Source organism: Diadema setosum, chromosome 2 (assembly GCF_964275005.1).
Source record: "Diadema setosum chromosome 2, eeDiaSeto1, whole genome shotgun sequence".
Taxonomy (NCBI): Eukaryota; Metazoa; Echinodermata; class Echinoidea; order Diadematoida; family Diadematidae; genus Diadema; species Diadema setosum.
This window is the reverse complement of record NC_092686.1, coordinates 43527611-43580597: the sequence shown is the minus strand read 5'-3', so window position 1 is coordinate 43580597 and position 52987 is coordinate 43527611. Positions and strand designations below refer to the sequence as shown.

Below are 52987 nucleotides of genomic sequence, written 5' to 3'. Positions count from 1 at the left end.
AGAACAAGGATAAACAAATAAACTATGTAGAGAATCCCATAAAATTTCATTTCTACAAAAATAGGCCCTACACATTTCATTTGATTTGTGAGTACAGTCATATGCCAAGGGCAATTCTTTGCTTTCTAAAAGAGGTGAGTCAATTGCTCTTTCACTATGCTAGAAAAGTGAAATTTTGCGGATTTCTCTTGTTTATGTTATCGTTGTTATGCCGTTTATGTCCCCTTCTTTTTAGCAGTTGTCCTTTCTTCCTTTTTCCTCTATGTAAATAGTGCATGTTCTTTTAGTATCGCTGTGAGAAGATGGACTCTAATAAATTTATTACGTCTTTATACTATTAAGAAATATCATACTTGATCAAAATGATTTAACAATCAATTATTCTTCACCAATAGCTATAACATCTCCTTTTTATTCCAACATCAACTCCTTCCCAATCTATGTTTCAATGTTTACAAAATGAAAAAAATACACACAGTGGTCTTTGAGGCTGACATCGATTTGTACATTACACACGCTGTCGACGAATATTTGCATGAGATGTTACCGTACGGCATCTTTTTCTCAGTTAGCCATGTTATATGAAAGATTTTATTATACAAATTTAATTTGTAGAGGGAGACAAATTGAAGAAACTTACACCTCACAGCCATCTTATACTTTTGAATTTCAGGAAAAAAAAGCAAGAAAAATAGAAAATCGAAGAATGGGGAGGGGCAGTTACACTTAACAACATTCACGGTCCTATGTATCCCTCCCGGCATTCTTCCTTGTTGGAGCCGTCCCCCCCCCCCCCCCCCCCCCCAAATACAAATTTAGACACCTTTAGTTCTACGGCCCCACTTGCAGACGTCAAGCAGCATCATGATAATAGGAGAATCAAAGCGGTTTGATTCCCTTGGAAATACTTCCTTGTTAACACAGCTCATCAAAAATGAGACGAAGACATCGAAAAATCGAAATTGTATGGTTTGGGCTATAAACGTTATACGTCAGGTGTGCCAAATTTGGTGCTTTTGGAAAAATTTGAACCAAAAAGTCCCCTGCGCCCTCCACTAAAAATAATCTCATTAAAGAGATGGCGACGGATCCTGAATTCTAATAACTGCTCTCCTCCATGTTTACATGATATTCTTCCTATTCGAGATTTCTCTCTCTTGCCATAACGACATCACACCAGCACGATAAATCCATTCGAACTAATTGGGAGAAGCGAAACTTTAAAGGGAAATCCTGAGTGCAGTATAGGTAGTATACTTGAAAAGAAGAAGTAGCACACAATTCAAAAATTTGATCAAAATCGGATGAAAAAAATGGAAGCTATATGAAATTTGAACTTTCGCTTATTTTTCCCCAGAACAATATTGTTCAACAGTCAATATGAATATGCAATAATGAAGTGATGATACCATTCCCTTTACAACTTGCCATATAGTTTTTACGTAAAATTTTGAAATTATACAGTTTTCATTTAAACGCAGTCATGCCCCAGTCTCAGATCGTGACAGATCATTATTTTGAAGTGATTCAACCACGAATAACATTATATTTTTCACTTTTATAGCAGAAATGTGAATTTTCGTCTTTTTATACGATCAATAATACTGAGAAATTGTGAGGTGGTGACGCCATCAGCTCACTCATTTACATATTCACAACAACTTTTAGTATCCTAACTGTCTTCCATAAACACACGAAGGGACACACGAAAGAGTTCGTAGAGGAATAGTCATTTCATTTCATCTCATGTCATTTCATTTCATTTTTATTTAATTTCCAACAATGCAAAACATTTACAAAGTAACACAATATCAATACCTTATGTCCCCCCCCCCCCAAAAAAAAAAAAAAAATCACAACGGGACCCTCCTCAATGATAACTTTATTACCCACATCTTACAGAAACCCCCATTCAGTTTGCTTCAGTGGTAAAAGAGAAATGAGGAATTTTGTAGAGCATGTCAGGAATCTCTTCCCTCCAAGTTCTGCCCATTGTTTTCACACATTATGCAGCTCATAAAATAAACGTTGAATTCCTCATAGAATTACATGCTCTTTCACATTCCATAAGAGGTTTCTCATTATCTCACCAAAAAATGTTAGAAACCTTAAATTAGGCCTCAACCAAAACTATACGATCTCTTTAATCATATTGGGAGTTATCAATGCGAAAATCCGATTGTAATTTTTTGAGGACCGTACTGTACAATGTAGCAAAAAAGAAAAATACGTGAAATTAACAATATTACGCATCACTTATAAGCAGTGTCCGTTACTTTCATGCTCACCCTCTCATATTTCGTCTGCAACGTTTTTTCACTTAAAGGAATGGTATAGTATTGGATGAGGTGAGGATTCATGTAAGATACTTAAAAACCACTTTTTGAAAATACTGTTTAAGAGCATACAATTTTAAGAGGATCTCAAACTTTCTTTGATCAAAATCAGTTTCGAAATGGCTGAAATATCATAAAACAAAGTAAAACAAAGCAATCCTAATAAATTGTTGGTCCCACCTTTTATGAGGACCGCATTGTTTGGGATATCTTAGCCATTGCAAAACCAATTTTCATCAAATAAGCTCTGAATTCCTTTAGGACTTAAGATTAGGCTCTTTCATACAGGTTTCTCATTATCTTAAAAAAAAAAAAATCATCATAAAAAACGTTGAAAACCTGAAGCCCTATCACAACTAAAACTGTAACATCCCTTTAACAAACAATAACTGTATTTTCATTACTTTTTGATGTCATCTCATAGCGCACGTGGGTATTTTCTATAACGAATCTACGTTTCAGCCAATCGTAACATGAATGATGCAAGACCTAATGTTGGTTGTTATGTTCTTCCGTTTTGACAGACTCGTATAGCAGACGAGTCGCTATTGTAACCGACAGGAACCAGGACATAATGGACTGCTTGGAGGAGGAAAAGAAGGAAAATGGAAGGGGAAAAAGAGGGGAAGAAGATGGAACGGAGGGGGAGACTAAAAAAAACCCCCACGGATTTCTAGAAAATATACTGAAAAATACTTGGTTTTCTGTATATAATCATTCAATTTTGAGACCTTTGGCCTTTATGATAATCAGGTCAAATGCTGACTAGATTTGCACCCTATAGCGAGAAAAAATGGCAACATATTTCAGGATCCTATACTTCAGAGCTTTTAAAACTTAACTAATATTACTGCATCTTCCACGCAAAAGACACGTTTTTGTAGATAAGATACTACGCACATACTACACACACGTAGGCCTAACTCATGACAATTCAGACAAACACCAAGGGATGTCTCATCCTCGCCCACATATTGCACTCTGTTATCAAAATGTATTTAAGTGTATTAGTTCCAGAGTTTTATTTCTGACCTTTTACATTGTTCAGTACTTCGTTCTTCCAAAAAGTAGGTCTAAACACTTGACCTCAGCTGCATGCATCCTCCCCCCTTTCCGGTCTTGCCCCCCCCCCCCCCCCCCCCCCACACACACACACACACAACAAACCAATTTATACTCCCCAAAGGATTCCTCCTGGAGGTTAATCTTCCCGTAGCGAGGGTGTGGGGGCTATAAAAGGGGGACCACTGATCCTAGACTGTGCTAAATCCCCCGCCCCCGGTTAACCCGTCCGTCTCCACCCCACATAAACTTTCTTGAGAAAGAAAATACCACCTCCCTGCTTGCACACAGTGTAAACAGAAAGAGAACGCAAACTGCTCTTGAACGAGTTACTGAAGTACGACAGACTCGGTCTGTAGTAAACACTGCGCCATTAAAAGAACATTGTTCGGGGATGGATAACCAGTCACAATAGTTCAGGTTCAAGCAAACTTTATTATGCTCACGCAACACAAACTGCCGGCCGAAAGGGGCGAAGGTTGTACAACAACAATATAACATACATCTCAAACACTGCCCGTAAGAGGGCAGTATAACACACTGGCGCGATCACTTTCTTCTTTCTGTCTTCTTCTACATAACACAATGGGAAACCCTTGGCTATGGAATAATCATGCACATTCAATATGCCAAGAATGTGTGTGGAATTAAACCAATCAAACTTCTGACTAATGATGTGGACAGCTAGATCACATTACGAACACTCAATGATTTGATAACATTAATACAAACATTATCCCCATATAAACACGGTCTCTAGAAACTTGTATGGACTGACTGACACCCAACTAATATGAAACACCAACATTACACTATGATAAGCACTGCTATCATACAGTACTTACTCACTGGATCAACAATCAGAATCATGCCCATACAAAAATACCAATAACCTATGCTATACATGTATAACCTCATACATACCCGGTACAACGTCTTCTACCAATCATAAAACAACACTTAATAAAACAAACTACTTTACGGTGTAAATGAAACAAAAAATTTCACAATGTCAACTATCAAATATCATACAAACACATGTAGCTACCTCACTTTCTACCTTTTCTCACAGTATGACACACTACTACTGTAGGCCTACGTACCATGTAAGTACCATGGTCTCCCCACTGTCATTCACTCTTTTATTACAACATTGTTAAACACAGCACATACAGCTGTAATCACTTTTCTTCTACATATGCTGAGATTTGGAACGAATGTACATAAACACTACACTATAGCTGTCTTTCCTCTACAGTCTTAAAGCACATAAACACCACACACAATGTTGTTACATTAGAACTACATAAACATCATCATAGGCTGTAAAAGCGTAAAGACAAAAATCCCTAGATAAATCAAACGAAAGCAACATGGCATTGAAAACAACAATGTGGTGTGTTCATAATAATGCCTGATACATGTATTCAAATCGGTATGAGTAAGACACACATGTGAATGAAAGCCGCTGAAAATAGCAACCCATCTGATGTAGCAATATCAAAACCTTAATGTCATCATTAACATATCATGTGAGTTATTACTACAACCCTTTGGCATATACCAAACGAAACAACTGACAACGATACATCCAGTAAAAGATGTACTGTATATAAAAACAAATTACAATATACATTTGTATCAGAAAAACACAGAGATCAAATACACCTGTACGGTGTATTACACTTTTAAAAACATATTCAAACTTCCGAAACATATTTTGTCCTTCAAGTGTATCAAAAACGGACTCCGACATTGACGTCACTCCATACAATATGACCTGACACATGGTTCTTACATATCAAAAAGGGGAAGAATGAGCTACACGAGGTCCATCAAAACTACATTGTATATGCCATGTACAATGTGTTACCATACATATCATATAAACTTCATATAAAAACAAATTATCATCATACGTACATTTATCTTTTCTTTATCAATAAACCTGTTACTGATATTCTACCCTTGCATGTGCAACAACAACAAAAAAATCAGACGAACATCATACATACGTATGTAAAAATCTCACCTCTCCTAAATGTGTGCAATATGTATTTGACATAAAACATAGGAAATGACTCAAAGAATCATACACACTGGGCAAACTGAAAGGCAAAAACACAAACATAAAAATGCTGACTTATACTTGAGTTGCTGTCAAAACCATCATGTGTATGCTACACACATAAAACGGTATACATGTTATTCAGATTTGCACAAGTTGCAATGTACAAGTCAACTTTCTGCTTACATGATGTATGTACTACAACATCTACTTGCATCCAATAACAATATACAGCTGTACATGCACTGTCTTCGTACATTACATGAATCAGAATCAATACAAAACACTTTAGACCAGAATAAAAATATTAGCAACTTTGTAATATAGTATGTTAAAAAAAATGCATACTGTGCATAGATTGCATACAATCATAAAAACAAACAAAAAATGAACCTCTCAAATTCTAAATCTCAGAGTGCCAAAATATCAAAAGTTGCAGAACTATACACAATTCACACAAACTTCACCCATTGTAAAAAAAAATTCCAATGTAACTAACATAATGATCAACTAAAGTTTACAATATTACCTTGCAAATAAAACATAACAGATCACAAACTTATACATCACACTTTTTTTTGTCTCACTTCGAAGCACTAATTTCACATAGTGTACATTATACGTAATGATAAAAAATAACCAATAACCTTAAAAATCCTGCATTATCTAATCAACAACAATCCATTTATCCTATTACATGTTTACACAAATATATTGGCTTAACAAACTTATAAAAATGAAGCAGGCATGTGGCACACAATTCAGTTCACAAGTCAGAGTCCAGGAACATCCGGTAGCTGAGGTCAAAAATGGGGGTTATCAGTTATCAGGGAGCTTCTGAATATACAGTCAATGTCTGGAGGACGGCCAGGAGGGGGTCCTACATGCAAGCCCGTGGAGTGACCTGGTCGAGGAGTAGGAGCAATGTCTAGGGTTGGAGACATCACAAATGTGCAGAGCTGAACACAAGGAGCAGTACTCTTCTCACACCATGGAACGTGAGATGTATCTCCAGGAGTGGAGGTACTGGTGAAGGCATGGGACCCTCTGGATGCATCTGGGGGGCGCCCAGGAGGGTCGTTGATCTCGATAGTGCAGGGATGGTCTGGGGGGCCACTGCGTCGATAAGGAGTGCTGATGCTGCTAACACTGATATTGAGAACATCCACAGGAAGCTCATCAGTGGGTGAGGGACACTGGTTGACATCTGAAGATGGCTGGCATGCTGGCAAGCCCAAGCGATGACGAGGTGTGGATAGGGCACCAGAGGAATCATCATCGGTGACATCAGGGATGGTGCGATTCATCTCAGGGGTGGGAATTATGGCTAGCTCCGACTGAGCTAGACACTGACGTGCAGCCTCAGCATCCTGGGAATGAGGGTGTAGGCCTATGCCTTGGTGGTGACCGTTGCTGGCTTGTGAAGGTGCGGTCACATCATCAGAGATAGATGAACGCGAGTTGTACCGGGGAAGGCTGAGACACATCGGAGGTGTGCGGGAAAGACGAATATCTACCTCTGGTGTAGGATCAGGACCATAGGTGTACGAAGGTCCATCACCAATTGTGATACTGCGCTTTGCGGGACGGATGGTAATGTCGTGCAACACTATGAACGGAATGCCTGCCTCAATTATAACATCCGGAGAGTCAACAACTAACCCTTCAAAGAGAAATGCCTTTCCATCTCTGGTAAGTGTGAGGCACGTCCCTCCAACAACTGCATACGGTGAAGGATGATCGACTGGATAAGTCTCAAAAGAGTCCGAAAAAACACCTCCGAGACTCGTGAACACTGAATAGCCAATGAAGTTCTGTGGCGAACCACTGGCAAGAGTAACCCGGATAGTCTGCTGACCATGGTCAAGGTCAATGTAGGGAGACATACAAGCCTTTTCAGGCAACACTGAGGGACTAGCTACTGGACACTGTGGTGACTGATCAACCCGGAAGTGGAACTCATCTGACTGCGATGCGCCACGATCATAGCAGTAAGAATTGTCTTGAAACCCTATTGACCTGTCTAAATCTGACATATCCTTTGCATCTCCAAGACTAGTACTGTCTGAATCAGCAACACATATCCTAGCAGACAAGCAGACAATATCTGTAGCCAAAGCACTGTCATGAAAATCATCAAAACATTCATCAACTTCTGAGAAATCACACTCTAACTCTAGCTCATCGTAATCATCCAGATAATTGTCATATGGACACAGGGAATCAGAGAAGCCAAGGATGGACGCCGCTTGGCGAGCACATGTAATGATATCTCTTTCATGCTCTGGTAGGAATGAGCAATCACTGATGTGATGCTGGTTTGGGCGATTGGCCACGAGACATATTCGGCAACTGTGAACTGTATGTCTAACATTAGAACGACTGGACTCACTAACACTAAGACTACTCATACACATAGGGACAGGATGTCTACTGCTACATGTACTGGGACCGACTGCATCATACCGAGTAGCATGCAATACTCTATCATCATGGGGATCGACGAGGTTGGTTTGGGTCCCCGAAGGGCTCATCACAACTGTCATAACTTTCATCATCATAATCGTCACAGAAATCATCATAATCAAGACCGACATAATCATCCTCAGTCATCCATTCATTGCTTTCATTTCTTTTGATTTGAATTGACTCAGAATCGCAAACACTGTAAGGTACCTGGTACATTGTACTTCTGGTTAGACTGCTGGTAGGGGCGGCCTCTCTCTCGGGCCTGGGTGCGAGGTCGCTGCCTCAAGAGGGGACAGGGAACAGCCATTCAAGGGCTATGTATGGGACTACAGCAGATGCGAGCAAACCATAACTACCTATCACGACACGTTTTGCCGACCAACTGGCTGCCATATCGTGCGTAAAATCCATCGGTAATGAGGGAAGAGCAGGGTACTTGATCCCATGTAGCTGCCACCACGCCATTAAAAGAACATTGTTCGGGGATGGATAACCAGTCACAATAGTTAAGGTTCAAGCAAACTTTATTATGCTCACGCAACACAAACTGCCGGCCGAAAGGGGCGAAGGTTGTACAACAACAATATAACATACATCTCAAACACTGCCCGTAAGAGGGCAGTATAACACACTGGCGCTGAACTCTACTATGGAACGGTCAGTACACGCTGAGAGCAGGGAGCGGGGCCAGCAAAGCTCGCTTCTTTGTATGGGAGTCTCAAAATGGTGGACGCCATCTTTCACTGCACTGTGCGTACTCCCGTTCCACTATGTAGTACAGTTCAGTGGTAGTATCACTCGAACATCGATCTGCGCAGGGAGGTGACCCTCACTCATAGAGCTGTGCATTAGTTCATCCAGAGATTCCCGCCAGCGCACTGGCCTGGCCTTGAACAAGTGCCAAGCCCCCGACCACACCTTCGGCATAACCCATTTTGGTGTAGGGGAGAACAACCCTATGTTTCATTTGTTTGTTGTTCATTTCAAACTATCTTGGTTCATGTTATCACTTAGAATATCACTTGTTATGGTCAGTGAACAATAGGCATAACGTCTGATAATATGCATCTTCAAATGAATTATATTTTTTCAAAAAATATATTTTTTAAAGACGCTCTGACAAACGCGTTGATGAGGTCATACCTAGAAACGAAGTAGCGTGAAGGCGCACGTGCAATTATTCATTGGATCTTGCTCTGTTATTGTACACCCCAAGATCCTTGTGGTGGGGCAGGTTTCTGTGTTTGGTCTGGGGGGATAGAAAAGTGTCTACGTTGTCACGTTTTGGCGATCCACTGGATACCTACTCTGATTATCTATTCTCCTTGGATATGTGGTGTGAACTCATTAGCTATTACCGGCCTAAAAGAAATCTTACTTTCTACGTCTAGCTACATTGAGCGTCGGGTTCGGATTGAAAAATTGCAAATGTAGGTACCTATTGGCATTACAACTTTCACGTAAAACAAACCCACCAGAAAACGACGCGTGTACTACTAGTGCCTTTGGCTTTGGCTTTGATTGCCATTTTGATTTTGTAGCTGTAGCCACCACACCACACGTGCACGAAAAGACCATAGAAACAAAACAGCTTCATAAAACCGGTTTTTTGAACACCCGTCGTGTTGTCATCTCACTAGCTTGCATTCGTTTCAGTTCGTCGTGTATTACACTAGACCAACGATGAGAGTAAACGCGAGAATGCGTGGAGAATGGATCCTCATTCCATGCAAAAGCAACAAAAATACGGTGGACTGGTTGGGGAAGGAAAGTCTTTCACGATACCGTACGATGAAGAACTATGTCATGGAGGATGAAGTCGTTGAAGTCAGGAAGACGCAAGGTGGTTCTCTGCTGTTCCCAGACGATCTCCTAGTGGACATCCTGGAAGACAATGACTTTGTTCATATTGGTGAGTGAATGGATGAATGCAGTGTGGAAACGGCACAAAAACAGCAATCTTACAAAATTCTAGTTCTACTTTGCATTTTGCATTTTTTCTGTAGTACATGTATGTAGATGGTAAAAGCAAAGGTTTTAACCCTCCCCCTCCCCCTGCATTTCGACGTTCTCGCCGAGGATGAGTGATCATTATGGGCCCTATCCTCTGCCTACAATACATTGTATGTATAGAGGGTTCTAGCTGTACATCTTTTTAACCCAAAGCATGGGCATACAGGGGGGAATTTATCTAAAAGGTTGCAGATGATTTTCATAATTTCACATGATGTAAATCCACAGCTCTATAGATTTGTGGAATTTATTGTGATGGTACTATAGATCGGAGAAACCAATACTCTGACAACCCCCCCCCAAAAAAAAAACACAAAAAAACAAAAAAAAAAACAACAACAAAAAACAACAACACCCGAACCAAATTACACTGAACAAAGATGATGACATTGGTTAGGAGGCTCACAATGTAGCAATGTAATTCCCATGCATGGCCGGCGGAACCGTGGGGGCTGTGGGGGTACGGGCCCCCCCCCCCCCACTTTTTGTGCACCATACAAAGGAATACATAAGGTGTCATATCACTTTGGGCCCCCACACTTTTTTTTAACCTGGAAGTGCTGCCCTCCCCTTTTGAAAATGCTCTGCCAGCCCTGATTACATTAGTTACAGTGCAACATGCTTAGGAAGTTCACCTGTGTAGAATTTATGTATACTTTCTTCTTTTGTTCTGCTTCCTTGAGCCCCAACTCATGCATGGTGAGGCTACCAATATCATCATGTCATCATCCTCGTTAATTGTGATTTGTTTTAGATTTTGAAAACATTCTTATTCCTCGATCATCCCAATTACTATTAGTAGAGCAGTTAAGCCCTCAAAATCACGTGAATTGTGCAAAATTTGACTAAAGCATGAAGCTTTCACCAGTGTTAGTACATACCATAAGATTTATTTTAAGATCGGGAGGTAAGTCTGATTTGACCTCTGATGACCTCCAGAGGTCAATGTACTTTAGATGTCAGAAAATCGATGTTTTTAGACATTTGCGAATGATATATGTGGTTATGTTGCACTAAACATGCATTTATACCACAGAGAAATCATTTCCAGATTCAACAGAGCACTGACAGGTTTTTACCTTTGACCTCTGATGACCTCCAGAGGTCAATGAACTTTAAATATCAAAATATCGATGTTTTTAGACATTTGTGAATGATATACATGTATGTGGTTATGATTCACTAAACATGCATCTATACTTCAGGGAAACCATTTTCTGATTCCACAGAGCATTGACAGGTTTTAACCTTTGACCTCTGATGACCTTTGGAGGTCAATGACCTCAAAATATTATATTGATCTGTGATGTCATTGGTTAATGGTAACCATTGTTAAGATGTACAAAACAAGCATATCTGTCTTACAATGAAATTGTCTTCATATTCTAAAGAGCAGACAGGTTTCTACCTTTGACCTCTGATGACCTTAAGAGGTCAATGACCTCAGAATATCAGAATATTGAAGTATGACATCATTGGTGAAAGGTCAAACATGGTAAAGATGTACAAAACAAGCCTATCTGTGTACAATGACATTGTCGTCATATTCCAAGGCACAAAGACGAGTTTCTGCCTTTGACCTCTGATGATCTCGAGCTCCGAGATCATCAGAGCTTTTAACATCATGTTTCGTATTTCTAGCCATGATACTAATCATGATCTCGTTGGTGTGTAATGTAGGGAATCTGTCTTACACATTGCCTATTTTACTTCCTTGCTTGTATTTGTAACTGATTTTCCTAGACCAAATTAAAAGGGAAAGGGTCGATGAAAAAGACATCAGCGTTATTTGCCTAGTCCGCAATGTGGAAGAGATTACTCCGTGAATTCACGCAGAGCTGCATATTCTACCGCATGGATGAATCGAATTCCACACACAGGATGCTGGCTATTGATTAATGGGCAGTCCAAGCTCCAAAGAATAGCTCCAGGCTCTGAAAAGGGGGCGAGGAGAAAAAGATTAATCTCACATTTAAGAGATTTGCACACTCTTTAACCAATTGTCCTTTTTCTCCTCCTTGATTCGTGCACTGGTAGCATTATCTACTGCAGTCTTTCCGTCGCTCACACTCCATAAAATGCGCGATGAAGCGCGATAAGTATTACTCAAGGAGACCTTTTTAAGCTGCTGTGGCGATTTGATTCCAGCTGAGCCTCCTATTGGAACTCCAAAATATTTTGCACAATCCGCTTTCTCCATGCATGGTTTGCCATGAACGTTTATCTATTCCCTGGGTAGGTCTCGGATGGCAATAGCTAGTTGCAATACAAAGGATTGCTTCGTGTGGAATGCATGTTGGGCCTCACATTGTCGAAGTTTTCAAGATGGTCCAAGATGTCGCAGCTGTGGACTGTATACGCCAGGACCATGGGTCATTCATCGCAGTCATACTGTAACAACCCACCAGCTGGAAACTATGCAAATATTGCCCATGATCTTGACACTTAGGCAAACCAGTCCCATAATGAGTCCGACAAATGTGGGAAAAGATCTATGAGACTTACACTGAATAAATTAAACACTCTGTATATCAGTCTCGTGGGCCTTGTTTTCCTCGAGTGTCGAGATAATGGCCATATTTGCCTATATTTGCTAGTCTACATAACTAACCCAAACATAACAGTTATATTTGACGTCACTGCCATCACTCAAGAAACTTAAGCTTTATTTCTGAAGTAATTGACCTCTCACATTTCAGAGACCTGTTACTATAAACCAATGCTCTGTGGAATATGCATGTACTTTGATCAAAACGTCAATGCGTGATTTGTACATGATTAAGCATTTACGATTACACCAATGAAGCCAAACACCAATACAGGTAAGCCTACACATGTGACCTCAGTGACCTCTCATTGTCCTGAGAGGTCAAAGTTGGATATAATGCACAGGCTAATGACCAATGTTCTATGGAATGACAAGATTCTTCTATTATAGCATAAATGATTGTACATCGGGTATTACAATGTTGACCATTGACTATACATAGAATATCAATATTCTGATATTTTGAGGTCATTGATCTGTCACCTTCCTCAGAGGTCAAAGGTAGAGACACGTGAGTAATTTCTCTTGCTCTGTGGAATAGGAAAACAATTCAATTGTAATACAAATGAATATAACATCTAAATCATGTTTGTCATCAACCAATTGCACCAAATATCAATGTTCTGACATTTTGAGGTCATTGGCCTCATCATAGGTCATCTGAGGTCATCAGAGGTCAAAGGTAGAAATCTGACTCGAAAGGCTCAGTGGAACATTGAGGCAATTCCTCTTACAAAAATTAGTTTTTAGTACATAGTTACCGTGTTTCAGTTATGAGTGACGCATTAAAATATCAATTTTCTGACATTTTGGGGTCATTGACCTCTGGAGGTCATCAGAGGTCAAAGATAGAAACCTGTCAGGGCTCTGTTGAATATAAAGACAATTTCACTATGACAAAAATTAAGTTAAGTACATCATTACTGTGTTTATCATTAACCAATGACGTAAATATCAATTTTCTTAGATTTTGAGGTCATTGACCTCTAGAGGTCATCAGAGGTCAATTCAGACTTACCTCCCGATCTTAAAATTAATCTTATAGCATGTACTAACAATGGTGAAAGTTTCATTCTTTAGTCAAATTTTGCACAATTCTTCGGCTTATCTGATTCTAAAACTCTGTACACAGTGTACCTACATGTAGTACAACCTATTTATAATTACTCAAGTGTAAAAGTCTTAAAATCATCTGGAGATGCCCTTTTAATGGTATGTACTTGCAGATCTGTCACAAAAAAATAAATAATAATAATAATAAATGAATAATAAGTTGTAATGCAAGCCTACACAGTGTATGCAGGGATTGCCATTAGTGGTGGCCCAGGGCCACTTCAAATTAATGTCTGACCACCAAATTAAAAAAAGAAAAAGAAGAAAAAAGGTTATCTTTTTGTGGCCTGATTGGGCAACTGAGATTCAAAATGAATTGTTATATTTGCTTTTGTATTTATCTTTTTCAGGCCGCCAAAATTTCAGATTTAAAGATTTTATTGACAGTCCAAATGGGTAGCGCCTTCAGAAAAAAAAAGATACTGTAGTGTTGAGCCCTGTGTAATGATTTACCCAGTACTTTACTTAAAACTTATTCATAATGCGTGTGTCAGTGTTTCTTTTGTCACAATGACCTAATGCCATATTTTTCTCAGTATTTTTTTTTTTCACACAATGTTTTGCCCTCTTGCAAAACAATATGCTTGTACAGGGAGGGGGGGGGGGGGGTGGGGGCACATCCTGTAGGAGAGTGGAAGTCTGCTAAATTATATTCTTTTAAAGGAAACCCAAACCCAAAGAGCAATGTGGATTGAGTGAAAGCAGCAACATTAGTAGAACACATTAGTGAAAGTTTAAGGAAACTCAGACAATTGATGCAAAAGTTATGAATTTTTAAAGTTTTGGTGTTGGAACTGCTGGATGAGGAGACTACTAGTGGTTACGACGTATGCGTGTGGACAACAATACAAAGAAGATATAAAGAGAAATTAGAGAATACTTTTGCATCGATTGTCCGATTTTCCTCAAACTTTCACTGCTGTGTTCTACTACTGTGCTGCTTTCACTCAATCCACATTGCTCTTTGGGTTTTGGTTTTCTTTAAAGGACAAGTCCACCTTCATATACATATGGATTGAGAGAATGCAAGAACATTAGTAGAACACGCATCAGTGAAAGTTTGAGGAAAATCTGACAATCTGTTCCAAATTTATGAATTTTTAAAGTATCTGCGCAGCCACTGCTGGATGAGAAGACAACGATATAAAGAAAATAAAAAAGAGAATTTCATAAAAACTGAAAAAAGTGCGCATTTCTTCAAATTGATACTGATGTACTTTAAGGGCGATATTATTCCCTCTGCCTTCTAAAAGAGAGAAGTCGAGTGTTCTTTTGTAATGCAAGAAAAGTGAAAATATGTTGAATTTTCTTTATACTGTCTTTACAGTGTATATCGTTGTACACATGTGACATCACAAGCTATAGTACAATTGTCTTCTCATCCAGCCGTGACTGAGCAGCAGCTTCAAAAATTCATTTTCTTTATACTTTCTTTACAGTGTACAGTGTATATCGTTGTACACATGTGACATCATAAGCTATAGTAGTCTTCTCATCCAGCCGTGACTGAGCAGAAGCTTCAAAAATTCATAACTTTTGGACGGATTGTCTGATTTTCCTCAAACTCTCACTGGTGTCTTCTACTAATATTGCTGCATTCACTCAACCCTCATGTCTATGGAGGTGAACTTGTCCTTTAACTACTTGTACAAACATGTACATACACACACATAAGCATAATGATACATTTTACATTTTGTTTGGATGGCAAAACAAGGAAATGTAGTGAATTTGCCCATATCCCCTCTCAATGGAAGGACATCAAAATGTTTGGTTTTATTTTCTTTTTTTTCAGAATTGAAAGAGTAAAGTACTTTTCCATACAGATACAGAATGTTTTGTAAACACATGGGCCCGAATTCTCAAAGCTGGAATAACTATCCCGCGGAATAGTTATTCCGGGGAATAAGTTATTCCACCTTTGAGAATAGATTCCGGTGAATAAATCGCGTCATTTTACGTCACGAGGGCCTGATTTGCATAAGAGACATAATAAATTGGCGGAATAAGCGGTGTAATAAAGTTATTCCACCTTTGAGAATTTGGGCCTGTATGTGTACAGTAGGTTGAAAAGAGTTTCTGTTGAATGATATTATGGCTCTGTAAATCACATACAATGTACATGTATCCCACAATGCTCATACTGGATGTATGACTCTTACATTCAAATGTAGACCAGTAGAAGGTACTGGTATATATACAAATATACTCATTCACAAGTACTATCATCTAGACTTGGCAGTGCAATATGCCACTACATGTTAAAGATGACTTTTATGAAATTATAGAGTAGATAATTTGGTTATTTGTAGTTGTTGTTGTTGTTGTTGTTGTTATTGTTGTTGATAGAATGGTGAATATAATGACTTTAAAAAAAAGGTAGGAGTTTGAGTTTGCTGAATCATGATGCAACTACCGGTATATGAAAATGAAAACACAATTATGCTGATATGTTATAAAAATTGGCTTTCATGAAAAAGCTATCAAGGTGCTCTGGAAACTTTATATCAATTGACATATTGAAAAGAATTTCATGCAACATATTAATGTCCATCACTTTCTTCCCAGTCAATGCAACTCTGTTGTAGAATCAAGAGCAACTTTATACAGCACCATACAAAATATGACAGAGTTGTTTTTTAGCAAAAATTTCAATTCCCTAACAGTGAAAAAGTGCTTCACAGTGGAATTACTTGAATCTGTCAGTGATGTCCCACAATGCAAAGTCTTGCAAGATTGACCACTTGCTGTTCAGGTTGTATGCCACTCTCTACTTGCTTCAGTTTGTGGTAAAGACATACAATGTACATACCGGTACATTACATGTGAAGAAATTAAAGTTACAGGTGAAAGTTCAAATTCAGTTCACATTAATGAAATGTGTTTGTACAGGACACTACTGGCACTTCTTGTGTACCATGCCACCATCTTCATTATTTTGTTTTCATCAGTAGTAACTCAACAAAGGCAGACAGAAAATCAATACATGTTCATTGTACATTGTAGACCTTTACCTGTAGGCCTACATGAATTCCCCCCTACTTGGGGGGAGGGGGTGATCAATGATGTACAGCTGTACTATTTGTCAGGAGGTCATTCAGTCTTGCTTGACCAAGCATGAAGGAGGACCACTTGAAAGAAAGGATTTATAGAACCAGTCATTTTAATCATTCTTTATTCCTGTTGATGTGGAATATTCCCATTGAAGAAATACTCTACTTACAATTGTAACTGCCTACACACACACACACACACACACACACACAAACAACTTCAATTTTATATGTGTGGTTTTAAAAGATGTTCAGCAGGGCTTTACCAAGAAACAAAAGCAACATTAAAAAGCCAACAAATTACATGTAGTTTTATTTTTTAAAGCTATTGAAACATGTAATATAGCGCATCACGCAAAATATTTCCTCCGTATTTGCCAAGATTGGCATTCAGCCAAGGGCACCATGTAAACGTACTTGTAAAAGTGTACATTAAACAACTCTGACCCCTTTACAGTGCGAGGCTCTTTCATACATGTTATTGTTGGACAATTTTACATGTGGGACAGTTTAACATGTTTGCTTTACGTGGTTTTTTTTTTAATACTGTACATCTCTACCTGGCAAGGGAAGTTAAAGGAACTGTACAGTACTGGTTGAGATGAGGATTCATGTGAGATATTCAGAAACCACTCTATGAAATGTTAAAGAGCATACAATTGTAAGGGGAATCAAAAATTTATTTGATGAAAATCAGATTTTTGAAATGACTGAGATATCCAAAAACAAGGTAAAACAAAGAGATCCTAATAAAAGTCATGGCCTGTCAATATTATTAAGATCGCTTTTTTGGATATCTCGGCCAACTAAACATTGAATCCTTCTTGGAATTACATGCTCTTTCATATTTCATTTTTATAAGAGGTTTCTCATTATTTCACCAAAAAATGTTGTAAACCTGACATTACATGTAGGTCTCGACCAAAACTGTACAATCCCTTTAAGCCTTCCATTCTTGACTTCCTCTGCTACTTTGAATATAAACCTTGTCCAATACTACAGACCACAATAGGAAACTTACATACTTCTGTTTTTATACCCCCTTCACACTACGAGGTATAAATGTGGAACACATACACATTTTTGTGTTTGTCACACAAACTGTTGCCATGGTAACCACAATTTTACCAAAACCTTGCAGATCGAATAACTTTTCCATCATTCAAGCAATTAAAGTCAAATTTGAAATGAAATGAAATGAAATGAAATGAGATTTATTTACCAAACAAACAAACAAACATCGTCAACAAAGTCACAACAATTAATAGTTATAGTTTGGCAAAAAAGAACTGGCAATAGCGTGCAGGCTAGTCGAGGCCAGTCCTTTCAATGATATAGATTATAATATAACGTATTTACAATATTTACAGAAGAAATTGTTATATGTACATAATTATTTACATGTTTTCATAGGGGATCATTGTCATATTGATAACAGATATTTTCGCAATGATATCCGAAAAGCATTACGGGTGTTTATCTTTTTGACATAATGAGGAAATCCTCTCCAAATTATACTGCCTGCATATGACAAGGCGTGTTTACCTGTTTCAGATCTGATTCTTATTGATTTATAATTCATATTATTTTTAAACCTTGTATCATGCTTATGGTCAATTTCAAAACAATAATCAGAGATATCGTGCGGTATTTTTAGTATGTATCATGATCTAGAAGTGTAGTTTTGCAAGACACCAATGTGTTAATTTAAGGAAAATGTGTTGCCATGGTAACCACTCATTTTTGTATCAAAATAAGCCATTCAAGCTATGAAGGTCAAATTTGGTATGTACAAATTGTATGATGGTCTTTAAGTGTAGTGATGCTGGGGGAAAGCATGTTTCCATTTGCTGTAACAGTACAGTAAACTAAAATTATTCTGTTTCCAATTCGACAAGTGCACAAACTTGGTATTAACATCAGTGCCCTCATGACATCACATACTATAAAGCAACACTAGGGGCGGGGGTATTAATCACCTTCAGTGATAATTCTAGTGGTTTTGTTTTTATGTCACTCAGAAGACAGTGTCATGTGACACATGCAAGTAACTGTAGGAAAATGATTGTTATCAACAAGCAAGCTGTGAGTGGCTAAACAAGCATAAACTAAAACTAGCCTTCAGATGATTTTGTTTGCATGATTATGATTTTAAAAGCTAAAGAGTGTGTGCCCATAACTTGCTTCTTTTGTTTTGTATGCAGTTCTTCAATCTGATGTCTCCAACAAGCTCCAGTCTGATATGGATGTTCTCAGCATGGACACAACACCACTTTGTCCTGAAATGTATCCTTTCTGTCTGAACTACAACCTTGTACAGTTTCCAAACCTGCTTCTGAGACCATGTGTGTTTGTGTGTGTACATTTGTATATGTGTGTGTTCGCATAGAGGGCTTTAAAGGCATAATTTACCATTTGCAGATGAAACAAAAATCCAGCCTTAGTGCTCCAAAATAATTCTAAAATGTGAGTTAGGGATAAAAACATCCAATGTAAAAAATTGAATCAGTATAATTAATGTGCAGTAAGAAATTGTTCAATATACAAAATGTGAAGAATAGTTATAATAAAAATGTTTCTAGACTGAACCATCTACAGTTATGGTTTATTGAGAAAAATATTCTCCATATATTTTATGGTATATTTAAAGGGGATGGCTAGTAACTGATCAGTGGGAATGATTGTTCCAATTTTTGTGAGATTCATTTAAGAGTACATTATATGTCTATCCTTGTGTAAAAATTATTTGCTTCAGAATGGTCTCATATTCAAGTAATGTGCAGTTTAATGCCCCGTCACTGTACAGGCATGCTAACCTGGAAATAGTAAACTCCACATTATTGTCCCCACCGAATGAGTTCGAGCAGGGGACTATGAAACGGGCTCCGTACGTGTGTGTGTCCGTGTGTCCGTGTGTCCGTGTGTCCGTCCGTCTGTGCGTCCGTGTGTGATCAAAATGTTCAATTTGCTACTTCTCTGTCATTTAGGAGCCAATTTTGATTCTGTTTGCTTTATATGATAGCACTACATGGGAGCTTTGAAACTTCTACACAGAATTTCAGTTGTGACCTTTGACCTTGACCTTTGACCTATATTGTACATTTTGCTTCAAAATGCTACTCCTTCGCCATTTCTAACCCGATTTCTATTCCGTTTGCTCTATGTGATGGCACTAGGTGAGGGCTTCAAAACTTCTACACAGAATTTTGACCTTTGACTTCTTTGATCTTTGACCTTGATTTTTGACCTATATTGTACATTTTGCTACAAATAGTAGAGCAGATAAGTCCTCAAAATCACGTGAATTGTGCAAAATTTGACTAAAGCATGAAACTTTCACCAGTGTTTGTACATACCATAAGATTTATTTTAAGATCGGGAGGTAAGTCTGATTTGACCTCTGATGACCCCCAGAGGTCAATGTACTTTAGATATCAGAAAATCGATGTTTTTAGACATTTGCAAATGATATATGTGATTATGTTGCACTAAACATGCATTTATACCACAGAGAAATAATTTCCAGATTCAACAGAACACTGACAGGTTTTTACCTTTGACCTCTGATGACCTCCAGAGGTCAATGAACTTTAAATATCAAAATATCGATGTTTTTAGACATTTGTGAATGATATATGTGGTTATGATTCACTAAACATGCATCTATACTTCAGGGAAACCATTTTCTGATTCCACAGAGCATTGACAGGTTTTAACCTTTGACCTCTGATGACCTTTGGAGGTCAATGACCTCAAAATATTATATTGATCTGTGATGTCATTAGTTAATGGTAACCATTGTTAATATGTACAAAACAAACATATCTGTCTTACAATGAAATTGTCTTCATATTCTAAAGAGTAGACAGGTTTCTACCTTTGACCTCTGATGACCTTGAGAGGTCAATGACCTCAGAATATCAGAATATTGAAGTATGACATCATTGGTGAAAGGTCAAACATGGTAATGATGTACAAAACAAGCATATCTGTGTACAATGACATCGTCTTCATATTCCAAGGCACACAGACGAGTTTCTGCCTTTGACCTCTGATGATCTCGAGAGGCCAATGACCTCAAAGTATCAGAATAGTTTGGCATCATCAATGGTAAACATGATGATGTTTTAGAGAGCACTCGTAGGCCCTGTTTATTAACGAGCCATTACCGTTCACCTATGAAAATCACACAAGGTCAAATACCTCGAATGAAATGTGAGGATGTTAATATTGATATTGCGATAGTTAGTAGTTAATAATTGTTTATAATGTAGGGCTTACAAACCATGCATTTCTGTTACCGAAAAAGTGGCTACTCATTCCGCAGAACTTTTCAGGTAATTATCTAAGTCGGGTATGTGCACAGAGCAAGGGGTGTCGATCTGTTTTAACGTGGGGGGGGGGGGGGGACTTGGAAAATATGTAAAAGCATAAGTTCATGGTGCAAAGGAATGAAGCGGAGGGGGAGGGGGAGGATGTGGGTGGGGGATTGGATTTTTGCAGGTTTAGACCTGAAATCAGTGATTCAGTGTAGCTCTTGTTTAATGTGTGCGTCATCACTTATACGGAAGTTGATGGGGTGTGGGCGCATCTCACCTACCCTCCTCCCAAAGACGAAGTTTTTTTTTTTTTTTTTTTTTTAAAGAATCTGATGCATACGTTTTGGGGAATATTAGGAAAATTATGGATCACCAAGGTGTACCAAGTCTATATGGATGGGAACCCAGGAAGCGCAGCGTTGGCGAGGGTAGGGTATTCCACTCCCATCCGACAGAGCTCTTGTATTTTGAGAAATGAGATTCAACGACCTGGCACACAGGTACTTTTGAAGGAATACCTCGAAATTTGTATCAAAAAGGTGTAGTAAGTCAGCCATCTATGCATGGAGGAAGACCAATCGACAGAAGGATGTGGGTGGAGGTATCCCCCTCCCACATTATGGAGCTTTTGCATTCTTTTGTTTGCAATTCAATGATCTCGTGCCACTCTTGGTTGAACTACATGTACCATTTTGAAAAAAAAAGTCCATACCCAAATGTGTAGCCATAATCAATGCATGGAGGAGAGGTTGATACAGCGAGAGGAGGGTATGAAAGGGGCTGTCCCCCAATCCTTCCCATGCGAGGGAGCCTTTGCAGTAAGAATAGAAATGTAGAAAAAAAAATCTAGTATACACATTTATGATGGAATATTTGGGAAATTATCAGTAAAAGGAGTAGTACCGAATCTAAGGGTAGAAACCGAGGAGGGATTGTTAATTGAAAGATACACTACCCCCTCCAACAAGAGGGATTTTCTTTAATATGTTGGAACTGAAATTAAAGATCTAGTACATACTTTGTGATGATATAGAACAAAAATGGGACAAAAGCACTGAGCGTATATGGAAGGGGACATAACGAAAGATAGTGTGGGGGAGGGGGTATGCAAAGGAGATTCTGTCTTTTAATCTGGTGCATACTATAGCTAAAATGTTCAGTGACAATTCATTTTCTGTCAAAAAAGTGAAGAAAAAAAAATCTCAATCTCAGGAAATACTTGGAGGCAAAGTTTTATGTCCCCACCATTCCCCCTCCCATATTTTCTCGGGAGGCGGGGCAAATGGCTCTTGCCCTCCAAAATGAACAATCGTGCATATATAGGAAAGCCTTTTCATCTTTGGAATTCAAATAAAAATATCTCTTAAAAACATTTTTCATAGAATAAGGTAAATTATCATTCCCCAAAGTATGTTATATCTGTGGAAGGAACCAAGCAGGGGGAAGGAGTCTATCGAGAGGAGATATCCCCTCTCACAGAAGGGAGATTTTGCATTTCAGAATTAAATTTTAACAATCCGATGCACACTTAAAGTGAAAAACTTGGGCAGTTTTCTGTCTAAAAAGCAAAAAGCAAAAAACAACAACAAAACATAGTCCACATCTCAGAATTTAATGGGGTGGGGGTCAACTATCCCTGCCACCACCCCACCCCTCCTCCAAGCTAATGCCCCGGTATGTGCATGTGTTTTATTCCACTTGTTGAAAAGAAGAGAGAGTTTTAAGAAACAATATTGTTCAGTGGTCGCTATCCCAGTCAAGTAAATTGTTTATCAATAAGGTGATTTCCTTCACCGGTATACCTTAAGATGATGTAGGCCTGGTATTTGCCTTGCACGTTATTACATCTATTTCTTTTTTAGTATTCTCGTTTATATTTTGATGTGAAAGTTGTTTACTTTGCCACGATTTTATTTGTACATAGAAAAAATAATCCAAGACTGAAAATGAAACTGATACAATATTTAATGATTGACATGATGCACATATTGTGTATTTCTATAGCAATAAAATTGAGCAATTCAAAAGGCGTGTACTCATTTCACATGAACATTAGCGATGATCCTCTGACCTCTGGAGGATATTGAAAGATATGCATCAAAATGTAAGAATATTGATGTCTGGTCTCATTGGTTTGTAATGGCCTGCTGCTTATGAAATAATAATTATATTAAAAAAATGCATTTTGTGTGTGTGTGTGTGTGTGTGTGTCCAAAATTTTATGCAGAGTATTCCACACACAGTTCAATTTTGACTTCCATCTAGGACAATGAGCGGTTACTTTTTTCTCAACTACACTGTAATATCAAAATCTATTGAAAAAAACACGGTGGCGGCTGGGTCTAACACATTATCATTCCTTTTCGTTGGAGATCCATGAGGGATGGTCAAAACAAACATAAAAAATAGATATCTCAGACCTAATTGTTATAACAAAGCATCATATCCTCATATACCCAACCCAACCCTCTATGCCCAGACAATGTAAACCACCCCATGGACTTACTTGGAGCTTTAGAATATCCTTTGTCAACAGAGAGAGACATCCAAACCTTTGCAGTGCCGACTAAGATCTGCCATGGAACTGATTGGCATTGGCTCTGCATCATTGACAGCAGATCTCGTTTCCTATTCTCCTTCTTCTTCTTCTTCTTCTTCTTCTTTATTATACTGTGCAATCTTGTAATATTCTGCCATGGAGCCTTTTCTTAATTGGTTAAAGAAGGTATCCAAAGACCTATATGAAGCAAAAAACTACAAACAAATGCAAAAACAAAAAGAGAGACATATGTATCTTTAATAACAGAGCTGAATATTGAGTATCTCTCTACTGAAGTGTTTCAAAGAGATACAAGAGACAGTGGCCGAGAGTAGCCGCCACCTTTTTTGGGAGTAGGCCTACTTTGTGTTCTTGCAAATGATGCCTGACATTTTTGGTCATTTGCCCTTTTTGAAGAATGCAGCAATAGAGCCACAACTTCCTGCGGAGTGTATATTGTGGGGTTCTTGATGCAGTTTTGCTTTGTTTTGTTTTTCAAGTGTGGCTGTAACACTGCTTGTTTTGCATATGATGGCCATTGCAGCTAAAGAGTGCATATCTTCTCTGGATCATTCCAAACTTCATGATGTTTCACCTGGGTGAATGGATCCCAGATGATGCATGCATATTCCAGGACAGTCCTGAGCGGCTTGGAGTAGCAAAACACTGAACTTTATGATACTCGTATCTTCGTCTGGAATGAGTCTTTGCTTGAAGTATAACCTTTTTAAGCTGCTGTGGCGATTTGATTCCAGCTGAGCCTCCTATTGGAACTCCAAAATATTTTGCACAATCCGCTTTCTCCATGGTTTGCCATGAATGCTTATCTATTCCCTGGGTAGGTCTCGGATGGCAATAGCTAGTTGCAATACACAGGATTGCTTCATGTGGAATGCATGTTGGGCCTCACAGTATGTCGAAGTTTTCAAGATGGTCCATGATGTCGCAGCTGTGGACTGTATACTCCAGGACCATGAGTCATTCATCGCAGTCATACTGTAACAACCCACCAGCTTTTGCACTGGCCAATACAGGCCCACCCGCTGGAAACTATGCAAATATTGCCCATGAGCTTGACACTTAGGCAAACCAGTCCCATAATGAGTCCGACAAATGGGGGAAAAGATCTATGAGACACTGAATAGATTAAACACTCTGTATATCAGTCTCGTGGGCCTTGTTTTCCTCGAGTGTCGAGATAATGGCCATATTTGCTAGTCTACATAACTAACCCAAACATAACAGTTGTATTTGAGGTCGCTGCCATCACTCAAGAAACTTAAGCTTTATTTCTGAAGTAATTGACCTCTCACATTTCAGAGACCTGTTACTATAAACCAATGCTCTGTGGAATATGCATACATACTTTGATCAAAACATCAATGCGTGATTTGTACATGATTAAGCATTTACGATTACACCAATGAAGCCAAATATCAATACAGGTAAGCCTACACATGTGACCTCAGTGACCTTTCATTGTCCTGAGAGGTCAAAGTTGGATATAATGCACAGGCTAATGACCAATGTTCCATGGAATGACAAGATTCTTCTATTATAGCATAAATGATTGTACATCGGGTATTACAAAGTTGACCATTGACTATACATAGAATATCAATATTCTGATATTTTGAGGTCATTGACCTGTCACCTTCCTCAGAGGTCAAAGGTAGAGACACGTGAGTAATTTCTCTTGCTCTGTGGAATAGGAAAACAATTCAATTGTAATACAAATGAATGTAACATCTAAATCATGTTTGTCATCAACCAATTGCACCAAATATCAATGTTCTGACATTTTGAGGTCATTGGCCTCATCATAGGTCATCTGAGGTCATCAGAGGTCAAAGGTAGAAATCTGACTCGAAAGGCTCAGTGGAACATTGAGGCAATTCCTCTTACAAAAATTAGTTTTTAGTACATAATTATCGTGTTTCAGTTATGAGTGATGCATTAAAATATCAATTTTCTCACATTTTGAGGTCATTGACCTCTGAAGGTCATCAGAGGTCAAAGATAGAAACCTGTCAGGGCTCTGTGGAATATAAAGACAATTTCACAGTGACAAATATTAAGTTTTAGTACATCATTACTGTGTTTTATCATTAACCAATGATGCAAAATATCAATTTTCTGACATTTTGAGGTCATTGACCTCTGGAGGTCATCAGAGGTCAAAGGTAGAAACCTGTCAGGGCTCTGTGGAACATAAAGACAATTTCACTGTGACAAATATTAAGTTTTAGTACATCATTACTGTGTTTATCATTAACCAATGATGCAAAATATCAATTTTCTTAGATTTTGAGGTCATTGACCTCTAGAGGTCATCAGAGGTCAATTCAGACTTACCTCCCGATCTTAAAATTAATCTTATAGCATGTACTAACAAATGTGAAAGTTTCATGCTTTAGTCAAATTTTGCACAATTCTTCGGCTTATCTGCTCTACTAAAAATGCTACTCCTTTGCCATTTCTAACCCGATTTCGATTCCATTTGCTTTATGTGATGACACTAGGTGAGGGCTTCAAAACTTCTACACAGAATTTTGACCTTGATTTTTGACCTGTATTGTACATTTTGCTACAAAATGCTACTCCTTCGCCATTTCTAACCAGATTTCACTTCCGTTTGCTTTATGTGATGGCACTAGGTGAGGGCTTCAAAACTTCTACACAGAATTTTGACCTTTGACGTCTTTGACCTCTGACCTTGATTTTTGACCTATATTGTACATTGGCTACAAAATGCTACTCCTTCGCCATTTCTAACCCGATTTCACTTCCGTTTGCTTTATGTGATGGCACTAGGTGAGGGCTTCAAAACTTCTTCACAGAATTTTGACCTTTGACGTCTTTGACCTCTGACCTTGATTTTTGACCTATATTGTACATTGGCTACAAAATGCTACTCCTTCGCCATTTCTAACCCGATTTCGATTCTGTTTGCTTTATGTGATGACACTAGGTGAGGGCTTCAAAACTTCTACACAGAATTTTGACCTTTGACTTCTTTGACCTTTGACCTTGATTTTTTACCTATATTGTACATTTTGCTACTAAATACTACTTCCGGCGGGGACATATATTACGCACCGCGTAATTTCTACTTCTCCTTCTTTGAATTTGAGACAATTCTGAATCAAATAATTTTTGCACAACAATAGATTTATACTGTACTCTTAAATGAATCCCACAAGGATTGGAACAATCATCCCCCAGCATTCCCACTGATTCCCACTGATCATTACTAGCCATTCCCTTTAAATTTTTTTAAAATGGTAGGATGTTTTTGTGATATGTATGCATCAAATGTAATATCTCAAACATTTTTTAAATCATTGCTCCCAAAGGTAAACTGTACCTTTACTTTGGGATATTGTTGTGTTTCAGTCCAAACGGCTTGGGATATATTGTCCACCAGGCATACACACATGCCTGTTTGTTCAGAGTACAAAAACAAATGAAAAAGCACCCCTTGGGGTACATGAGGCACTACCCGTTCTGCATCTAGAACCTCCATGTACATTTTAGGCAGAGAGAATTTCACATTATTCAAATGGGGAAGTTTAAAAATTTGTTTTAGATGTATTATCGATTGTTGTGAATGCATCTATACTCTACACGAGGCTTTTTTTTTTTAAAAACTTACTACATGTATTCAAAACTGAATTTGAATATAATTTTTTAAATAATTTTTTATCTAAATTAGTCAATTTAACGGAATAAAGAAAAATATTTTTTTTTCGGAAATTAATAATGGAATATGCCCAGTTAAACCTTGAGCAAACTATCATATCCCCTATTGAAGCATGTTAGAAGAATTTGTGTGTGAGTGTGTGTGTGGGGGAGGGGGGGGGGGGCTGCATGGGGTATTAATTGATTCAACATCTATACCATAGAAAAACAAATTGTGGACATCCAGTTATATCAAGATACAAATCAGGGTGAAATTGTGTGTAAGTAATGCAAAGTGAATAATTGAAAATAATAAAAAAAAAGTCCATGTACATGTATGTTATCATGTAAAGCAGAGTGATGCCCTATAACAAGATAAAGGGATAGTACTTAGCTAGTTGTGTCAGCAGTGAGTGAGAAACGGGGAAGTACATTATCAGATAGTTTTACAAATGGCTTTACAGAATAATGATTATGAGAAAGAACAGTTTGATTTAATGATATCAGAAATACAAAAGTTAAAAACTAGAACTGTATATGCAAATGTTGTTACTGAATACATAAAAAGACCTGTTTGTGAACACCTACTTTCTATTCAGTATGGATTTCAGGATGACGAATGGTCACAGATTTTTCTGGTCCCATTTCAATGTACAGTAGAAATTAAGATGAGAGTGTTCCAATTTAAAATTTTGCATAATATTTTATACACCAACAACAAGTTGTTTAAGATGAAACTGGTAGGAAACAGAATTATGTTCGTTCTGTGAATCTGAGGTTGAAACACCTATACATATTTTCTGTGACTGTAAAACTGTTGAGGACTTACGGCACGCTTTCGTTGATAAATTTGGTTTAGGATTGAGTGTTACATTTCAGGATTTGACCAAGAAAAGAATAATGTTTTGTTTCATAAAGGACTCGAAAGGACCTCACAGGCAATTGATAAATCATTTGATTTTGTTACTCAAGAGATATATTTATATTCAGAGACCTGTGTAAGAAATCAAAACTTAATTTAGGTGGTCTCATATCATTTATTGGCAGTGTTAGATATACAGAAGTAGTTATAGCAAAACAAAAGCTAAAGGAACATATATGTTCCTTTAGGTTTTAGCTTTTGTTTTGCTATAATTATTCATTACAGGAAATGGTCCCCAGTTGAAAATGTGTTTAAAAAAAAGGAAATTTGAAGTGTCTTTATGTAACCACCAGTAGACCAATGCTATGTTCAGTTTTCATTGGTTCATCTGTATGTCTGTTGTTTGTTTTTGTCAGTGATTGTCACTTTGATTTATATGCTTGACTATTGCTTTTGAAATGTTACAAATGTACAAAAAGAAATAAAAATTTCAAAAGAAAAAAAAAATAGCAAAAGGGATATCAAGTTTCAACCATCATCAAGTTCTAAGATGATTATCTTCATATGAGTGTTGGAAGGGAGATGGAGGCCCTTTTCAGACTTCAGCGGGGAGTTGATTCCATATAGATACAACCAAACTGTGTGAAAATTATAGTTCTCCTGCTTGAATTTTAGCTTATGATTCGATCATTAGACCATCTGTTTCAAATACCATACAAGCGTGTATTACCGAGGGTATGATGAGTTCTGGCACATGTGTGGGTGGCTGCCATGAAGTTTGTTTAAAGTTAAAGTTAACCTCTAAAGGACTGCTATTTTTGCACTTAGCTAAAATGATACTCCAGATGATGAGGCATGTGGTAGTAAACGTGCAGAATATTGCCTTTCCTTCTGTTTTAACTGATACATGTAGGCCTACATATACAGTGATTTTGATTGCTTATATTTCCAACTGGGCAACTTAGGGAAGTGCATCAGGGAAAGCCTGACATCTTGTACCCTTGTATTTGGCTTGTTTTGTTTGTTTATCTGTTGTCACGTGTATTGTCTTGTCAATGCTGAATAATAATGATAATAATGATAATAATAATAATAATAATAATAATAATAATAATAATAATAATAATAATAATATAATGATAATAACAATAATGATAATAATAATAATAATAATAATAATAATAATAATAATAATAATAATAATAGCAATGATAATGATAATAACAACAATGTCCGAAGGCTAAGGTGAAATTATTAAAACCTTCTGAATGATCTTATATCAGGATTGCATGAAGATATTAACTATTTTCCAAGCATGGGTAAATGACAGAAGATGATTCCAAATGACATAACTGACATTTTATGATTGCTCTATCAAAGCTACATGTATACCATTTAGCTCTGAATTCACAGTGAATTGTTTTGAAAGTATAAAAACTTAATATTACACATTGTAAGTGACCTGTCACACTCACACTATGAAACGAAAATCTTACTCCTATGAAAGTGATTGCAAACAAGAATTTGCTGTGTTTTTCATTATGATGTGTATAATTTCAACACTTTTGCGTGGTATTTTGAAAATGTGAAGACTGTGGACTCTTACATAAAAAACCTTAACTATGCATCATGTATCATCACCAGATCATACGGTAATGGATTACATCAGAAACAGGTGAGGGTAGTGACAGTTTCCTGCCAACAGACATCATGGTATACTGGTACAGCCTGAGGGCATACTCTTCATTATATACATTACACCAACGTAACAAACTCAACTTGGTTAGATCCAGAAATGACATTGAAGTGTGCTTGCGTAGTTCGGTGTTCTTTGTTACATTTTATTTTGTAATCCTCTGTTGTTGTTTTTGTCCATACATTTTTTGCTGGCAATCTGCTTACAACCAACAGCTTGCTACATGTACCATCGCTTGTATATTGGTATTTTGCTCATGCAACTTCAGCACTGTGCAATTTTTAAGGTCAAAGTGACATTGTTCCTTTAGCAGAACCTGTGACACATCAATATCAGAAAAGATGTGACATGCCGTTTTTCTTTAAAAACCAAATTGAATTTGATGAAATTAAGACAGTTGTGAATTACAGTGGATACTGTAAAGTTTGTGCATGCATGAAACTTTTTGAAATTTTGCGAGGAGCCAACATTTGTGAAAGTAAAGTGCATGTGAAAGACTTCAATGTAATGAAAGAAAATCAAAACTAGTGATGACTTTATCATATGTAGACAGGAGTACTCCATTCATGAAATTCATGTTAGCTCAAAAGTATTACATAAAGGGAAAATGTAGATAATGTTGTAAAGAATCTTTTGGCAGTGTAGGTAATGTGAACCATTTCTTTTCTATGCCCCTGTCCCAAAGAATGATGGAGTCATTAATTCTGGTTGGCTGTAATCCCGTTCGTCTGTCCATTCATCCCACCTTATAATGTTGTTACAAACTGCGTTATGATTTAAGGAAAACCAATCAGTAGATTTTCTAGATGCCTGGAACAGGCATGCTAAATGAGATGTTGATGCACTGGTTTTTCAGACTTTGAAAAAACTCTCTCAGGGTCAAAGTTCAAAGGTTTATGAACTGAGGCTGAAAATGTATGCCTAATGTTTTGGGTGAAGTTTTATCTGGGAATGTCTGTTAGGAATAGAAATACTAAATAGATAGTGCTGGAAAAAGAAGAGAACTAAATGCATTCCATATACTTTTAATTTATTATAGTGTGGAGTGTGTTTTACTTTGAGTCAATTATTGACAACCCCGAGCTGTATATATACACCATAATGTTTGTGCCAGTGATCTTGCAGGGGAAACTTGATATCGAACAGTGACGAATTTGTGCATGCCATTCAATGAGAGAGCATTCATATCAGATCTAGATATCTGGTGGAAGTGAAGTTCCATTGTGTAGCAGAGTGCGGTGCAGCATAAATTTATAAACTAATTCTGTCATGGAGGCTGATAACCAAGAAAGGAGGATATTTTGACTTTGAGTTTCTCAGAAAAATGTAGAAAAGTTGGGATCATTAGAACATCACTTGTGTAAGTTTGCATTCATACGACACCCAGAACAATGACCTACATATGTATGTATATACTGTATATGACATCATATTCCAGTGGCTGATGAGTTGGACCAGATGATGGGCATAAAAATGTTTTTGGAACCAACCTCTACATCACCGTTGTGTGTGAAAGCATTGCTTTGATGCTCCACCATCAATCATTCAGGACCGACTCTTACAGCAGTACAATCCTGATGAATGATAGCTCACTGTAACATTTGTTTATCATGCAGTCAAGAGCTATTGGTCTCTACATTTGAGATCTTGTGCCTGCATTTTGGTATGATACAAATCCTAGAGTTGTATTCAAATTGTGAAAATGCTGTACTGCAGATCATTTACCTGGATGGATGCAATCTCTCTCCCGAGGAACTTGTTCAGCTTGGCCGTGGAGAGCGCAAAATTGAGGTTAGTCTTACCTATTCTTTTCTCAGACACCAATACAGTGCTCACTGCTTAATCGGGAGGGGTAGGGAGACAAGCTTTTCTCCCGTTTAAGTGGTGCTCTCGCTTAAAGGGAAGATAAACCCCAAGAACAATGTGGATTGAGTGAAAGCAGCAACATTAGTAGAACATATCAGTGAAAGTTTGAAGAAAATCGGACAATCGATGCAAATGTTATGAATTTTTAAAGTTTTGGTGTTGGAACCGCTGGATGAGGAGACTACTAGAGGTTATGACGTATGAGTGGACAACAATACCAAGAAAATATAAAGAAAATACTACAAAAATCCATTTTTCATGAAAAGTACAAATCCCATCAATTTGATATTGACATATGTTAAGGGTAGCAATTATTCCCCCTGCTTTCTGAAAGCGGTTTCGGTCCACTGCTCTTTCATAATTCTAAAAAAGTGAATTTTTGTTGAATTTCCTTTATATTTTCTTTGTATTGTTGTCCACTCATACGTCATATCCTCTAGTAGTCTCCTCATCCAGCGGTTCCAACACCAAATCTTTAAAAATTCATAACTTTTGCATCGATCGTCCGATTTTCCTCACACTTTCATTTATGTGTTCTACTATTAAATGTTGCTGCTTTCACTCAATCCACATTGCTCTTTGGGTTTACCTTCCCTTTAAGCGGTGGTTGATATAATGTTATGCAGTCAAACACACTGCATGCATGCTATGCATGAACAGGCAGAGTATGAGCTGCATGTAGGGAAGGTGACTCTCTGTAGCCCATTGAGCGGTTTGCATGGCCAGCGGAATGGTGGGGGGGGGGGGGGGGGGCTCGCCCCTCCCCCCCCCCCCCCCCTCCCTCTTTTTGTGCACCATACAAAGGAATAAATAAGTTGTCATCACTTTGGGCCCCCACTTTTTTTTAACCTGAAAGTACGTAAGTGGCACAAAAAATTGCTGAAGTCCCACACCCCCTTTTTTTTTTTGCTTGTCAGCCAAAGAAACCCGGAGGAGATGAGCTGAGGACCTTTTTTTCTGATTGACTAGTCAGATGAGTACCCTGAGTTGTATACAACTGTAGGCAAATAAGCTGATGGATGTAAAACAGCATTAAAGTCTCAAAATTGTCTGATAAACTTTTCCTCTATGAGGAGTGAAGAGTGCATACATGTATCATATGAGGGAGTAGATGTTGTGTGAAGCATGATAAAAAAAGTTATCTTTATCCTTTAAAAAAAATTGTTGTTCAGCTTACGTCGGCTGCGTGGGAGAAGGTTAGCAAAGCGCGTGACCTCGTCAATCAAATCCTGAAAGAGAATAAAGGTAAATCCAATACTCATATTCATTTACCTGATAGATTGGTATGTACAGTCATGGTATGTACAGTCAACCTTGCATAAAGTCAAATTTACTTGGACTTAAGAAATAGTTTCGTCTAAGAGAAAATTCAATTTATGAGAGATTAAAATCGATAGAATATAAAGAGAAGAGAACTTAAAAAGACCTTCAAGTTATGTGAGTTCGACTTAAGCAAGGCTGACTGTACTTCCAAATATGCATTTGCAACCACAAATTGTGGTGGATATAACTGCAGTCCAACTTATTTTCTGGATGTAGGCTGGCATGCGATTGTCTTCATCTTCTACATGCAGTTTCTTTTCAGTGAGAAATTTTACCAAAACCAATTACAAAACAGCATTCTATTGCAGATACTAGGCAGTGAAATAGGGGGGGGGGGTATAAATACGGATCATTATGATATCTATTCTAACCAAATTGTTGTAGAAAGAAGAGTAGGGCCTATGCAGCTTGTCTGATGGTTTGAGAAAGTGGATTGGAGAGAGAGAGAGAAGGGGGTACACATGCACCTCAAAGATTTGATTACTCCTTGGCAGCAAACTCAAAAGAGATCTATCCACATGAAAAGGGGTATTTTTTACCAATTATTAATTTCATATTAACAAGTAAAAGGAAAATTCAAATATCATGTAAATCATTGTAGTAATAGTAAATCGTTGTTGACTTGTGTATACCCCAATCTACTTGAAAGTGTCATGCTTGGATTTATACCTCGCTTTGTTATCTAGTATTAAACACCACTAGTCCCAACATGACTGGATAACTGGACATGGACGGTTTATACCTGCTTTTACACAATGCCACACAATATTGTACTTCTAGTGTCACTGTGTGTAAATGTTCATTTGTTAACACATTGTTACGCATAGACACACCAATAGGTTTGCATCATCACAACACACACACACACACAGTTATTCACCAACACTCTCCACGAATAGATACACAAGTCTGTAGCATTCAACAATTGCAATAAAATACTTGCAAAATATCCACTTTGTACTTGCTTGCTTTCTTAAGTTTGCTATATGATACATGTTATTTCCTATTTCAGTTGTCTACGGAATAAACACAGGATTTGGCAAATTTGCCAGGGTGGTGATTGCTCCAGAGAAATTGATGTAAGTCTCGCAAACATTTAGACTATTTTAATGAAACTAAGAAAAGCATTTTGAAGTCAGTCTATCACATGTTCAAGCTGAAAGAAAAATAAATTTTTTGGACTTACAAAATTCAGATGATGTATGCATATTAAAAATTACCAGTTTTTAGGATAACAGTGCAGGTAGGAATCCTTTATGATAACATTTGTATGTTATACTGCATGACTGCGCGAGTCATGAATTTAGTGAATAGTCGTGGGCGTTTGTTTGTTTCTTGTTTGACTCAAGGTTACTATCAGTGAACTGAAGCTTGAAAGCTTAAAAGTAGCTATTATGTAAGATGGAAATTACATTGTAGTCTGTCAAGGTTTAAAACCTATCAGTCCCATGGAGTTTTGTTGTAGGTGATTTCACTGTTTTCTAATGTATTCCATACATATTAGAGATACAGTGTATATTTTTCATACCAATGTTAGAGATAATACTTTTGTTGTGCTTGATAAATATGCAGTGATGATATGAAATTAAGACCAGAATGAGACAAGTTGTAAGATATTGCTTATATTTCAGTCATGTAAAACTTATGCCAGAAGAAGAGTAATGGGGAGATTAGTATTAAAGACTTTTTTTTTGCATAAAGCTGAAATGATTAAGAGGATCATTTGTAGCAGGATGTAGCCTTAGAGTAAGGAAATGATTGTGAAAAAAAGAAGTTTTCATAAATAAAATGCTTCCTGTGACAAAACCTCGTGGAGAACTGGTCTAAACCAGTTTGCACCGAAGCATTCGTGAAGTGAAAAGCAAATATGCACTTGACTCGGGCCACCGAGGCCATGCCTGTGCAGAATTATTTCACTATCATTTTTTTTTTTTGGTGTATGTGTGTGTGTGTGTTATGTTTTGAGCACCCCCTCCTTATGCGAGGTCCAAGCGTGCTCTGCTCTATGGTGCAGTACAGTGTGTAATTTGCTGAGAATGCAATTTCATTGTCAAACTGTGCGGCCTTGCACTTGTTTGCAGGCACCTGTGTCTGTTGGACCTTTTGGGACTCACTGTCTGTGGAAACTCTACATTACCCAATGCTCAGTAACACTGCAACATTAAAAGTTGTATGTGGACAGCAACATGCTCTGTGTGTGTGTGTGTGTGTGTGTGTGTGTGTGTGTGTGTGTGTGTATGTGTGTGTGTGTGTTATGTGTGTGTGTGTGTGTGTTTTCACACATAAATGCAAGAAATGATTGATCATTTACTTTCTAGCACCAATTTTTGTCTTCAATGCTCATGCAAAAAAAAAAAAAATGTTTGAGAACAAAAAACAAAAGAAAATAGCGAAACAAAAACAGATGGAATTCGGTAAATACAAAATTTCTCTTAAAAGTATAGAATTGGTTGAGGTGAGGATTCAACTTTTACCCTTTTGCAAGATACTTAGAAACCACTCTTTGAAATGTTAAAGAGCACATATATGTAAAGGGAATTGATGAAAATTAGTTTTGAAATGACTGAAATATCTAAAAACAAGGTAAAACAAAGAGATCCTAATAAAAGTTGTGGCCTGTCACATTTTATTAGGATTGCTTTTTTTTTTTTGGATATCTCAGCTATTGAAGACGAATTGTCATCAAATAAACTGAATTCCTACATGTTCTTTCATATTTCATACTAAGAGGTTTCTCATTAACTCACAAACACAAGCACACACATAAAAAGTTGGAAACCTGCTGCCCCATCTTAACCAAAACTATATCATCCCTTTGAAAGAAAACATATGATGTGAGTACTTTCGTGGTCAGAAGGAGGAATATCAACTTTTATGTAATGATAAGCCTTTTTCTTTAATTAGCAAAAAAAACCCAACAACAACAACAACAACAACAAAAGGCAAAAAAAAAAAAACCACCACCAAAACTTAATGACTTATATGAGTAATTTCATATTGTTATTGTTTCTCACTTACTGTACTTGATTACATAGTGTACTCCGGGTCCCAAGATAGAGCATAACATTACAGATATGAAGGTCTATCAGTATAGTTTTACTGCAGTTATTCAGGTATTCTTGAAATGATCTTGCAAAAATATTGGATCATGAAGAGCAATCTGTGATAAGCTTTCCAAGATTTCATTATGGGGAAAAAAGGAATGATTACAATAGTAACAGTTGTATATGTGCCAGGATGTGACAGCTGAAAACAATGGATTTGAATGAATGAATACGCAATTTGTTGCTCAAATAAGTAAGATGCATGTAAGATTAATGACTCATCAATTATACATATCATAACTGTGCCACATATGTTGTGACTAGTAGAGCCAAGGAGGTTGAAGAGATGGAGTAACAACAGAGTTATTCCCTTTGATCTATGTTCGAAGCCGCCGCTCAAAAATATTTGAAGCATGTGCCAAACAGGATCTGCAGCGCAGATACGAAGACAATTGACTCGTGTCTCATTGCATAATCACCAGCCACTTTCAAAGGAAGATACGTCTTTGTGATGGTAATTACTTTTCGCTATCCCTTCTTATAAAAGGTAGGTAGTACAGACACGAAGATGCGCGAACAGAAATTGAAGAAAAAATGCTGAAATGAAGATGAAAATTACTCGACTGGGCATATGTGGGCACTAATCTGATATATCTATCAATAAAGAATTATACTTGAAGATTATTACATATTAGTTTCATCTGGGCAAATTAAGTGAAAAAGTGATAAAACCAGCTTTCCAGGATGGTACAGTTTTAAACATTTTCACATAATACAGCTCTGAATTACACTTTTGCGCAAATTTCTGAACGGAATTGGCTTTTGTTTTACATACTTTATTATTAAGTGAAATTTCATTTCATTTAATAAATAAATAAGCAAAATATGGCCAACATTATGATAACGTTCAAAATGAATCTTCAGATTGCTCAGCAAGATGGCGGCTTGGAACATCGATCATCAAAGGCACAAGTGCACCTGTAGAATTCTTTTGTACATCAATAGAAATCTGACAACTGTTTAAATAATTACAACCAGTTAGAACTCCATGTATAAAACCTCCTTGGTAGAGCTCACCTTTGTGCTAAGAGTACCCAAGTACATTGTATGTGCAACTTTTTTTTTTCTTGTCTAGAGAGTGGGTGATAAGTCCAGGGCCTTCTGTTGTGAGACCACCCCCTTTCCTCGTCCCACTGGCCATTTTTCAATCTAATGATGTGTGTTTGCTATCAAAATAGCATCAAAATGTTGCATAAGAATGAAAATGATACATTTCTATTACAGTTTATATTGTGATTTTGCTGTGCTGCTACATGAGCCATCATTCTTTCATAACCTTTACTATCAGTTATGACCTTTGATTATCTCTGACCTATGACCCCTCATTTCCCTCCATCGATTGGTCTGTCCTCCTCCAGAGAGCTGCAGGAGAATCTCATCCGTTCCCACTGCGTGGGCGTGGGTCAGCCCCTCTCCCCCGAGCACACCCGAAAGCTCCTGGCCCTCCGAATCAACATCCTGGCCAAGGGTCACAGCGGCATCTCTGTACGAGTTTTGGGGCAAATGATCGATGCCTTCAATGGTGAGATCCCTCCGAGATGAAACTTTAAGAGTTCTTGGCTGCATGTGGCATCTCCAAACTCTTGATATATTCTTAATATATTCCTGATATGAAGAGTTTGTTCGCAAAAACCGATAAGTCCATATTTGGCAAATGGAGATATTTGCGATTAAAGGTCAAGAAAAATAAAGAGAATGATAAGAAAATATTTGCTTCTTTTGACCATAACTTCAAAAATGTACCTTTATACACGTATGTAGTGACCAATATACCATTTTAAAGGTATTATTTTGTACTTTATGACAGAGACCGTACTTCAAAATCTTCAAAAATGGACTTATCGGTTTTTGAGAACAAACTCTTCATATGTTCCTGATATATTCCTGATATATTCCTGATGTGTTCCTGATATGTTCCTGATATATTCCTAATATATTCCTGATATATTCCTGATATATTCCTGATGAATTCCAATCCATTTGTGGTTGTTAAATTATCAAATCTATAATCAAATCAGATCAGGGATCAAGTGTTACAAGTGTTGACTCCGGTTTTTTTTTTTCCTACCCCAGCTTCCTGTCTATCCGTCATCCCCTGCAAGGGAACTGTTGGGGCCAGCGGAGATTTGGCGCCTCTGTCACACCTTGCCCTTGGCCTCATGGGAGAAGGCAAAATGTGGAGTCCTAAGAGTGGTTATGCTGAGGCCAAAGATGTGAGTGAGAGGATAGTTTCACCCAAATATATGTGGGTTGAGTGAATGCAGCGATGTTAGTAGAAAACATCAGTGAAAGTTTGAGGAAAATTGGACAATCCGTTCAAAAGTTATGAATTCTTAAAGTTTTTGTGCAGCCATCGCTGGATGAGAAGACTACTTTAGTTTGCTATATCACATACTCAAGAACAATATAGGGAAAAAAGAAAGAAAATGCAACCTGTTCTTACTTTTCTAGCATTCTAAAAGAGCACTTGACTTCCCTCTTTCAGCGAGCAGGGGGAATATTACCTTTAATATGTGTCCGTAGAAGTCCAGTGAATGTGTACATGTACTTTTCATGAAGAATTAAATTTGTGGAATTCTCATTATAATTTCTTTATATTGCCCTTCATATGTATGTGACATCACAAACTAGTAGTCTTCTCATTTTGTCATGGTGGCTCTGAAACTTTACAAATTCATAACTTTCACAAAAGTTATTGCTGCTTTCACTAAATCCACATATTTGTGTGAACTTGTCCTTGATACTTTGTGTAATTCAGATATTGAAGCATTGAGTATTTTGCTATCAAATGCCATTCCTTTGTGTCTTTTTGCTGTCTATATTCTCATTAAAAATGCTCTCCTATTTAGGGACTCCTTCACTTTCTAGTCCATTGCTGGAAAGTTTCTGGGTCGTCTAGATTTATACTAATACTGTATTTTGTCACTTTGTTAGTTTTGTAAATTGAAACTTTGTTTCAGTAACCTAATTGGTCTTGGTGCTAGCCCATTCCTGTTATGTGTTGGTTCTTTTATACACAAGTGTACCCATACAGGTCCAGTAATGCTTGAATATTCAGTCTACTCTTATCTCACTGATATTCTTAGCATCTCAGTTTCTAGGTTCTTTCACCAAACTTTTCTTATGTATCGGTCCATTCATGGCTGGTGTTGCATTGTTTTTGCTGTTGTGGACAACTAATGTTGGTCATGCTAGTATTTAGTATTTTTTTTCCTTTAAATATGGTATTCTTTTCATAACTGTGTGTGCACATGTGCATCCTGTGAGTGCAACTAATGTTGGTCATGCTAGTATTTAGTATTTTTTTTCCTTTAAATATGGTATTCTTTTCATAACTGTGTGTGCACATGTGCATCCTGTGAGTGCATCACAGTAAAATGTGTACAGGACTCAGTAGGGAACCATCAGATATATCAGATAAGTTTTCTTCCAAGTTCTGTGGAAATCACCAGATAAAAAGTGGGTCACAAAGCAGTAGATGTATGGTCCAATGCTTTCTCCACACTCTTTTAGCAGATATTCATGATGAATATGAAGTGGGGGTATGGTATACAAACCAGTGGCATCCTTTGTTCATGAGTGTTTTTTTTTTCCTGCCATATAGAGCATGCTAGCATTCACACATTACTCACCTTGATTGGTATTGTTGTGGTTGAATGGGCAGAATAGATTATTCGGTGACATCAATAGTTGTGTGCAAAGGAAAAGCCCTAGGGGTTCCATTCACAGGATGTGTAGCATTGAGACTTCACCAATAAAGACATAATACAGAATGAACCATATGACTTGAACTTACTCATCGAAGTGAGCAACTATTCTTCTCTAATACTCCTTTGTTTCCTTGAATGGCTTATTTTTGGCGGGAAACTTCTACTCTTAGCTGATGTGTTTTCTGTTAAGCCTACAAACATCATAATGTGCACTTATAGTATTTCAAACTATTGATGATAGTATCTGATCTATTCACATACTGTAGGCTTGCACATGCAACTATACGAGAGACTAGTTATTTCATTTCAGGGCCGTGATTTTACTTGTCGACCTTTCCTGGATCTACCAATGTTAGTTCTTACAGCAAAATGAGTGTACGTAACATATTTCTCAGTTGTGATGTCATGACAGTACATTGCCCATGCCATGACATGCCACTTTAATTGCCATATATATGATAGCCATGATAGCCATTAAACTAGCCAGGAAATTGTCATAATTGTACCTGCTGTATTCTTTTGAAGAATTATACAGTATATTATTTCAAATTTTGAATTACATGCAGGTTCTGAAAGCGCATGGGCTGACCCCAATAGAACTTGGGCCAAAGGAGGTAAGTAATAATAGATCCAAATATGGTTAACGGAATGTTACTGCAAAATCCATGCATATCTGTAAAAGTTAATTCTTTAAACATTGAGTAACATTAAAAGACAAATGACTTTTTTTTTTCCAGAGGTTTATCACGTGGTTCTATCCACCTCAAATGCTAATGCACACAAGAGTAGTCAGGATTTCACTATGACTGAGCATGTAAAGATAATTATTATATCTAGTTGTAGCTGTAGGTGGATTTTTATGCCAGCAGATGTAAATGCTAGTGTAGCTTGCATGACAAACTTCTAATTGTAACCAAGAACAGCGCAGAATGTGACTGTGTTTGCAAATCTGCAATGATGTTAAAGGATGCTGTGGTTTTGAGTACTGAGCTATCTTGCTGTTGTTTTGACATTTTTTTTTGTTAATTTGTTTTTTGCTCTTTTGATTGCTCTACATACAGGGTCTTGCTCTTATCAATGGTACTCAAATGATTACCGCCCTTGGGGCAGAAGGTATGTTATCAAATCTGTCTGTTTATTTTGTTTATGGGTATTTTTGATAGTTTGTTTGATTCGGCACTTCATCATGATTATTCTCCAATTAATTCCTTAATATACAAATAAATATTTTCCATGTGCATTTATCGTTTGTTTTTATATCCATTCTTTTTTTTTTTTGCAAAAGTTTATTCCCAATATTTACAGATACTCAAACACTCACTGCACTCCCACAGACACACATACACAAAATCTATTTGTTTTCAGCTCAGTGAAAAGGATCCAACTCTTTATGTTGTTAATAGTCCTTATATAAAGTTGATTTCAAGTTTGTGGTCATGATGGTCACATTTATGTTTCCTCCATACATTTTTATTTTTCTGATATCCCCTCTGTACTTTAAAAAAATTGCCTTATCCTAGGGGAGTAAATTATACAAAATTTATCCATCCTTAGCTGCCCATTTTAGAGGAAAGCACATGTAAATGCTCATATGATGTAACAACAGGAAATTTTTTAGATCTTACAAATAGCTTGTGATTATCGAGGATGACAATGCTTTGATTACAAGAATGTTTGCATTTGCTGAAACTATACATAAATTAGTATGTTGTTGACTGTGAGTGAATAAGTCGAAATTAGATGAACATAAAACATTGTTGTCTTTATCAGAGTATTATTTTCTTTTTTGGTCATCAGCTTGAATGGCAGTGCTTTGGCACTTTTCATGAAATTTTCAATTTTTTTTTTTTGCTGACCGCACATGCTGAAATGTCTTAAAGGATGAGAAAAGCATATCATAGGGTGTGATTCAGCTGCATTTACAAAAAAGGCTGGGCTTGAAGTGAGTATTGTAAAGCTATTACGCAGTGGTCATTTAAACTTCATTCTGCTGGGTGGTGTAACCGTGCTTGTGAAGAGGCTATGTATTCCACTATATAGGATATAATCACAGACAGAGCTCTTCTCAGTCTTAAAGGAGGGAAAAGATAGCATGATCACCACCATCAAACTCTAGACTCGTGCGATTTACATATACATTCAAGAAAATGAATAATGTCTTCCCTTTTTTCAATTTTTACCTGTACTTGTAGCCGTGGAGAGAGCGTATCTAATCGCTCGCCAGGCAGACGTTGTTGCTGCCCTCACCCTGGAAGTGCTGAAAGGGACGACAACAGCTTTTGACAGCTGTAAGAAATCTCCTTGGCTTTACATTTCATGGAATTGTACTAACATGTCTTCAGAATATCAGAGTTTCTCATTAGATGTAGCAGATTTATGTTATCCTGCAAATCAGTCCTTTCAACATAAAGCAAACCTCACAGGCATTTGGGTCATCTAATTGCATTGTTTGAGAATAGTATTTCTTTTACATATCATAAAATAAACAATCAGAAGATACTGAAGATATCACATGATTTTGATATATCAAACAAAATTATCTTTGCTGGGTCTCTTTTCAAGCTTATATTCTTCTTTTTTTTTATCTCACCTTTTGAAAAACCACTATTTAATATACTTAGAATGTTTGTAACTCTGTCAAAAATTATAAAAAGCAAATTGCATTGTATGCATGTCAGCAGCACGCTATATTTATTTAGTTTGATTGTTGTCCTCAATTTATGATTGAATAGATTTCCCAATCCATCTATTTTCCAGGTATTCATCGCACTCGGCCCCACAAGGGTCAAGGCAACGTGGCCAGGCGCTTCAAGTCACTGCTCCACTCTGAGATCCATCCCTCTGAAATCTCAGTCAGCCATCGCTTCTGTGACCGTGTGCAGGACTCCTACACTCTCAGGTGCTGTCCACAGGTGAGATATGAATGCTATTTCACTGGTCATTCTTCTTTTCAGTATCAATAGCTGGCTTGTGACATTTGTTGCTTTAATGTTTCATAACTAGCCACCCACTCATCTCCCCATTAGCTTCTTCTTTTTTTTTTTTTTTTTTTGATTCAGATTAGTTTGACTGCAGGCTTAGTTTGTTAGCCATTATCTTTTCTGTGTAACAGCAATGATTATTATTATTTTTGTATCAAGTTCTAAATTTTAGTCATAGCAGACAGCGACCTGAAGTCTCTTTTTTGTTATAGTGTAACTTTTTGACTAAGATTTTGTAACCAGAACTTTGACTGGTTTTAGAAATTAAAATATGATGAGTTTAGCTGTGAGACTATTACTCATTTTCATTCTCAGACATTTACTAAAACTTTTATGTACACTTGTTGAAACAGCTTTTAAATGCCTGTGGCATTTGTGAATCATGACTTATGTTAGTAGTTCTGGTTCACAGGCTGACATCGTTTTCACACTTGTATGCCATGCCGGAATTTCAATTTCATTGTCTCTGAATTTTATTCTTTGACGATTCTTTTGTCACATGTAGGTCCATGGAGTTGTGTTGGATACGATTGACTTTGTCCACGGCATCTTGTTTACTGAGATGAACAGTGCGACGGATAACCCTGTATCCTTTCATTTTGAGCGAAAACCTTGAGCATGCTATAATGAGTTTTGTGTCTGGACTTATTTATAAAATGATAATGCTATTAGGCAAAAATAGGTAAAGCATGCGTATTCCTGAAATATCAAAGTGATGGTGTATTTATCTAATGCTGATTGCTCAAGCTATCCCATCAGCAACGAATATAAGTAGGGCCTACCGTAAGATGAATGGTGCATCAAACTTTTGCACAGCTGTGAAGAAGTCTTCTGAAGCAACCTTTTGTGTCGGTTAATTTTCTTATTCCAAAGTTTGGGGTTTTCTTTGCTTATTCTTGGACAACCCCAAAACAATGTAATCTTTACAAAACAGTGAGCTGCACTTGTGCATTACATGTGCATGGAATTCATCAATTCAGTAAGCCATTCAAAGAGCTCTTGTCGATCTTCTGCCATCAAGCAATGGTGTAAAATACCATTTGTTTGTTTGTTTGTTTGTTTGTTTGTTTTTGTAGTTAGACTTATGGCATCATATTGACCATTAACGCAAGGAGAAAATATACAGAGAAGACTGGACTGGTGGCAGGAAGTTGAAATTGTGAAAAAAAAAATATAAGTTAACCTAGCAATTTGAATAGGACTCATGGAGTGAATTATTTCCACATGTGCAAGGTTTTTACCCTTGATTCTTGTTGCTTCGTAGATGGTGTTCCCAGATCAAGGGGAGATTCTTTCTGCCGGAAATTTCCACGGAGAATATCCCGCCAAGGTAGTATGTCTGTACTTGGTTGCCCGTACTGCTTTCTGCATGGTGCTCAGTAGGCCGTCTGTATAAGCTGTTATTTGCACGTACAGATATTTTGTGAATTAGGAAGTCACTGACATTTTCTCGAGATGTTGTTTGCGTGAATTGACATAGACGCTGTTGTTACACTACTTGTAACATCTTCCAAACGATTTCGCAAGTAGTTAAATTTGCGATCATGGAGTACAGTAATGAGGAGAGAAATGTAGGCCTATGTGTGCAATTTAATGTCACAATTTATGTCAGGATCAAAATTAATATTTTTTGCATGTTGTCAAATTAGTGAATATTGGCTGACTTCCTTCATAAAGAAAAATAAAAACCCCGCAAAATATGTTGGGTGTACAGTACCTTGGGCTTCTTTCCAACCCATGCCCCATTCCGTAGCTCATATCAATGATTATAGGCAATTCCTTATAGCTTAGCTTATTGAATGTGACAACTGAGACAGACATTTTGCTTACATTGGATTTCTTCCCAACCCCTATGTACCTCATTCTCTCAAACAAAATGAAGACACCTGATTCGTTTGTTTGCATAAGTGTTTACTTATGTTTAATCAGCTTGTGTGCTCACCATCATATATTCTTTTTATCCCCTTTTCAAATATCAGGAAATGGTGTCAATATCTTTTATGATCCTTCTGTACACTGCACATATTGTCTGTCTGTGTTTGCACATGAAGTTCTGCCAGTAGACAAATAAATCCCACACTCCCAACAAGTTACACCTGATCAAGTGTGAAGGAGAGGGGCTGTTTGCACAGCAGATATACATGTACTTACTGTTTATCATGACACATCACTGAACATGTCAACAATTATTGTAGTGATGTGACAATGTGGTAAAATGTAAATGTTTAAAGGTATTTGATGGATAAGAAGACATTTGATTGTATCAGTCCATGAGAGAGAAAAAGATGTTTTATCCTTGTGCCACTTGCCAAAGAGTGCTGACCTTTGACCTCTTGACTTAAAAAAATGGTGTAATCTGTTCTGCTAATGCTCATGTAGCAATTATGCAAACACATCTTTCTATGCTGCTGTGGGATATCCTCAAATAACCACATTTGTTTGAAAGAGCATAAAAATCTCATTAGTTAATGCAAAAAAAGAAAAGAAAACATATCTTCTAGATTCAAATTCACAGTAATGCCTTGCTTGTAAAGTTCAGTGGTTTTTTTTATGCCTCCGCCACGAAGTGGTGCCGGAGGCATTATGTTTTCGGGTTGTCCGTCCGTCCGTCCGTCCGTCCGTCCTTCCGTCCTTCCGTCCGTCCGTCCGTCCGTCCGTCCGTAATGAATTTTGTGGACAAGGTAACTATCGAAACCTGTTGAGGTATCCTAATGAAACTTGGCATGCATGTGTATTAGGGGGTGAAGTTGTGCCTATCAACTTTTGGGTGCACATGCTCAAGGTCAAAGGTCAAAAGGTCAAGGTCAAATACATAAAATTTCACTATTTCCACCATATCTATTGAATGCCTGAAGATATTTTCTTGAAACTTAGCGTATACATGTATTACCTAATTAAGATTCTCTGGTGAAAGTTTGGGTCATGAGGTCAAAGGTCAAAGGTCAAAAGTTCAGGGTCAAATACATAAAATTTCACTATTTCCACCATATCTATTGAATGCCTGAAGATATTTTCTTGAAACTTAGTGTATACATGTATTACCCAATTAAGATTCTCTGGTGAAAGTTTGGGTCATGAGGTCAAAGGTCAAAGGTCAAAAGGTCAAGTAAAAATATTAAAACTTCTTTTTTTTTCTCTGTACCTTGGAAAATTGTTCAAGGTATCGTCATGGAACATAGTATATACATGTACTGACTGGAAGTGATTATCTAGAGAATGTAGGGTTCATGGGGTCAAAGGTCAGGGGTCAAAGGTCAAGTGCAAGACTTCAAAATTTTACTATTACCCTCATATTTATGCAATGCCAGCAAGGTTATTTTTTTACACTTGGTGTATGCGTGTGTAACCTAATAGAAATTCTCTGGAAAGTTTTTTTTTTCTCTTTTTGCCTCAAAGGTCAAAAGGTCAAAGATCAAGTGAAAGTGCTGAACTAACTTTTTCCTCCATATCTCGGAAGTGGCTCAAGTTACCTTGAAACTTAGTACATATTATGCATGTTCTACCTGAAAGTAATTATCTTATGAATTTTAGGGTCAAGGGCCAGATGAAAATGGTGACAATTTACTATTCAATTCAGAAATTGCACTTTTTCTCCACACTTGTACCTTGAAAATTACTCAATGCCTAAATGTATGAATGGGTCAAAGTCAAGTTAAAGTCCTTAAATCCCTAGATACATGCTCTCCTATTCATCCAATTAAACCTACGTCAAGGAAGGTGAACATTCAACACATTTGTGACAAACTTGTCATTCCAATATTTTGCCAATTTTGTGAAAATGTAATCACACAGTGTCCACATGTACTATCTAGACCTATTGGGAAAATCATGCATTATGGCGGAGGCATACCAGTCGCCAAAGCGACATTTCTAGTTTTTTTTTGTGTTGGTGTTGTTGTTGTTTTTTTTTTTTTGAGGGGGCCGGGGGATTAGGGAAGAATTGCATATCACATATCTTATAGGATTACAGTGAACCTTGAATGTAGTTGTGAAGTTATTCAATTTCCAACTTGGAAGTTTTTTTTTTAAAACACATTACAACATAACAGTCGTGCTAACAGATTTTACAAAAAACTGATGGCTGTTTTGATAGCATCCTGCATCCATGTGATGCACTTGTATAGTACAATACAAGATGATTGTATCAGTTATTTTAAATATCATACATAAGCTGAGATGTAAAAACCCTTTACAAGTAGTAATAGAATCATTTCAAAGGAATATTTAAAGCATTGTACTTTGAAACATTTTCTTTCCTGCAACTTTTCCCAACACTAAGGTGTTGTGATTACACTATGGCAAGAATTCACAAAAAGAGTCTGTGAAATAGTGTGCAGAATTTAAATGTATGAATGCACATGTACCACCATGTATGTTAACAGAGGTCTAATAACAAGTGTGTGCAGGGCAAGATATTCAGGCCTATGTGGTCCAAATGTAAACACAAATTATACATTTACATTACCAAACTAATGGAAGCTTGGCTGTAATTTTCTTGGCAGGCTTTAGATTACCTTGCAATTGGAATCCATGAACTGGCAAGCATCAGTGAGCGGCGAATCGAGCGACTTGTCAACCCTCGTAAGATCTTCGTTCTTTCTTTTATAACTCTGTATTTGAAGCTATTTTAAAAGAAAACAAATAAAAGATATGAAAGGGACAGATTTGAGGGGATGCCTGTGCTTGTATTTTTTTGTATGTTTGCCATTTTAATTTTCTTCTGAGTTTATACTTTAGATGCAATATATATGCATCACAGATTTATTATGTGAAGTATTGTACTAAAGCAAATGAATAAAATGCATATGTAGATATATGCATTTATTTAGATATGTAGATAGACAGATTGATATGAATGTATCATACATGTATACTCTGTGGCATCTGATAGGAGTCACTGTGATACTACACTCATACCACCTTTCCATTTTGTGTGCTGATGTGTATTAGACCTGAGTGAGCTGCCAGCGTTCCTCACCAAAGAGCCGGGCCTCAACTCTGGCTTCATGATTGCTCACTGCACTGCTGCAGCTTTGGGTAAGATCATCTGTCTCCAGACATCATACCCGCAGAACAAAAACAAGAAAATTGCAAACTTTTTTTTTTCATGCTTGTTTTGATTGTTGTTGTTGGTTTTTTTTTTTTCTGGGGGGGGGGGGGGAGTTAGAGGTGATTTGTGCGAGTTTGGCATTTAATATGGAGATCGTGATGTTGACTTTATTGATCAATCTCATTTCAAGTTTCAATAGGTAATAAGGGTTAAGTTTAACCCTATTCTAACTGGGGGGGGGGGGTCAAATTGACCCCCCCCTCGACGTTTCGCGCCACGATTTCGCAACGCGCAAAGCTTTTGCCGCGTCGTTTCACGACTTTTTTTATTGAAGTCTCCCGCATATTTTGAGACCAAATTTGCGACGTCCGGGTACACCGTTTTGAAGTTACGTAATGTTCTGCATATGCATGTCAACCAAAAAACAGCTCAAATTCATGATATCGTGTGCAAATCCAATGCAAATTGTGTTTTTTGGTTAAATTGATATAAATTAGATTATTTCAACTTTTAACCATTGAAATTAATCAATTCTAGTGTAGATAAGCCTGAAAAAGTGCCTGCAACAAGTTTTGGCAAAAAAACAATGGAAAACAAAAGGTTGAAAAAACAATAAAATGCATAAGAAATTAACAAAACAATAAAAAACAAAAGAAATTCATTTCAATTGAGCTATTTTTTTACACAAAAATTGTTTGATGTGTCTTGAGGAATTCTGACACAAAAATTTAGCAATCCTCCAGTCTTTTTAATGGAGTTATGGGTGAAAATATGATTTCATGCACAAATTTGCATAATTAATTTATTAAAAATAGAAAGGCAATATTTTTCTATTGTATGACGATGTAATCTTGTAGTTGACATCAAGCTCTATCTTCAGGCAAAATTTCGCGGCGATCGCGCGATCGGCGGCCGAGATCTGAAGGGGGGGTCAAATTGACCCCCCCTCAGTAAAAACTTGGTCTCAAATAGCCCACTGGCAGTTAGAATAGGGTTAAACTTCGTGCATGGATAAATGGTGCAAAAAAGTGATGCATAGAAAAATCATTGTGTCCACCTTTTTATATTCCATCTATTCATAAAATTCTTTTTCAAAATCCTACTATGGTCATTTTTAATGAGATTTAAGTGGTAGCATCACAATAGTCTCAAGATCATTCTGCAATTTCAACTTCTTTGCATTTATTCATGTGTTTCAGTGTTGTGTTCATTCCAACTAAACTAGAAATACAGACATGCCAAAACACGTAACTCCCCACTTTGTACAGTAATAGATCATTTTTTTGTTTGTTTGTTTGTTTTTGGTGTAAGTGCATGCTTTAAAGCAGACGCTTGATTACAAAGGCCAGGAAGAAACTTGGAAAATAACTGTCTCGATATCAGTGTTCCCTTAATAGAAATTACATATGCTATCAGTGAGATGTACTTCTGATTTGTAACTTTGACAATGTTCTTGACCATGCAGTATCTGAGAACAAGGTACTGACCCACCCCAGCTCTGTGGACTCTCTGTCGACCAGTGCTGCCCAGGAGGACCACGTCTCCATGGGGGGCTTCAGCGCCAGGAAGTGTCTGGAAGTGGTGGAGCATGTGGAGCAAGGTACTAACATAAGAACATCCACAAACTTTTATTTTTCCCATAGATTTCTGTTTTGTTCCATCCAAAATTGCATAATACAATCATACAATAGTAAATAATCTGCGTTCCAATTTCACTGTTCACACCAAGAGATAAATCAAACATTTTCTATGTCTAGCGTTATGCAGAAATCAAGTAATTCACTTCAACAAATGAATGTGCAATATATAAAGCTGAAACATTGAACAATATACATTGTAGAAAATAACCAAAATTACCCCCATATCTCCCTTTACAATTTTCCTCCCCTGACCCTTTCTTACAAAGCCATACCCCATAAAACATCTCCCCTCCCTATCCTCAATTCCCATGATTCCAATTCTCACTTATACTTCAAATATCAAAAAAGTAAAAAAACAAACAAAAACAGACAAAACATATAATCCACAGGAATAATCTTGATTGCATTAGCAAGTCTCCTTTCTTAAATTCCTTTTTTTAACTCCTTCCTTTTTCCTTTCCTTTCTTGAACACTCACACACACACACACACACACACACACACACACACCCTAACAGTGATACATACACAATAGTAAACAAAACAAACACACACACTCGCATTCAGGTACCCACATTGAATGTGGAAAAAGTAAAAAAGGTAAACACCAGCATATACATATATGATCACACATACAAACACATACACACACACACACACCTGCACACAATAAATACACAAACATACAGATACACTAAGATACATATCTTATTCCTTATTCATTGAAATGTACGTAGAGCAAGGTAAACATCAAAATGCTCACACACACACACACACAGACACACACAAACTAAATATGTATGCCATGTTCGAAGTCACAATGTAAATGTAACATATATTGACCATCTGGCGTCTACGACATTCTGTGTTGAATCATTCTCTTGCTGGGTTCTTGTTTAGGTGTTTTCAGGTCACAGTATTACTAATTGTCTCTTTTCTCATCTCATGTAGTACTCGCCATTGAGCTGATGTGTGCCTGTCAAGGTATTGACTTCCTGCGACCTTTGACCAGCACAGCTCCTCTCGAAGCTGTCCACAAGCTGGTCAGGAGTGTGGTCAGGTATGAGCCTCTCATGTTTATGATTCTCTTTCACACTTTAAGAATAATTAATTCCAGTCGCTGGTAGCAACACAGGTTTGAAGGGTTGTGGGCCCATTTTACACAGTGATTTACAGCGATCATTGCATCTTGGGTGATTATAGTAACTGTGGCAGAAACTGAAAACGATCACATCCCGTTAATTGCTACTTTATGTTACCATGGTGATACCGTGTTTGATGGTACTTGATGTAATTGCAGAAGTTTATGGAAGAGTGAACCAGATTAGAATAAAATGCATTTTTGTTTTTCTCTCTGTCAACACCAAAAATGCAAGCGGTGGAAAGCTTGGCACTTTTCTCCTCTAATTAGACTTTTTGACTGAAGACTTTTTGCCAACTTAAATAGAAGAAGAAAATGTTCATTGGATTGAAAAAAAAAAAACCGATGACGTGATATGGAGGGGTAGTCCTTCAAAATTTACTCAAATGTTCATGTTGTCATCATTGTATATTATCATGCATATCCTGATTCCACAACAGTTTGATACAACAGTTTGCTGCGAGTGTAATATAGATATATATTATAGACTGCTCAATCCAGCTCATAGTCATTTGACATTGTTTTATTTGTAAATCTTTGCTTCTAGTCCTCTTGAGCGTGATCGCCATCTTGCTCCTGACATGGAGATCATCACCAAGCTGTTGAGGGAAAACAAAGTGAGTACCAGCACTCTGTTACTCCATAAAGGTTTGGAAACCACATATCGTGGTTTGGTGCTGTATCTGTTCATTTGAATATAATCTGTCATTTATTTCCAGTATTAATATACTCACAAGGCAGAATGAAAACTTCCTTCATTTGAGCACTTTTTCATTATACTCGTTTGAATATTTCTGTGCAAACCCCCCCCCCCCCCACAAATACATATACAGTCAAACCTGCTTTAGTGGCCACCTCTCTATAGCGGCCACCTGTCTATAGCGGCCACTGGAAAATCCCCCCGAGAGAAAAGCAATGTTAAAGACCCTGTGTATAGCGGCCACCTGTCTAACGCGGCCAGCAGCCACAAATTTTGTTTCCCGCGGTAGATTTTAACCTGTCTATAGTGGCCAAAACCCCGATGGAGCCGTAGCCGAGCCGATAATTCAGCGTGTTTTTCTGCTTGTTAGCCGTGCCAGTCATTGCAACGTTCAGTGATCGCCACCGTTGCATTCATCACTTGTTCAGTCACAATAAGGCACTAGTGTTAAGCATTCTTCATGACTGTGCACATGCTACATGTACTGTGCAACAATTTCATAAACACCGGCATTGTTCTATGCATGAATTGTACACACATGTGCATATGTACACACATACATGTACATGTACATGTAAGTATATATAGATGTATACAACGATGATACATGTTACCTGTGTATAGCGGCCACCTGTCTATAACGGCCACTTTCCCCGTATCCCTTGGGTGGCCGCTATAGACAGGTTTGACTGTATATATATACAATATATATATATATATATATTATATAACTGACTCTTTCATACTGACAACACATATAATTAGAAGACTAACAGTCTAAGAGTTACTGCTTCTGTGTAGAACTGTCCCGTATTGAGAAAACTATTCTGCTTTTGTGCATATACATTGAATTTGACAACTTCCGTATAATCTTTTTGCTAGATAGAATATGTAGTAACATTCAGGGTTGCCAATTTGATGAGAATAAGATGATTATTCTGCAGTAAACATATCCCAAAACTTCTTGGCTTAACAATTACATTGGAGAGGAAAAGCTACTCAACATGTCCTCACAGTGGTCAACTTGAATTGCTGCTGCTGATGTGTATAATCTAAAGAATTGACACTGTCTACAAGGGTAAGAAAACTTGTGAATAGAGTGTGTTACATGCATGTGGCACTATGTACAATTAATCTAACATCATCTCGTATGGTAGGTGTGGGAGGCGGTAAAGCCCTTCGTCAATAACTATGAGACAGAGATGCTGAAGGAAACCAAGGTTCCCTCTCCGACGTCCAGCGTCCTCGAGCCGAGCAAGCGTTCCCATGGCAAGCGCAAGCGGATGAGGAACTTGAACAAGAATTGAACTGGTGCTCCAGGCATCATGTAAGGCCTGCTCTAGCTGGTATACCCCACCTCTTGCACTACCTTCTCTTTCCTTTTAACTTCTATCTTCTAAAATTTGCTGCCGATTTAAGATTCAAACATGATTATAGGGATTGAGGGGCTTTTGAAATTTCTCCAACTGATGCAAACAATTGTATATATGATCTTTTTAATTTTACCTGATGAAACACTAAGAAAGAATAGTAAAAAATGGCAGTGCAAAAGATAGTGAAAAATATATAGCACCATATGCCACAAATATGTAGTTAGTTGGACTTGGTGGGTTGATTGATATGCATTGTTTGCTGTGGTGAAATAGGTTCATGTGGGATGTTTGATACAAAAGAGAAATCTTAGGTTTGTGAGGTGTGGCCTCTGTTAAGTACC

At 37.4% G+C, this 52987-nt stretch overlaps 1 protein-coding gene across 1 annotated transcript; it reads left to right on the top strand.

The window, feature by feature from the left end:
* Positions 1 to 9359: 9359 nt before the first annotated feature.
* Positions 9360 to 52681, top strand: LOC140245379 (histidine ammonia-lyase-like). The gene is made up of 20 exons (XM_072324957.1): positions 9360 to 9847; positions 18867 to 18948; positions 29708 to 29738; positions 31476 to 31550; positions 32798 to 32870; positions 33961 to 34027; positions 37411 to 37574; positions 38126 to 38265; positions 40329 to 40376; positions 40824 to 40875; positions 41955 to 42050; positions 42520 to 42674; positions 43249 to 43329; positions 44008 to 44073; positions 47246 to 47324; positions 47694 to 47780; positions 49259 to 49393; positions 50384 to 50492; positions 51121 to 51190; positions 52431 to 52681. Exons 1-20 carry the CDS (start codon positions 9619 to 9621, stop codon positions 52578 to 52580), a joined length of 1989 nt encoding a protein of 662 aa, XP_072181058.1. The 5' UTR covers positions 9360 to 9618; the 3' UTR covers positions 52581 to 52681.
* The last annotated feature ends 306 nt before the right edge of the window (positions 52682 to 52987 follow it).

What these genes read in the sequence shown, in the direction of transcription:
- LOC140245379 (XM_072324957.1), top strand. Translation starts at nt 9,619, where the DNA reads ATGAGAGTAAACGCGAGAATGCGTGGAGAATGGATCCTCATTCCATGC. An exon ending in ATTGCTCCAGAGAAATTGAT is followed by an intron (nt 34,028 to 37,410) that starts GTAAGTCTCGCA and finishes GTCCTCCTCCAG; the next exon opens with AGAGCTGCAGGAGAATCTCA. An exon ending in CGAGCGACTTGTCAACCCTC is followed by an intron (nt 47,325 to 47,693) that starts GTAAGATCTTCG and finishes GATGTGTATTAG; the next exon opens with ACCTGAGTGAGCTGCCAGCG.